The sequence below is a fragment of the Zosterops lateralis genome, assembly GCF_965231275.1.
Source record: "Zosterops lateralis genome assembly, chromosome: 6".
Classification (NCBI taxonomy): Eukaryota; Metazoa; Chordata; class Aves; order Passeriformes; family Zosteropidae; genus Zosterops; species Zosterops lateralis.
In genome coordinates this window covers 37,512,882-37,584,970 of record NC_139761.1, presented here as the reverse complement: position 1 = coordinate 37,584,970, position 72,089 = coordinate 37,512,882, and the positions used below count along the sequence as shown (strand labels likewise).

Below are 72,089 nucleotides of genomic sequence, written 5' to 3'. Positions count from 1 at the left end.
CAGACCAGCAAAGGCATTAGGCTGACTCTGGCATTCTGCCCAGTGCAGGATTAGCATTGACGCATTCAGCATCCTCTGAAATCTTCAGCCCTATAAGAAAATCTGCAGGTTTTCTCTCTGTCTGTGTAATGGATAACATCCCTAAGTAATCTGTTGGTCCATTACCAGAAAACACGTCTCCATCTCAGCTGAGCAGGAAGGAAAGATTAGTGTGGTCCACCTGCAGAACCCCTCTTCCAAACAAAGTTAAAAACAGCCAGAACCTGAACAGCGAGAACCTGAACCCTCGAGGTGCCACAGGACTCAAAGAGTAAAATCTTTACAGGAAGCACTGCCTGCAGTTTGGAGCTGGGTAGGGAAGGAACAGAGGAGGAGAGGGGGCAGGAAATGGCTTAAAGAGCTGGGACTGAAGTACTGCACTGTCAGTGGGCACCAGCAGTGAGAAGTTAGGCAACACCTGACTGCAAGCAAGGTAGGGAAGCACAGAGGAACCACAACTCCCCTTCTACTCCATCTGGAAGCAAGCAGGCTGTTTTAAAGGCACTGGCTATGAATCACCAATTCGATGTTCATTTTCACTGAAACCTGACAGCCTGCCAGAAATCACTTTTAGGCAAGGTACTAAGCCAGACACAAGAATGTTGACAGCCTGCCCTTTTCCATACCAATCACGCTCCCCACTTCCTAGCAGCTTCGGCCTCCAGCTCCTGTGATCCATTCTTCCTTCCATGACTTGTAGAATGTCATTACTAAGTCACTCACTTCTAATGAGAGAGCCCATTCAGAGTTGCATATTGGACTAATCTAAATAAAAAGTTCACTTCTGCTCTCTTGAATATCAAGCCATGGTGGTGTGGAATGTGTTTTCTCCTACAATCAAGACACACCACTAGAGTTGTTCAAAAAGGCTTTTGTAACCTCTGTCCAAACATGTTTTGTTCTGGGGTCTGTCCCATCCCGCTGTAAGTACAAGCACAGGTCTACTGAATTAAGTAGCACATCCAGGTTCTGGAGACAGAGGAAGGAAAGGTGCTGAAACATCATACTGATTCAGCTGGATTGTTATTAACTAACAACAGGGGTTCCCTCCAGTCATCCCTGGAGAGCGATAAAACAAAAACTAGCCCTTGTGAAAGTTAAAATGCACAACTTCGCATCTTTCTCCTTTTGGTGTCTTTCTTCTTTCAATGATCTCAAAATACTCCCCAAAAGACAATCACAAATCGATGCTGAAAAACCACAGAAATACATAGTTACATGTAAGGCTTCTACATGGAATTGAGGCATGGGATGAGTGGCAGTTCTTTTCTCCAGGTAAAGAATGCAAGTAGTATTTCTAAAGCAAATTCTAGACAGAGTTGCATATAAACCCTTTTTTCAATGATGACCAAAGCAGGAACAGAAGTCCCACCTCCTGGCCCCAAGTCTTAGATTTTAAATCCTAAAATATCCACAGACGTTAAATATATATATATATATACACATAAATGGAAACCTTTGAGAGTTTGGGAGTTTTACTTGCTTTCAGGTTTCTGATTTGATTTCACTTCATGATCATCATGTGATCTTTGAAAGATAACTCTCTTTGTCCTTTTGTTTTCTTACTTGTAAAAAGTACCCTCACCTGTGCTTCAAAGGAAAAAGCACCTTTATTCACATTTGAGTAATCACTGAGGAAGATGTCTATGGCAACAACTATCAACCTCTTCTAAACTAGTTTCTTCCTTGGAGAAGCTGAGTACCCAGCTTGTCCATCCATGATACCAGTATTTGACAAATTGAAGGACTTGCTGTCAGAAGGATAGACAAAAATCTTCTTTTCACCATCAGCAGAAAATATCAGAGTAACTGCATGGACATTTTGAAATTCAGTTTGCTTTGTGAAGCATAATAGAAGCAGAGATGCACAACAAAGAATTGTTACCTAGCTGTATATGTTGAAAAATATTTGCTATTATCTTAAGCAGCCAATCATCTTGTGATAGTATGTACATATTGACATGCACAGGAAGAAAGCAGGTGAGTAATCAATGGCAGTGAGATGCAAAGCCAGAAAGAACACAATAAGTTGAACTGTATTTCAGCTGAACTGAAAGAATCAGCTTAAAAGGCAAGAGCTAAACAAGCGGAACAAGCACACCACAGGGGGCATGGAAACAGTACCTTTGTTGCACAGCTTTATAAAGCAGACACAGAGTTTGCATGACACGTCAGAGACTGCACAGACAGCAGCAAGGCTGGGAACTCACATATCTGCACCGGTCCCAGCATTCTGACAGCAGGTCATCTCAGCATTCAGCACTTTCTGCCTTTCCCACAGAAACTGGCTTTCAGACCTGAAGTAGCAAAGGCGAGAGAAGCCACATTGGGAACCTCTGCTCTCAAGTTTGTTCTGTTACACAGAGGCAGTGTGACATCTCACCTCCAGTAGGCATGAAAAGAATTAAAAAGAAAACAACCCCCCAAACCTATTTTAGCTGATTTTCAGAGCTGTTAACAATGCGTGTCTTTACCTAGAGTATTGGAGAGAATCATATTTTCTTATCACAGCAATGCAAACAAGTGAATGCAATCAGCGTTGCCAGTGGAAGCTGTGGCATAAAGGGTTCTGAATAGAGTGGACAGACAGTTCATGAACTAAAGTTTCCCACAAGCTTGAGGTTGTGCAATAAAGACTGAGTTAGGCTGGACTGACTGACTGACTGACTCTCATGTAAATAGCATTGAAATAGCAAATCCAAGAGTGGATTCAGTTTCCTGCAATGAACAACTTCCACTTAAAGCCATTCCCTTTAAGTGAGCAATCCTACAGATTCCACTACACAAGAAAATTGAACTGCCTTTAAGCTAGCACAGGGCTTTGATTCACAAACCTTCACTGATCTAGAGATAAGGGGGATAAGGACAGCAGTTCTTGGGTTCCTACCCATGATTACCTTTCCCACAGGAGATTCCACAAAATGTTTAGTGTATCCCTCTGTTCTCAGTCGTGAGCAGATCAAGGGCAGCCCTATCAAGAAATACTTGGGGATGCTGCTGGATGAGGAACTGAACAATTTACCTTGCAATGACCTGATAACTTATACTTGCAGCCCAGAAAGCCAAACATATTCTGGGCTGCATCAAAGGCACAGTGGCCAGCAGGGCAAGGGAGTGGATTCTGCCTCTCTACTCTCTCATGAAACCCCACCTGCAGTACTGCATCCACCTCTGGGGTCCTCAGCACAGGAAGGACAGGGACCTGTTGGAGTCTGAAAGAGAGTCACTAAAGTGTTTAGAGGGCTGGGGCATCTCTCCTATAAGAAAAGCCTGAGAGAAATTAGGTTGTTCATCATCCTGGAGAAGACAAGGCTTTAAGCTATCCATATTGCAGCCTTCCAGTTCCTGAAAGGAGTCTGCAGGAAAGATGGTGAGAGACTTTTACAAGACCATATAGGATGAAGAGGATCCTCATCCTATATGGATGAGGGGGAATGGCTTTAGACAGAGGGGTATGTTTAGATTAGATATTAGAATGGAATTTTTTACTGTGAGGGTGGGGAGTCACTGGAAGAGGTTGCCCAGAGTAAGTGTGGATGCCTCAATCCTGGAGGTGTTCAAGGCCAAGCTGGGGGGCACTCTGAGAGATCTGGTCTAGTGAAAGGATAGGGTAGGGTAGCTGGAACTAGATGATCTGTATAAGGCCCCTTTCCATCCAGGCCATTCTACATTTCTGTGATTCTAATCACTGCAGTTCACAGGTCAGCCATCAAAATCACCAACTCCCCGCAGGCAAATAGTAGCAATGGTAACTGGAGCACAGGGATTTGGCAAACTTACCAGCAGGCAGTGGACCACAGCATGGGTAGGGCAGACTGTGAAGAAAATGTCCTTCTCCTAACTTTGAGCCCTTAAGCTGGGGCAAATCCCTCACTGATTTATTCTTGTCTTTATGTAGGATACTATATGTAGTATTTGTGAAATCAATAAGGAGATGTTCGTCGCTGCCTGCAAAAACAATACAAAGAGGCTGTCTGTAATTTCAAAAAGCCTGGATTGATTAGCAGTGCTAATGCTCATGTGAGGTGCATGAGTGTGTCAGGATGAAGGAAGCTCTGAAGTTTTTGAAAGTGGACCAGCAGACTAAATAAATACACAGTCTTCTTACCTTTTTAATAAATGTTTAACTTCCACGTACATTTTATATGCCTCCTCCATGGTCCATATTTAACAGACATTTAGAGTAGCACAGATAAAGGACGGTGAAGACTGTCTCAGAGGCCAGCCATTTGTCCAAGAAAATAAAGGACTCATGCATTGTCCCACTTGCTGCAGCCTAATTAAAGCTCACATAGAGGACTGGAGCAGGAAATATCACACAGAGGCAGACAAATCCACAGCCAGCTAGAGAAAAGTATTGCTTGAACAAAAGTCATGTAGGGAGGTTACCATCAGTTTCCCTTCTCACAGTGCACAATAAAGAAAAGATTTGAAATTCAGTCATATCCTGCTTAAAAAGGTCTTCAAGAATCTATAATTTGCCATGATGGAAAAAAGATGCGGGTGGGGAGAGGAAACTAGTGTGTGGTTGCATATGATAAGGCAAACATAGCTTTTCAGTGCTCCTGTGGGCTGTGTTCTCTGCCTCACAGTCTGCCTTGCACTTCCAGCTCCACTGTTTTTTCAGGCTGCACTGTCTACCAGTGTGCAAATGCTGGGAGACAACAGAATTCATTAAGTGTCTCCTTTGTTAAGCCTATGCACCTGGGCATGTAGCCCACTAACTGATGTGTTCATTCCAGTCTTCATAAGGATATTGTTATCCAATATCTGAACTTCACCAGGAAACTACAGTGGAGCTTCCCCAACGGATGCTGCAGAATTGGGCATAAGAAAGCAGCTGTTCTGTATTGTGAGACAATCATTCAATTGGTCATTGTTCAGAACTTCAAAATCTTAGGCAACTGGATCAACATGCTAGAAAACCTTCAGTGGTTGTGCATTGGTAAGAAGAAACCAGACCATCGCCGAAGTCATGGGGCTGTGCAGGAAATCAGCAAATTGCCACACCAGAGACAGGCCAGGAGACCACTGTGAGAATACACAACACACAAGTCACCAAACAACTCGATTTCCTTTTTGAAGCAACAAGCAAAGATAGGATACTACTGGTTCAACCAGCTCCATGAAACAGCTTTTTACAAACAAAAGCCATTTTCACAAATGTTTCAAGCTTCTCTATCTATAAGCTAAACACGAAGATCAGCCCATCACACATTTTGTCTCTTGACCTTGAAGCTATTCATACATTATCTCACTCTGACTCATGACACAGTCTACTGTGCCATATCCTGCTATAAATTTAATCTCTGTATTTACATTTGAATGGGAGACACTTAGCTGTCCACCAACACAGCAATATACATCCTCTTGTTCTGGGACCAGCTTCAAGTAATTAAATGGAAAAAGTTGCTGCAAAGTACTATGATTATCACAGAGTTGTCGTAGTTGCCTGACCTGCTGCAGATACAAGCAAGTGAATGCCACCACATTTCTTATACCTGCAAGTAGACATGCTTTATTCATGGTTTCCACTGCCATGCTCTCTCTATACTGGCAAAATTACAAAATCTTTTGAACAACTTTGAATTAACTTGAACCTGCCCATTTTTATGCAAGTATTGCAAACAGCTTCTGGATCATGATATTTAGGGAATGTTTGTTATAATTGCCTAATGGAGTTAGTTACATATTTTAAAATGTATCAATTTAGCATACAATACAAAGGAGATAAACTCTCAGCATCTGTTTAGCTGTCTTTTGCTGTTCTATCAACCCCAAGCAAGACCAATATTTTCAGAAGTTCCCATCGTTTTTGGCAGTAGAAATTGTCAAACCTTTTTCCTTAAAATTTTTGCAGCAAGAGCTTTGATGATCTTAGACAGTATAAAACAGATTCACAGATTAACTGAAGGTGAAAGACAATTCTGGAGTCAACTCTTCCAGTCCTCTCAAGGCAGAAATAACTCTGAAGCTAAATAAAATTGCACAGGGCCTTGCCCATATTATTTGAAGACCACAAACAGCCTCCCATGAGGAGTGGCAAGAATGCAAAGGTGAAGCTATACTACAGAACAAAAAGACAGATATTTCAATTTTTCACACATTCTTTCCTATACACTCTTCCCCTTTACATCCCTGTCTAGCATAGATTCATTGGAGGACTTCCACCTAATACATCCCCTCACATGAGGTAGGATTGGTATCCAAAAATCACCATAAACAGATTTTCATCTCACCAATACTTAAAACCTTCAAATAGCATAACCTCTCAAGGCAGCTCTTCTTACAGTGCTATCTTCCTAAGGGTATGAACAGCTTTCCCTTAAAATCTAATCCTAAACTCTCCTTGCATATAAAACTCATCATATTCTTACCTTGTTAGATACTGAGAATATCTAACCTTCACTGCAACTACCTGGCATATATTAACAATCATATTCATATATATTTATTAATCATATTTATTATTATATTGCTATATAATATATTATAATGTGTTATTTATTATATTAAATACATTGAATGTTACATTTATCGTATTCTTTTCTTTTCCACACAGTTCCTTTCATCTTTCTACTCAGGCTATATTTTCTAGAACTCCGATCTTTCTCACATTTGTCTATCACTCTCAAAGCATAGGGCCAAAACGGGATACTTCTGTATTTGTACATTTGATTTTTCCTTTTTCTAGCCACTTGTCTTTACTGAATTTCATCTTATTGGATTTTACATAGTTCCTTCAGTGTACAAAGATCATTATGAATTTTAATTCTGTCTTCCAAAAGGCTGACAATCCTTTTTGGCTTGGTATTATACACAAATCCCATAAGCATGCTTGTCCTCCCATTGTCAAAATAACAAATTAAAATATTGAATAGTTCTGGACCCAGGACAGATTTCTGATGACCACACTTGAATGTTCTTTCAGGTTGACAAGGAACTATTGATAGATTATTCAGTCTAGTTTTTCCACTGGTTGTGCCAATCTTATGTGGGTTTTGCTTCCTGAGTATGCATACAAGAGTGCCACGCAGCACTGTGCCAAGCCTTACTTAAAATCAAGACATAACAGCTGCCACGTCTACTTGTCCTTTAGGCTGACAGCATGAACACTGCTGGTTCAAGCTTCAACAGTAATTAAGTTGTAACAGAAATCAGTTTGAATATCAAGTTGATCAGAAATCAACTGATTGAGGGTACCCACGGGTTCAGCTGCTCAGCAAAATACACTGCCACATTTCTGCTGGAATTCCAGTCTGTGCCCAGCAGGGAGGAACTCTGTCTCAGACCTCTTTGCCTCTTCCCTATGCTGAACACTCACTGGTTGTTGCATCCCATATACCTCAGTTTGCTAATAATGGGCAAACTCTTGGCTCCCACTTTGAAGCATGGAAATTTGGAGTTAGGTGCCCATGAAACTTGTTTGCTGTAGTGTCACTGAATATCATCTGCCTTGCAGGTGTAATTTCAACAAATACGGCGCTCCACAAAGAGGAGCAGGCGAAATCAAAGATATTTAGGGGGCTAACAAACAAGAGTCTCCACAAATATATATATTCCCTCTTGAAGGAAAAAACAAAAGGGAAATTCCTTTCATTGTACACCTTGTACTTCACTGTGGAATAACCTTAAAATCATAACCTTAAGCATCACTTTTACATATACATTTGTATTTACCCACTTCACAGTCATATGAGGCACCAAGCACAGCTAAAAGAAACTTCAGTTATTTCTAAATACAAGCCATATGCTCAGCCTTTCTGACCTCTACCAGATTCTCCCTGGGTTTTGCTTCAAAATAGTATGCAGATACTATTTGCATGTAAATTATGGCACAGCACCCTAAAATAGGACAGCATTGAAAACTGGGTCTAGGACTCTCCAGAGATTACTGAAATTTAAGTGAACATTCAAATGCACTTTACAGATGGCTTAAAAAAATGTCAAGTGTCTTAAACATATCAAGTAATATTTGCAGTTACACACCCTCAGTATCTGCTCGATTTCTGCTATATCCTATTGCAATTCCACAAGCATGGCTGTAACCTGACATTTTTGTACTGGGGCAAGTTTAAACTGGTAATTTAAATTGTAACGAAATACAAAGCCAGCTGAACTGGTTCAGAGTTTGAATTTCTCTGTAAATATTGCACGTGTCCAGGTATAGCTGGTAAGTGAGCCACATGCCCAGCCTTTGTACCCCTCATACTTGGTTCCCATGGAAACTGCTATAAAGCCACAAATTTTGCATCAAAATTTTTTTTTGCCCTCTAAAATTAATGGTGTAGTGCATCTCAGAACAGGAGAAAAATACAAGTGAGAGATATCGTTTAGGCTCTAATGTATTTGAATACTTTTTTAACCTTAAGTGTGGAAAGCAGTAGTGATGGCATAGTTTTGAGAGAAATCAAAGATCTAAAATAATAAATTACTTAACTTAGGTAGATCTTAACTGACAATTGTTGCCCCAGGACATACTTTGGAACAGCGATTTGCCAGTACTGTAAAGTGACTAATTCTTGGAAGAGCAAGTTGTGAAGATCCTGTATTTACACCCTTGTCTAAATGTTTAGGTACTAAAGGACAGATAGAAACCAGTTAAGACTGCAACAGGTGTTGATGCACTAATTAACATTAAACTTCAAAATCACATTTGTGACCAAATCTGAGTGTACTAAAATTGTGCTTTTTTTATACAGGTACTAATCAGGGGTGAGAAAGCCTTTCAAAAGAAAATTGTTAGTACCTCAAAAGGCCTGGAAAAAGCATCCAAGACTGAAATAAAGAAGCACATTTATGCCAGTGAATAGAACTACCCTATTTCTCAAAAAAAAAAAAAAAAAAAAAAAAAAAAAAGTGTTCAGACCTCTACCTTGATACATCCAAACCTGGTCAGGAAACACCTTGGTTTCCAAGCACTAGATTGCCCCATGCAAGAGCCTTTCCTATCCTGACTCCTCCCAAATTTCTTTCATTAAACATGTTTTCACTCATCTCTCTGTCTCACTCTTGTTCTTTCCAAGCCATCCTCCTAGAAAGCCTCCATGTCTTTAGCTCTCTTACTCAGAGATTGCTCCTTCTTTTCACCTCTTTGAACTTTCCAATGAATTCAAGTAGATGATTCTCAAAACTGGCTTACACCTGAGTGTTTCTCTACTTTGTCTCTCACTAGTCTCTAGAGTATTTTCCAGTCTGCATAGACAAGACTTTCTCTTTGGATTTAAACCCTTCCTTCTGCCAAGCTTCTGCCTGCCAATGGCAGTCAGTGTTGTTTTCAACAGCTGGCTGTTGCAGCAGCCAGTCAAGCTCTCCTCATCTCTGTCTCTCCTGCAGGCTCCTACCTGGAAAATGTTTTTCTTTCTCATATGAGTTGCACACCTTGAAAAAAATTGCACATACACAGCTGACCACCTCAAAACGCAGGAAAATTGAATTAAATTGACAGATAAAGGAATTACTAAAAAGAAGCCTTAAAAAGCTTTGCAGTATATGTAAGTAACAAAGCATTTATTAACTAGGGAGAAGGAGGGAAAGAAAGGATCCTTCAGCCCAGCTTGAGGTGGAATGAGGGCAGACATTTGAAGCTTTTTAAACTTTCTACTGATTGCCAGCGTGACATTCTTATTCTCCGTAAATCCCTATGAAAATGTTTCCACTCTGCCTAATGAAGCTTGCCATGCTTCCTCTTCACCCTTGGTCTTCAGCTGCTGCCTGGTATGGGAGCTAATGAGAAAACCTTTCCTGTGCACATTACATAGGAAAGCTTAAGCATTTAAAACCATTGCATATGGATGCTCTGCTGGAGCTGCATCCAGGGGCCTTCCCAACCCCTCCTCTCTAAACTTCCACAGGACAGAGTACAATAAAGGGTGCATTCCTCCCAAGTACACATCTAAAACACAACAAGGGATTGTTGCAAGTCAGCACATCACATGAAATAAGGGGTCTTCATTTCTCTGAGCCTTACCTCTTCCTGGTAGGCACAGGTAGGAAGGCAGGTCAAGCTTTGTAAAACAGCTGGGAAGGACCCAGGGAAGAACAGTAGAATTTTTGCTTGTTAATGCTCTAATCTCCTTTTGCAGCTCCAGAGAGACTCCTTGGGAAATTACTTCATGGACATGACTGTGTTTGTTTGAAAACTCTCCCAGTGAGAGAGAATTATTTCTACAGCCTGATAAAGGCAATGTAAATTAATCAGATTTATCACTACTTAAGCCTTAATAGATGCTACTGCAGGGGTAAGAGAAAAAACCCAAACGAAACAAAACCTCTTAACTCACAGTACTCAGTATACAAGATTACAGAAGTGCCCCATACTGCAGCTAATTAAATATGGCACTGGGTCAGTGCTAATGAATTTAATTTCTTCCTTCTTCCAAATGGAAACTTGAAGTAAAAACAAGAAGTCAGGGGAGGGGAAAGAAGAGAGGGCTGGCAGGGGAGAAGATGAATTTACAGCTACTGTTTACCATAGTGGTGTATTCCTCCAACACCAGGATAAAATTATTTATTACTCTTACTTACAATACTTGTCAACAATGTCTTTAAATGCTTCTAAATTTTTAAAGAAATGGGCAGGTTGCAAGTTCAACTTGAGAACATTGCAATTGAGCCAATAATTATTTCAAGCCCCCAGATCTCATCTTGTCCACACTGAAGAGTAGGACCTACATGGATCTGAAGTGACAGACACACGGTCCTATGTGAAATTCCTCTACAAAGTGCTAACACAATTTGCATTCATCACACTGTTCTAACTGGAATTCTGTTAGGAAACCTTTTGAACATGACCAGGATAATGATAAGGTTTTTGATCAGGCCCTTCCTGTGCTGTACAGATGCTCTCAAATGATCCATATAAATGGCATGGATCCAATACCAGAAGACAGAAGTAAACACCAGGAACACACTCCATATTATCTGTGTGCTGTTCATTCAGATGGAGAGTACCATGCCAAAAGTAGATAGCTAATCCTGACTCATAGGCAGGCTAAAAGCTTCTCTCACAATTAAAAGGAAAACGGTGTTTCTTTTCATTAAGCCAGACATTGCACTGATCAGCATGAACTTATAATGTACACATCCCCTTTTGCTCAATAATTAGTAAGCAAATTAGGAGACAAGAAAAGCTGCTACCTGGATAGACAATTACATCTTAGCAAATGATCTATGCTTGGGATTCATCTTTTCCATTTTTTCTCCAGTAAGATGTCATGCTTACTGCTGACCATTTGAGTTGTATTGAGAAACAGCAGCATTCCATCTACCACAAGAAAAATTTGGAACTATAGCCCTGAAGAGAAGTGTCATTCACAGCCATGTGTGAGTGATAATCAAGCCTGGAGAAAAAAATGAAAGAGAATAAGAGGATAAAGTTAAAATTCTTTAAGATTCTTCATTTAGGTTACTTGGAGACTAATGAGAAGCATTCCAAATTTATGTTCCCTTTCTTCCTTTCCTCAATTCCATAGTACTGATCTAGCCTAATGACCCTTTCCAAGACCTCGGTGTATCATCTCAATCCCTTCCTTGCTCCATTTTTTTGTGGAGAAGTCTCAGTTCAAACATGACAAAAATAACTGATGTGTCAGAGCCTCATGAAGATAAGTGCCAGGAAATCCTGTTTTCCCCAGAGAAAGCAGGGCTTTGGTCGGCATCTGCATATGCCTTCAAATCGTGCTGCATAGGAAAACATAAGGTTTATGTTTGGGTGATCTTCATTTTCAGTCTACCACCATCAGTTTGAAACCAGGGGTTTTGGTTTTTGTTTTCTTTCCCCTGCTTTTAGCGCAAATAGGTCAGTGAACTTAACAGCTTGAAACCTTGACTGGACCATCTGTTCTTCATTAAAAGCCATTAATGACAATGATAATGGTGCTAATTAGGCTGCATGCAAACATACACACACTTCAAAGGCTCCAGGGCTACAGGCAATCAAAGATCCAAATTGAACCAGCTGCTGTATACTATTGATGAGCACTAGGAACCCCCACCCCATCTTGTCCCAAAGTACAGCCACAAGCACTCAGCATCCCAATGGACACGTGGAGAGGATTATTCTGATGCACACATGGGTCAGGGTCTCTTGCCTTTGTTCCCATTGTCCTTCCACCATTTCTTCTTCACCGTGGGTTAAGAACAATTGGGAAACACCATCACAGCCTGGAAACATATGTTCTCCATCACCATCTGCCAGTTTTAGTTCTCTGGTGTGTAGAGATGTGTGTGTATGCAGGGCTTGAAGAAGCACATCATCATGCTACACCTGTAAACCATTCCAAACAAATCCACTAACTTGCTACTTCCTCCACACCTGACTTCTGGAAGTCACTTTGTTGTTCCCTGCCTTGGTTTCTCAGTGAGAAAACACCACAGCGGTGCTGCTACACAAATGGTGGGAGACCTGGTATTTTAAACTGGCCTAAGCCCAGGCAATCAAATGCCAGGTTTTAAAATGAGCTCAAAATGTGAAACAATCAAGTGTCTTGATGAGGTCTTGAGCCAGAACTGAGAGAAGAGAGAACCACTCACTCTCCTGTAGCATGTCTTGCTCAGAGGTGGCCATTTCAGCCTTGCATCACAAATCTTTGCTAATACCAGGAGCCTGAGCAAGGTCCCAATACTTACAGGCCTCTGAGACAAACCAGGTTCCACTTTCTCATCTGTCAAGGCAACAGCAGCACATTGTTCATAATGAACTAACAACTCCAAAGATGGGAATGGAAAACAAATGGAGGACTTATTAACTCCAGTGAACCTTTAGCATAAGGGACAGGGACCTCTTGGGAAAAAAAAAAAAAAAAAAAAAAGATTCTGAGAACAAATCTGATAATGTCCAAGCTGTGAAGACAAAAACCAGCTAGTCCTCTGTTTTAAAATATTAGAAAGGTTCTTCCACTTCTTGTATTACCACATTTATCTTACAGTCTGGGGATTAACATTTCACCTGTACCATGTTTCTGACGGAGGCCATTTCTTCAGCTTTTTTACTGCTTAGTCTGTAGTTTCACAGCCTTGCAACAGAAAGTCTTAAATAGACTATAAATAGACTAATCCAGTCCTACCACTCTTGTGTGATCACCACATCATATCAGTGAGGCTCACAAAACCCTCTTTTCAATTTCAGAGAATTCATTATTGCATAAGAATTGGTTTCTTAATATTATAGTATCTGATAAGCAATGTTACAAAGCTGTAAAATACCACCAACTTGGTTTGCAGAAATATCCAGTAATGACAGGTCTCTCCTGTAATAATAGGCTGGTCTACAAAACCCACCAACTGTGGAAAACCTGCATTAGTGCAGCTATAAAAAAAAAAGTAGCTATGCAATTTCAAAAGCAATACACAGCTACATTATTGCTGCTTCATGGAAAGTAAAGTTTTGTTTTTACATTTTTTTTTTAAACACATAGTGTATCATAAACCACCTGAAAACTCAGCATGCACTGACAAGTGGTCTTAGAGTACTGTATGCATTTTTCTCCCAGCTGAGTACAATATGTTGGCTCAAATCATTCCTTGCTAAATATGAAGCTCAAATAAAACTGATAACTCAGTTTAAAAATCTTCCCACTCTGACCTCTGGGCAATGCAAAATAGAATTTTTTTCCCTAAATCAATTATTTTAGAAAGCAAAAGACAGGCACCTGTCACTGTATCTATGTTTTAACACCTTAGGTTTCTCAAAACGTATCAGTGTTATTTATTCCAGTGGTAATTTTTTATGTCCTGTCCTTCTTTAAAGATACAGCCATAAGCCTCCTGAATCTGTTTTCACCATAGGCCATTGCCACTGCTCCCACTCAGCCCTGCCCTAACCCACAGCAATATTTCTTTATAGTTGGATGTTAATAAAAAGGTGCCCCTCTCTAGAAGCAACTCATTACCCAAGCAGGTTGAAGGAGGTTATTAGGAATTAGGTATTACTGCACAGTGACCTGTGAAGGTTGTTAATCCAAGAAGAGCAATCACGAGGAGCGAGTGCAGGAGGAGGTGCCTGTGGCAGAGCAGAGCCTTGTCACTACACAACCTATACCAGCTTTTGTGTACTTTTGTTCCCCAATTCCCTTCCTTCCCCAGAGGGTCAGGCTGCAGTTGCCCCCTGGCCTTTGAGGGGTGTCTCCCAGCACACAGCAGCAGGGTACAAAAGGGCTAATTCCCCACAGGCAGCAAAAGGCAAGGTACATGACCAGAAAGACTGATAGCCCTTGCTGACAACATCAAGGATACAGGAGCAGTAGGGAACACCTGTTTGCCAGGTGAGAGATGATAAGCAAAGAGGGCTCTGTGAGCAGAGTACAAACCACTGTGATACCTTATGCTGACTGGACTAACCTTAGTTCTGTCCCTGTGGGGCTGGGCTGGCTTACGAGGACGCTGGTGAGTTGGTGTGTCAAAGGATTGTGACTCTGGGCCTGGGGGCTGTCATAGGATAGGCTGCACAAGGATCATAGTGATGAGCTCTTCCTCTGGGTCCTGAGCTCTGGAATTGAGAACACAAACATAAACAGCCAGGGAACAAAACTTACTGCTGTCATGAGACAACCAACAGCCAAGCTACCAGACAGGAGAGTGCTGAGGAACAAGCTCTCCACCTCATTGCTGTAGGTTATTAGTGAATTTAGGGCTTTCAAACAACAAATCTAGTCAAAACACATCTGAAAATTCAAACTGACTAATGAAGATATTATAAAATTTGCTTTCATTTTTTTTTCCAATTGACTCATTATTTACAAAAAGATTCCACGCAGTTGAACTGGGAGCTTGGTTTCTCCTGTTCTTTTTCTTTTTTGTTTGCCTAGACCATAAGCACTTCAGAACAGAAGTTTCCTTTTTCCAGCCTTGTCTGCAGTACTACATGCATTCAACATACTTAATCTGGAGAACTCCTGATTCTGACAAAAGTCCCCAGCCACCTCTGTAACTGAAGTATCTTTATCAAGCAGCAGAAATTAAATAGGAACAAAATCATACCCATTAATCTTTCAGATATTTGAACACACTGAAAACATAGACCAGAAGGATCAGAAGGTGTTAAAATTCCTGTGGCAGAACAGACTTAGTGATAGCCTCCCACAATTTGTGCGTGAATTTAATATTTAACAGGAAAAGTATGGATAGAAATCACCGCATAGGATTCCTTTCAAGTGTGTAGAAAAGGGACTACCTTGTAACACTGGCCAGGGTTGCCACAAGTTCAGGTGGCATTTGGAAACAGCTCACCCAGGGGATGCCTCCACTGAGAACAGCTGTCAGACATTGAGCTCATTTTCACCTATACTCTGAGACATTCCAACAATCTGGCAACTGCATTGGCATAGCACTGAGGTTGAGATAATTACCATAATTCTGGCTTTTAATTTGGGTTTTGGTTGGAAACCTGAATTTTGGGTCCCTCATAGCAGGTTAGCAGTGGCACAACAGCAAAATGCAAGATACTGAAGTGATGTGATATCACTCTGCTGGTTCACATTTTATACTGCTGAGACCCAGCAAGGTAAGAGACATAAATCACTCAAAGTAGAACCACAGATTCAGGCTCAGAGCTGGCTAGGAGAGACATAATTCATTCAGCTTAGAGTACCCATAGTGTGTACTCATTTTAGTCTGAACCCAGTACAGATATTCCCCAAAGTAGCAAAATGCCTATCCTGCCTGCAATGGAAAACTTTCCTCCTCCTGGAGGGACAGTGTAACCATCTACACAGAGTCTAATGAAACTAAGAAGGGAAGGCTCCAGGCAGGAGGAAGGATCCCAAAGTCTAATCTGCTGTAATGGATTAACGCTGTCCTAAAAAAACTCACTGGGCTGAGCTTTCAAACCCTTTCCCCTCAAATATCTAGGGCGCTGTTGAAAAATGCATGTGCCACCATGACTGAGAAATGGACAGCTTCTTTCCATTCCTCTTCCTTTTGCTGGGTAAACAGGCCAATCGCAAAGTCAGCAGCCGTGGCAATTTCTAAATCAATATTTATCAAGCCCTTCTCCAACTGCTATTTCATGCCTCATTGGTCAGAGAGCTTCCTCTCCAAGTGAGCCAGAAAATCCTGACCTTGCAAATGATAGAGGAGCTGCTTGAGGGTTACAAAGTAGAGCAACTCCTCTAGCTAAAAAAAACCCACAATTCTCATGATTATCCTCATGGCATTACACATTCTTCTGCCCTTTTCCTTTCTTCCTTCTTTCAGCAGCAGCCCTTGAAGCTGAAGGTTCATTTAAGAGCCCTAAACAAATAGCTTGCTCATTAGCAAAAATCAAGCTACATGTAAATGACATTAAAGGCCACAGATACCCTCAAGGGAATCTGCTTTGGATTGGGGCTTTTTTGTTTGTGCTTTTAATGACATAAAAGATGGATTTCTTCCTGCCACCCCCTCCCCAGGCGTAGTAAGTGAGTTTACAATTATTCCATCAAACAAAACCAATGGCACCAATGAGGTGGAATAGACTGACAGAAAGGTGTTTGGGTCACAAGGATACAATCCCTCCATCCTAGCACTCCACAGAGGAGACTACAGAGAACAGAGTGTGACAGTTCTGGCTTCTTTTTCCCTGCCAGGATTTGGATTAATACACAGGAGGCGAAATTCATGTTCAGACTTGGAAGTTTATTTCTTCTCTATTTACAGACTCACAAGCCGTGAGCTCTAACTAGCAAGTCAGAGAAATGATGTAAAATGGAGAACTTCTCTATCTCTACCTCGTCTTTTCAATAACAATCTGTCCAATTATGAAATGCTGCCCAAATTTTTTTATTTTCAACCCAATAACTAACTACTGGAAGTCTGCGATACGGACTCCATCAACCAATTACAGAAAATCACCTAAATCCATGAAGAAGAAGGTGATGAAGAAGGGTTCAGACCATGCCCAAAATCCTCCATCTTAAATCACATGTATTGCTATATTGAAAAATCCAAATTCAAGTTTTTCACCCTGTGAGATCACACAATACTATCCAAACTACACACCCACAATCCCAGTGCTCTCGCTCAATCTCGGAAGCCTTTTCCAAGGCCTCAAGTCAAATGTGGTGCTTGCTTAAGGGTCAGCACCTTTTAGCACAGAAAGCCTGAAATTTTCAGCCTCCAGGGTTCCAACGACAGAGAAACCTGGAAGAAGCCAAGTGCTGTAAGATCACCTCTGGAAAAACAGACACCAAAAAATCAACAAAAGCTCAGGGACATTTGAAAGGAAAGAAAGCATTGCCCTTCCTAGTCAGAGAAAATGATTTGTTAAGAAAACAAATATGTTCATGGATCCTTTGAAGAGATGAAGTGGTGTTATTTACCAGCACAGCCTCTGAAGTGTATGGACTGCCTCCAGGAACCACTCAGGCAAATCAGCATGAACTGTGCACTCCAGTGCAGAGAGGAGTCGCAGTGCCACACAATCTGGTATCACAACATGTCTCTTTGCTGCAGCTTGACATGCCTGAGGTTTTCTGGGAAAATGCATTTGTACCTGAACACCCCATCAAAATATACACTGAAGGGGAGGTACTGTTCTAGCCAGAAAAGAATGAAAACAAACACAAAGTGCAAATGGGAAGGATCCAAGAGCAGTCACTGCTCTTTAAAGTTTTTTTATTCTCAAGCAGAAGAGAAGAATGCCTCCAAGCACATTCCACAGAAGGAAATTGCATCTTCAAGTTTACTCCTAGTCTCAAGCTAATCAGAGAATTTCTGGAACTTTGACTACTGTAGTTTAAGATGCCTTAGGCCTTCTCTGTACAAGTACTTTATTCAAAACAAAACAACAAACAATAGAAATTATTTCTGTGCACATTTTCCTCCCATTAATGCCCACTACTCTTCTGGGAACACTTCTTCCTAAACAATTTCTGTCTTTACTATTTCTCCTCTTCTTTTTGTTGCAAGCTATTATAAAATTGCTCCTTTTATTTTCATTTTTGTGTACAGACTAGCAATGACCTACTTTGTTCTTTTCAGCATTCCCAAATTGGTCCTCACAGTTCCTCAGTCTCACTGACTCTTTTTTGAACTCTACCCAAAAGTTCAGACACATCAGCACTTTTGAAATATTGCACTGGATTCTGTATTTTAAACTCTCTTTACTCATTCAGAGAGCAATTTTGTTCAGGAGAGTTCTGTCATGGAATGTCACTTGGATGATAGCTCCAAATTGAATAAAATAACACATCTTACTGGCACCTCAATCCCTGGGAAGAGGCCACTGTGCACACCCAAGCCCAACAACTTCAAGTGGCACTTTGTTCCTAGGGAGGCCAAGTCGACCACTCTCAACCTCTTTTTGAGCAGGTATTGTTTTAGTTAAGTCATGTTTCATATGATCTCCCTGTTTGAATCCTGTTGTATTGGCTGCTGTCCAGATTTCAGCATTTTAGTTGCCTTTGTATTTATGTGGTATTCAACACCACTTTCCACATTAGCAGCATCAGTGAGCTAATGGTCTTCTTGTTGTTTCCCCAGTCATTAGTCAAGGCCTCGAACAGAACAAGCCCTTCAGCAATATTTGTTCCTGCCTAGGACTCTGCTCCTCAGCCTCATTGTTGCTATTTATCATTTCTCTATACAGACATTCCTGCCTTGGGAATTTCAGGCTCCCATGCCTTTCTCTGTTTTATGGAGGGGCACACCAGAAGAGCAGAAGGGTCCATGGCCAGTAGGGATGTGTAACTGGCCAGCTGCCTCCAACCAGACTGAGCAGATATGGCAGAAATAGCAGAGCTGTTTTCTGAGCAGAGACACAAATAGATGCCCACTTCTCTTCTACTCACTCCCCAGTTCCCATGGAACATACAGCCTCTCCATACATTTGCTTTCTGTTTTGCCACATGGTTTCAAATTGACTGGATTGCAGGATTCCCCAGAACTCCTTCCTGAAGGAACTAACAACATACTTGAGCTGGAATGAGCTTGTGTGCACCTGCAGCAACAGCGACTTGGGAGTCCATTGTGGTGGCAGATGCACCTCATCAGGATCCCAAAGGCTGAGCAAGAGCAGTCCCTGCAGTCAAGCTCTGTGCAAGGCCAGGGACTTAAGTTTGAAAATACAATGAACAGAAAATACATTTGAAAAAGTGATTTTTTTTTTTTTTGTTGAGGTGAGTATCAAAAGATCTTATTCAGCTACCTGTAGTTAGCAAAATCGCACGGAAGATCACGCGATGTACGAGGAGAAAAGGGTCCTCCTCCTTTCCATGCTGCTGCCCCGTAACCCTGCTGTCTATCCTCTTCCGAGAGTCACGTGGGCGCACCGAGGTTACTTAAGCAGGTGCCCGTGGGAAATAAATTGCATTCCACCGTTCATCATATTGGTGTCACGCGTGGTTTGTCCGGCCAGTTTGTAAGTTTGCCGTGGCCCCCGATTTACCAGGTCGCCAGCCTCACACCAGAGGCAACAGCTACCCCAACATAAGAGTCTCCAGCAAGTTCAAAATCTGTGAAGTCTGAACTTACACAAAAGCAATGATGGGGCATTTGGTTAAGGGGATAAAAAGAAAGAAAGGCTAGCACAGGGATTATTATCCCTCTGTCAATTGCTTCAGTGACACCTTAGGCAGCTACCTTAGAAGTTTGTTACTATATTTTCTCATCTGTCAAACAAGAGAAAGAAGCAAACCATTTCAAACAGGCATGAAGTTATAATTGCATTAGTGGTTTTGGTCTGCCTCAAGATATACTGGGCATGGGGGAAACAAAAACTTGGGGAAGGTGGGCAAGTCAAGGATCAAATTTTGAGGCATCAACTTTAAAGGTGTTCCTCAGGGTTCAATTCCAGGCCTCCTTCTGTTCAATATATTTATCAAGAATGTGGATGAAGGAGTTGAATGCACCATGAACAAGTTTGCTAATGCTACCGACTGGGAGGTGCTGTTGGCTCCCGAAGGACAAGAGCCCTTGCAGGGGAATAGACACAGATATCCTGCTGTATTCAGCACTGGTGCAGCCTCACCTTGAATAGTGTGCATAGTTCTGAGCTTCATAATTTAAGAAGGAGGGAAGGTCCTTGAATGGATCCAGAGCACAGCAGCAAAGTTGGTGAAGGGGCTGGAATGTCCTGAGGAGCAGTTGAGGATTTAGGGTTTATCTAGTTTGGAGAAGAAGAGGCTGAAGGGTGACTGCATCGCTCTCTATGGCTTCCTGAGGAGGAGACAGAGGGGGAGGTGCTGAGTGTTTCTCCCTGTGATGCAGAGACAGAGACATGTGGGAATGGCTCAAAGCTGCACTAGACTGGACATTAGAAAACACTGATTTACCAAGAGTTTGGTCAAACCCTGGAACAGGCTTCCTAGAGAAGTGTTCAATTCCCCAGCCTGACAGTGTTCAAAAGGCCTTTGCCCTTAATAACCTGCTTTACTTTGGTCAGCCCTGAATTGATCAGGAAGTTGGATTACTCTGTTCTGTTCTAAACAGCAGAATGCACAGCTCACAAAAGCTTGAAGCAACTCTTTCAGGTTTGTTGTGCCACCTCAGCTCTGAGACAAGAAGCTTCCTCTAGACAAATAGGCATGGCTGGCATGATTTCCCCAGATGATTCAGAAACTCTGACTAATGTACAATACCACCAGTTATGTTTTCATTTTGTGTACTTGGCTTCCTTTTCCACCCACCTCTTCAGAAAGGACTGATTTGCTGCTACATTTCACCACAATCTCCTGCATCCCTTTTCACTGCTGGTGCCAACCAAGTCCCCCAAACAAGGCTGTTGATTTGACCTTCAGAATCCATGAGTCAAACAGTATGGTGTGACCAACTCATAGTCTGCCAGTCATGGGCACATCAGTGATGAGGTTACCCAGACTACCAGCCAGCCATATAAACGCAGCATCCTAAACAGCTTCCAAATCAAATCAAGAGTTGCAATATATTGGTGACTCAAGAGAGAAAAGCCTTTTGTTTCTGAACACATTCATTTCTCTTTGAAATTAAGACCTTCTGATTTCAATTTCAGCTCCTCTACTGCTGCTAAAATGAAGCTGCTAAAAGCAAAGATGATGCAGAGTAATGTCCTTTTTGAGCTAGGCAAAACTTCTTAATATATAGATGGAAAAACTTGGCACAGCTTATTCGTTGGACACTGAAATAGTAGAGCATTTTCTTCTGTCCATTTTCTCCCATCTCACATAACATCTGGCACGGACATTTCCTTTCTGCAGGCCAAACAGGCTCTTGACAGGAACAACAGGAGTACACCCTTCTGTGCTACCAAGCAGGACTACAGTGAGTGTGCTTTTGGGGGCAATGTGGAAATCATACAGGCACATGTAAAGGTGTATGGAAGAGAGTGGGAATCAGATAGCCACACCACATGAACAATGAAGTTATGAGCTGGGTCCAGACTCTACTATAAAGGAAAAAACTGGCCAAGTTATATATAATACACTGAAAATAGTTGGGAAGGGGAGCTTCTTTAACCTCCTCATGCATGCCTTTTCAGAGTGCCGCTACTGTGCAGAAAGATTTTGCTTATATGATTACTAGAGGGTCTTTTAACTTGGGTACACGAGCACACACAAACCAGTTACCCATGACACCTGCTTAAAGCAGGACTGGCCTGGTCTACATATTCCTGCTACATTTACTGTTTGCTGTGGCTGCAGTTTTACAGTAAGGGGGATCAAGGGGCTTCACAGAGAGGTGGCCATGTAGCCAGAAAGATGACCTTACCCAGAAAAAGTATTGGCAACTGGATACTCTCCTGAACAACCCAGAAATTAACTCATTTTCAGGCACAGATAGGTAAGCAGTTGTGTGCACAGCACAGCAAATGACAGACATAGAAACTGCAAAATATTATTTGCAGCCTCATTTTGGCCTGCCATGAAAAGGGAAAAACAAACCAAGACAATATTTCATAACAAAAACTTGTTAGAAACCTCCTCAGGCAAGGAACAGAGCAAGGACTAAAAGCTTTGATGGCATATAGAGTCCTGGCTACACAAATCTCTTCTAAAATAAAGCACTATCTCTAGAACAGATAGTCAGATCAGACAGTGACAGATCAGTAGTTTTAAGTTCATGGTCTTTCAGATAAGACATAAAACCGGGTCCTGACCTTGTATGATCATTAAAGATCTCAACGCTTTCTGCAAAAAGCGGGTTCTTAATCCCACTGGCCTGGAGACAATCCAATTTAGGTAACTACCTAAATCAATCTTACAGATTTATCTAAATACAGCACTCTGTCCTCCAGGCTAAAATAGTTTGTGGCATTTCTGTGTGCTGTAATATACTGAAAGAGTCCTCCCTATCTCAGCATTAGGTGAAGTGATCTTTTTATATGCACTAACTGCCACTCCTACAAGGGGTTTATGAGCCTCAGTATGTCTTAAGGAACTTGGACATGCAAAATGCAGTGGTGTCCTAGTTTCAGCCAGAACAGGGTTTATTTTTTACAGTAGCCAGGAGTGTGGTGTGGCCAGACCCTAATGTTATTTGATAACACCTCACATCATTAGCAGGGTGGAGAAAGGGTAGTATGGAAGAGCCAGTGGGTATTTGTCATTTCCTTGTCCTACACCTTTTGTTATTAATATTGCTGCGGCTCCTGTTTGTTTTCTTATCTCATGGCTGTTCCTAGCATTGCTCTCGTCTCAAACCATGATCTTCGCCTTTTGTGCTTTCAATCAGAAAGGGGAGGAAGGGGAACAAGCAGCATCTGGTTTGGGAGAGTCTCAGTGAGAGCACTAAATGTTGGACTACCATTCCTAAACCACAACAAACGGAAAAGGCATTTATTACCATGTTCAGAATGATTCAGTTTCCATGAAGCCCTTTTCACACTAGAGTAGCTAGAAATTAGACATTCCCAAATTTTGAGAGCCAGCAAATAAATGAAAAAAGCAGAAGAGCAGAATGTTAATACCTGTGCCACATAATAGCCTATGGAACAAGATTCAAAGAGAGATGGGGCAAGACTGGGACACTTGGATATTGCCTGAATTATAGCCATTGAACACATCAGTGGTCAGCAGGTGAAACTATAGGAGATCCAAACCACTGAATTTTCAAAACATAAGGATAAGGTTCTTTGTTAGGCATTTAAGGGAAACGTAAGTCCTTTCCAAGCAGAGCTTCCAGCTTCCACCCAGAAGAATCCATAACATGTCCTGTTTTCAAAAGTTCTTTACAAGGAACATCACAAGATGTCCCAAAATTCCTTGCCATGCATTCCATATGGAAATCCATAAGAGTGGATGAGAGAGAAGACAAAACCAAACACACACATGTCAGCTGTGCTATTCAGTAAGGAGATAGCCACCCAAAAGAGTCAATAATTATCTTTTAGAGGAATAAAGCAACAATAAACTTCTGTATCTCAAGCTACAGAAGACTTGAAATATGGATGTAGTAAAATAGCATGGATTTTTACTGTAATAAAAACATAAGAGGACATTCACATCTGTCACCAGAAAGATTAAGCTTGGAGAGACATAGTGTCTTAATATGAGTACACCTGCACACACACAAGAGAGAGTGCCTATGGCAGGGTGGGCCTCTGGGCACTAACAGTCAAGATTTATTTTGAATTGAGCTCTCTCTTCGCACCTATCTGTCAAGGCAACTATGTTATTATTTTGCAAATGAAAAGCAAAGCTTGTTATCAAAGCATCACTAAATTACAGTTACTTACAGCAGGTACCTCTCATGATCCTTTGGTTGACTAAACAGAGGTCATGATACCATTCCCACTAAGATCTAAGACTGGATTCCCTGGGAAAAAGATCAAGGCTTATATGCAGATGATTACAGTGATGTTCTCACCTGCATCTTGTCAAAGAAAAACATCCAAGTTTCCTCCACCAGAAAAACCCCTATTTGGTTACTATTTTCCTGATATTCAGTATCTATTTTCCTCAGCAATCTGACTATGTAACCAAAAGCCAATTCAGCTTCTGCAAAAGGATCTAAGAACAAGTTATTTCTCTTGGTAGCACTTGGTTCTTTGATGAGCCTATGGAACAGGAGCACACAACAGCTTTTTTAATGCTTACAATGTTTTTCTGATAAAACATTGTGCACTGGAGCCAAGAGAACACAAACCCAATAGGACTCTCATGTTCACTCTTTCTTGTTCCTCTCACATCGGGGAAAAACGTGCAAGCCAAAAAGGCTAAACTAGTAAAGTTTGCAGTATTGAGAGTGTGGCAATATTCTCCAGTTACTGATTTAGTACAGTTTGTTGGAAGAGTATGTGGTTAACAAAAAAGAAGCCTGAACTAAGCCACAAAAAAATTTATCACACTCTGAGAGCATTTTTTCTGTAACTATTAATTTTTCATAAACAGTCTGTTGAGGATGAAACAGAAAATAAGATTTCCATTTTGGATACAATTTTGTAAGTGACATGAAAGGTGGAAACCTCAGAAAATCTGTAAAAACTTTCACATTAGAAGAGCTGTTAACACAGTAATTGGGGTCTCCCACATAATGAAAAATTACCTTAACCTCAGGCTATTTGTCTTTCTGGAGTTTATAATATTTTCTCCATTACCATCCAGGCAATTCCTTATCTACCACATCCATCCTTATCCAGGTCCATTAATCAAATCCATGTCTCTCCAGTTTAGAGACAAGGATGTCATGTGGGGCAGTGTCAAATGCTTTGCACAAGTCCAAGTGGGTGATGTCAGTGCTCTTCCCTTAATCCACCAATGCTGTAACCACATTGTAGACCTCCAAATTCATCAGGCACCATATGCCTTTAGTAAAGACATGTTGGCTGTCACCAATCACCTACTTATATTCCATGTACATTAACATTGTTCCCAGGAGGATCTGTTCATGACAAGGGTTTAGTCTGATTATAAAATTGCATTTTCATTTAAATAGAGGCCAAGAATCCCATGCTAGCTGTAGACTTATTTCTTCTTTTGTCCATTTGTAGCTAGTGTAGGAATCACCAAAATAAGTAATTACAGAAAACAGTAAGCAGAAGTTGCTTGTTCAAAGGGAAACTTAAGTTGCAAAATTGAAAAATTTCATAATCACACAATTATCTTGCTAGTAGAAGAGACTCATACAAGAAGAAAACTTATTGTCCCTAAAATAATATACTAACTCAAGAGGAGATTTGCAAAATGCAGGGCACCTGCTAACTTTTTCAACAATGCAATTGTTGGCCTTCATGGCACAAGTGCACACTGAGCATGAAAACCTCTGACTCGCATCACACAGGAGCAGTTATTTTCACTGCTGAATTCAAATACCCAAAGTTCTGCATCCTAATTTTAATTTGCAAATTGTACTGCTACAAAAAAAATATAAGTTCAGAGAAGGCTACAAAATATAAAACTTGCTGTAAGAGCCCACTGCAAGGAAGCATGGTCAGCAAGCCCACACTCTCCTCCATAAATATTTTAAGTGTTAATAAAACAGTAACAAAGAGAGAAAGACATTAAAAAGTATATTTTACATCCCCTTTCCTCCTACTTATTTTAACAGTGGACAGACAGGAGGAGAGCAATGGCAGCTCCTGCCCAAATAATTTCATCAATCCAAACAAGATCAATCTTACAGCAGACAAGAGGAACAAAAACGAGCCACCATCTGTGGTGTCTTCTGGGTGGCAGCACAACTAGCATTTTCTGAGTGAGCTGACACTCATGTCAGAGACAAGAGATGCATGCTGGTTTTAAGAAACTTTTGTATCATTCTAAATTTGCTTTTTATAATCTATATTGAAAGATACATTGATGCCAGGAGTAGCAAGCTGCTTTTTTTTGTGAAAGATGCTAACGACATACCTTCACAGTGGCTGTCATTGTATCATCATGGTGTGTTACACCCCTCTGAAACTACAATTCACTGCCAGCAATGTGATACCTGAGTTTAAATCAGAGTTATTTGCACTTCCTGCTACTTGGAAGACATTAAAGACCCTCCCTGAATATGCATTGTGCTGAAAGCTGCTAAGAAAAGTCCATGTGCACTGAGGAAACCTGGAATACTGCTTTGGAGATACTCATTTTTTAAGGCAAAATTTACCATGGTTGAAGCAGTAACAGTAAATAGTCACTTGATACATAGGCATCAGTCTCCCTTTCAGAAGGCAGATCCAATACATTAATTGCTAAAGTGTCATCAAATATCTGACAGATCAGACCCAAATGGTGTGGTGTGCTTACACCAGACGGCAATCTGAGTCTTAAAAGTAAAGTTACAGACTTCTTTGCTGTAAGGTTTCCAAATGGGCATGTTGTGCATGTTATTTATGGACATCTGCCCAGACCTTCAGATGAACAACTCAAGAGATGTTAGCTTCCACCTCAAACTCAGTGACAACATCTCAGTTCACCAGTTTAACTGTTGGAATGCTGATTGCCTCTGCAAAGAGCCAAAAGAGAGAAAAGCCAACAGGGAGCTAGAAGTTACTATAATGGTAAAAAATTAAAAATATAAAGGCAAACAGAGGGAAGGAGACTCTAGTGAAGGACAAGAAAGACACAGAACACATAGAGTACTGAAGGGACACTGAAGAGAGGAGGAACCACAAAACTTCCCCCCAGCCTTAGTCATTAACTAATACCTCAGATACCAGCGTACACTGTCATGTATGTGGCTGTGCTTTGACACCAGTGGTATTTCTACACCAACTCCCATTTTTGTTGTGGCTGGGACAAGCTGCTGCTTTGTAATGAGCAGCAACACCACTGGTCTGATTTGTCACACATGTTGGATTAGGGCAGGGGGATGCAGAAGGCATTGAGCCTTCCCCCTATGCCTCAGATTTGGTTCAAATGTCCATACACAGTACTTTCTGGGAATATTCATTGCCATGACTGGGCTTATGAGCTGTTTGCTCAACAGGCAACAACGTACTACAGAAAATTTGCCCAGACACACATTAAAGCACATTCATCTGCCCTCTGGAGCTGTAGGTGTCTGCTGGTATCTGCTGGTTACAGCCCACCTACAAATAAAGAACTGGACCTGAAGATGGGCCAGGTGTCGCTCTGTCTGAAATGTCCTCTCTTCATTTAACTGGCACAGAATTATTGCTGCACTCAGGAGTGGATGGAGATTCACAAGACAGCTGGTGCTGTGCCTGCTCCTTCAGCACAGTCCTCAGGTAGAGCTGGAGCTCTTTGTGCTGCAGCTGGCCAGAAACCTAAACACAGTATTGTTGAGCTGTTTTGAGACTCAAGACTATCACAATAAAGACATGGAAGGGAGCACACTGTGGCAAACTAATCTCTGCTTACAAACATCACTTACCATGCAAAACACAGCAATTCTGTGAGCAGGGCTTTCCTGCACATTCTCCATTCAAAGGGAGAGAGAAAGCCAGTTTTTAAAAACTAAGGCAAAGGCCAATAAATTACCACAAAATTACTTAAACAAGGAACACCAGAAAGCCAGCTTTGTGAATGTAAAGCTTATATGAGCTTCTGTAAGCGAGGGGAATAAACATGTTTTGCCTCCCAAATAGGATCATCAGCTGGAGGCAGCACTAACTTATCAGTGAGAAATTTCCAAGAACTTTGCAGAACTAGGAAGAAGTAAAAGCAATTATTAACACGACTGTTTGCTGTACTTCACGCCTGACACCAAAAGTAATGTGCTTGTCTGACCCACAGTGTATTTATATATCTACATCTTATGGCTTGCCCTGTCCATGACTTCATCAGTAAAAGGTGTTTAGGGTTTGCCTGGCATTAAGTGGCCAGACAGAATGCATTAGTCTAAAAATGGATTATTAAATTCCACTGTCAAACTGAAGTAGTCAATAAATCCAGAGGAACAGAAGTCCTTCAACTATATAATGCTTTACGTGTACTGTTAAAAAGTTCCATACAGTTTGGTTTCAGTCCTGTTTTCATTTCTTCACTGCCTAACCCTTTACTTTCTTCTGTCAGGCCTTGTCCTACCTCAGTGTGTAGTACTGCCAGCTACTGAGTTGCTTACATCTTTCTGGGAACCATCCCTACTCAGAAAAGTGAGCCAAGTCACCACATATGGATTCTAAACTCCAGGACTTCAAATCACTCACACAGTTGAAGGATCACAAATCAACTCCATTTCTTCTAGGCAGAAAAGGACATACTTCCAAGCTGATGGGAGAACTCTCTTTCCTTTCAAAAGATTCAGTAAAATACCACTGAATTCATAGGATGCAAACCTGTGACAGCCCCACCCTCTCACCTGCCTACTCAACAGCAATGCTGAAAGGATTATCTTCAACTCATCTTCAGTCCAATCAACCATTTGTTTTTAAAACCATAACCATTTGTGGTTTTTTATTTTTGTTGCTGCTTTCCAGTGCATCCCATGCCAAATTTGTAACAATAGATTCCACTAAAAACCACCTGAGACATCATCAGTAGCTTAGATGAAACAAAGTATATTTTAGCCACAAAGGACCAGAAAATGGGGTGCCCTTTTTAAGAATTAAAAGATAGGCAGGAATTTTTATAGTTGTTGTTGCTGGTTTTGTTGACTTCTGATGAGTTACCAGAGAACATTTGTTCTTCTGAGTTAGAACCACTTCAGCATCAGAAACCTATTTGTGGGTCCTATTTCAGCAGAATTATTTTCTTCTCAGAGAAATCTTAAGCCTTCAGTAAGGAGTCAAGAAGTCACATCCGGTTTTTTTGGACAGTTTTAATTTCCTTCATCTCGTCACTTACCCTAATCAGGATGAAACTGGATTAATGGAATGGGCATGCTTTGGTCCTGTCTGACTGCATTCAGCTTACGTTTAAATCTTACATTTAATGTATCATGATTTTTCAAAAATGCTCCTGCTGGCAAAGCACTGTACCACATAAAATCACATAAAATATTTAATTCTTCACACTTGCTCCAAGAGTATATACAAAAATAAAAAAAATACAAAAAAATCAAACAATGTGTAAGGGTGGTTGTTTTTTCTTCAGGTCCCAGTAGGACTGAGGCTGAGAAATCTTGTATTTAAACTAGATAAAGCAATGCCCTCTAGTGTTCTGTGGAGAAATCCCATACAAGATTGCTGAAAGCCTTAAAAAATTCATGTACCATCTCAAGTGACAGTCAAAGTTTTGAAAGCTTACAGCTCATATGCAGCATCCTTGGAATTTTCTGCATATGACTGTGGCCTGCAGAACTATTTGGGATCTGTTCTTTTCCTTCTCTCCACTTTCAAATGGATACATCATACTTTCAAATACCATCTGTGGCATTTTTCCCACCTGGGGCATGTGTCAAATCACATCATACCACCCTGCAGCTTCCCCAAGTACACACAGCATTTGGTACTCTGTGTTACTGACCCATCACACAAGCAGGATGTAATTTTTGGCTTGAGGCACTTTCTTACAGAGGTCCAAAGTTTAGCAGAATTCTTTAAGGCAGAAGCCATCCCAAGATATTGAAAAACTGTAAACAGAACTATCCAAATTCAAGAAAGACTCAAAGCATTCTCATAGTTCAAAAAAACTCCTGCAGAGCTATCAAAATATTTATTTACATCCTGTACACATTACAAAATTCAACTTTGCATTTCACAAAGGACTGGAAGACTTTATAACTGAAGGTCTGAAAAACAAAAGGTAAAGTCCTTGATGAAGGCTGCTCTTAAATGGGAAGTTAGGGGTCCTTAAATTTTACCATCCATTGCTCTGAAAGAAAACTGCTGGGCTCTCATCATCTAGACAGATTAAAGCTTGAATGACTTTGATTAAACTTTTAATCACATCAAATACTTTTAAAATAATTAGCAACAATAAAAAACCTATTAGAGCACTATGCTTTTGTGATTTTACATCACATTGATCTGCTGCAGATAGAAACCACAGATCAAAAGGGAAGCAAAAAAAAAAAAAAAAAAAGAGGATTGTAAGGAAACACCAGTTCTGCCCATTTCCTCTCTGAAATAAGGAGAAAAAAGATGAAACTGACTGTTTTCTGGCAACCTAAGGGGAAGGGGACTGGTACACTTAGAAAACTACCAATACACAGACAGCATCAGTCACAAATGCCCTAAGCCCTACGTGATTATGCAGGGAGGGGGGCAGCAACACTTGACTGTCAGGTGAAAAAAAGATACTGTATTATGGCTGGACACAAGATCTTTTCTTTTCCAAACTCAACGATTCTTTGATTTTATTAAGTTACTGTCTGGAATTTGTTTCTTGTATGAATAATTGCAATCATTGCAAGTGTGCCTATTAGCAGTGATTCACACTCCTATTGGGACATTCACTGGAGCAAGGTTAATTACAGGCGGGGTTTCTTCAGAGGAAAGCCAGCTTGGCCTCTTTGATAGGTAAAAACAGAGTCTGAGCTCTTCAAAGCAGGCATCACCCTGCAACTTCTAGAATTTATTCATAAAAACAAAACATCAGAAATCTCTTTAAAAAGTTTTGTTCATATAGTCAAGTTCTCCAAACAAAAGCCTGCTAGAGTGACCATGCAAAAGTATAAAGAAAACATCCAGTGAGATCATATACCTAGAGTAAATTCTGGACTTGATGTGTCACTTGTGGTGAGCCTTTAGGATTCTATATTTGCAGCCCTCGTGTCTAAGGCTGCAATTCACAATTTGGATGTAGAAATGGGATCAAATTAGACATTTTTTAAATCAGGTTTGAGCTAGGAAACTCCACTTTGGAATTTAAATTGCATTCTCTCAGAGGGCAACCAATACATATTCTAATTAAACAGGCAGATACTTTTTTTTTTTTTCCTCTAATGAGGGGTGGTTACTGCCAAGCATTCTGGCCTGCAAAGAAATTATTTTTGATCTTGTTATACATGTAACCAAATTAAGGGAGAAAAGAAAGCAGTTTAGAGACCATCCAAAAGACAGCCAAGGGAGGGTATTCAGTGTTCGTACCACTGCACTAGGAACTCATATTTCTTACAGGTCTAACACAATACATCTGTGTTACTGAGTGTATGCAGAGAACATTATCTTGAAGAAACTGATTGTATGTTAAAAATACCCTCCCAGGATCAGATTACTCCCTGTCACACTATCATTCTGTTTGCAGGGTATAGTGTGAGGAAAGGACCATTGAAAATCCAAGGCACAAAAAACACGATGGAAGGATCTGGAGAAAACAGACATTATCTTGAGAACCCAGTTCCCAGCCTGACTGAACAGAACAGCTTTTCCAGTTCCTTCAGTTTATATGCCTTTCAGACATATTCTCACTTTCTCTAGGAAGAAGCAGAACAACTTGAAGGAGAATGGAGGCAAATATTCCCACATCCATCACAGAGAGACCACACACATACATGTTGTCATATCTTGACAACACGTATGTTGTTCTGTAGGGCCAGGAGCATTCTGCTAGTGCTTCACTAGGCAAAGATGCCAAAAATGTCCAGGTAAGACACTAAAACCATCTGAACTGCAAGTACTTTCATCAGTGAAGTATAAACAGAGCTTCTCCATTCTTCACCTTGGCCCTCTTCTGGTACAAGTGCTTTGCTATAAGTCTGTTGCTGGTGCATTCTCTGTAATTTCTTTCTGTGTCACTATCTGCAAGTACTTCAGTCGCATGGGAGGAAGCTGCTCATAAAGATCAAATCCCAAAGGACTCTCTGCATTCAGCAGTCTGTAGTACAGCAGGTGCTTTTTCAAGTTCTGAAGAAAGAAACAGAAAGGTATCTAATCTTTTCCACCATCTCCAATACAACACAACAAATCTGCAAATAGTAGAATTCCATCATCATGTCCAAGATATTTAGTTACATCACCTTCAATAGAAGAGCTATAAAAGGCAAATTTCTTCCAATAAAATTCACTTCTTTTTGCATGAGAATTCCTCTTCTAAACACAACTCCATTGTCTCCTCAACAACTCCTCACAATGACTTCTTGCCAGAAACCCAAGTGGATTTTTGAGTGTGATCTAATAATTTACCCTGGACACTGATCACAGAGGGCCAAATGACCCAGCTCTGTCCCACAAAGGACAGATTTTGGCAAGCTCCTTGAAAAAAAGAGAAATCTGTCCTTTTCTTTTCAGGGGCAACATCAAACTAAGAAATAAGACAGATTACTGCTGGCCACCTATTCATAACTGTGCTACAATCTAGCACAATCTCTAGCATCTCTAGCTATCTAGATATAACACTGCTTGGACAAGAGACATGGAAATACAGTACAGGAGATTCATCCAGGTTCCAGTGGGCTCAGTGTTTTGAGGTCAATGACTGCAAGAACTAGTTAAGCGTATTTACAAATATTGCAGGCCAAAATCTTGCTGCTAATCTCCTCTCATTCTCAAATTAGCAAGATAATTAAACACAAATTTCAAAAGCCAAACACAAGTCTGTAAGAGTTTCCATGTATGGAAAACTTAATTCCCAGCAGCATAAGCTGAATCTTACAAATCCTACCTCATCCACCAACAGCCACGTCTTCCTCAGCATGCTTTTCCGAGCAGCATCTGTCTCCTGGGAACAAAACACATACTTTCCTTAATATGGTGCAGTAATACCTTTGCCCAGGGGCATACAGCACTCCAGGATGATTTGTTCATTATAATGATGAGCAGCTTGTTCCAGCAGAAAATGCTTGAGATGCCTTATCACCTAATTCCTGCCTCTCTGCTCCTTTCCCTGATCTGAATCTCAGCTGACTTGTCAACCTTCAGGTAGAACTGCAGATCAGAGGTGAAATGTTAGCACAACTATTCACTGATAGAGGCCTCAAGGCCATAGGAGGCCTTCTGCTTGGTTACTCAAGCAAAGTCAAAGAAAAGAGTACTTCGCACCTTAAGATTGCTACAGCAGAGGCCAAACCTATTACAAGCTCTCTCTGCCTGATCACCTTTCTTCCTCCCACACCACAGAACACATAATTGCTGACCTCAAAAATTTAGGTAGGACTGGCTACCATTAACTCAAGTACATTAGGGTATAATGAACAAAAGCTGCTGCCTCATATGTGGATTCTCAAACAGCTGACCTCAATACATTTGCTTACAATTTTTGTTTTCAAGTCCCAAAGGTCAGTGATTCATCACAAGCCACACTGGACTTTTATCGGGAGAGCAGATGCAAAACCCAAAGACTGCAGCCCTAAAGCTCTGCTATCCATTACCTACCTGTGTTGTGTTTTCTTGGGAGAAAATGAAACTGTTCACATGAGCCACGGCCACCACGTAGAGAACAGGGCACCAGGTGTGTCGCAGTGCACCAGTGACCAGCGTTCGGAAGTAGAGTCGCAGGAGGTTCAGGTTATCCTCAGGAGGGGAAGTGTAGCGCTCAAGAGGCACAGGAAACTGCAACAAACCCATCCAGGCAACATTACTATTTTTGTCAGGGTCTAAGTAGTGAGAGGAAGTTCATAACTTCCAGGGTGCCCTTGCTTGTGCATGCCCTCCTATAATGCAATGTACCCCAGTGGCATGACCCCCATTTGCAGCAGAGCTGCTACAGCCCACCCTGACTGATGTGACCAGTGTTGTCAAGACCTCTTCAGCTTCATGGAGAGATGTTTTACTGGTCCTGTCCCTGCAGCTGATTCTTGCACAGATAAGATGTGTGCTTATGAAATAAGAGGACAGAGTATTTTTGACAGATTCAGTAAATTCTCTCTCTTGTGCTCTGCTCACTCAAGAGAAATGCAGTCCTACACTTGACAGACCAAATTTTCTTGCCATTACTCAATAGAGCTCAATTCCAGTATAACTATATGTGGAAAAATGGTTGAGAGGGAAAATGACTATTTGTCTATGCATGGGCAAGGAAAAATTTCTCACCAAGGTGTGAAAACACTTATTTAAGGGAAAAGTAATTGTAGCAGAACACAGGGTGCTACCAGCCCTTCATACATACAACCTATAAATTATAAGTTCTCAATGGTTAAACCAAGCAAGGTTTGGGACAGTTTCCACTGAAGATTTAGCAATTTCACAAGTCCTGCCCTCCACATATACACAAAAATCAAGGTTAGAGAATCACAGGCAAGAGCTCAGTAATGAAGAAATATAGAGTGACAGGCAATTGGCAATTACTGAAGCCAGGATTACCTGCTGTAAGGGCACTCCCAGCGCCCGCAGGATATTTGTGTGCTCCCCAAAAACAGAGAGACGCAGGTGAACACTGAAACGTTTCTGAAGAGGTAGAAGAACAAAGACTCCAAAGAGTGGATCTCCAAAGGAGACACCCTCAAATTGCTCCAGGAGATTTATATAGAGATCGTGGAAGGATGCTAAACCAGGGAGAGGAGCATCCAGATTCAGGGAGTCCAGGGCCTTGGGTTGGCAATACACAGAGAGAAGGGCAGCTGTGTAGCGGTGGATTGGTGCCTCTAGAAAGAGATCATTGCCAGTGAGGAAGACACACATAAGGCGTGCAAGTTTGGCAGCAGTAGGGATGCTCTGAAGGATTTTAGAACGCCAGGTTTCCAGCAACAAGACCCACTGCAGGTTCCAGGTCACAGTGTTGATGAGATCAAGTGGGAGAGAGTTCAGTATAGCCCCACGTGTCTCTGCATTAGTCACTTTGTTGTAGAGGCTGATAAGTGGAAAGAATGGCCAGTCTGAAGGCAGGATGGGCCCTTTGACCTCAGGAAGCAGCATTGACTGGATGAGGTAATTCCGCCCTTGGTAGGATGCCTGGGAACGTGTAAGGGTGGGCTGCAAGTGGACAAAGTGAGAGAGGTAGCAGGAACGAATGGAAGGCAGATTCTGGTACGATTCTCTCAGCAGGGCACCACGAGTAACCTTTGGAAGAAATGCTGCTGCAGAGCCAGGCTGAGCCAGTTTGGCACTGGTGCCCAGATGCAGAATATCAGAGAAGTCAGCTGCTTCTGGCCCTCCAGCTTTCCCTTCACTGTAAGGTAAAGAGAAACAACAGTTTAAGAAACAAAGAAACAAACACCTGAAATGCCAAACAAACAACACATCACATAAATTCATCTCTACAGTACTCCTGGAACAGAGCACTCAACACTTTCTACACCATTGAGCTATTCTAATACAGATGGCCTGTAAAGCATCAGCTGCTTTGGTATTTACAGTGAATTCACAGAACCACATTTGGTTGCTGACTAGCACCACTGAGGCCGTGCCATGAAAACACAATGCCAGTCTAGTGTGGAGGCTGAAGCCCCTTGTCCAGAGAGGCAGCCTACTTACCAACACAGTTATGAGAGTGCTGAGATGAAATACTGCATATCAGATAAGGCCTAGAAAAACCAGTAAGACAATTCTTGAAACAGTAGCTTTGCAGCTGGCAGTGGCAAGCTCAGGGGAACCACATAGACTGATAGAAACTGTGCATGTGGAGGGTGTTTGTCAAATCCTTATGCCACAATCTCAGACCAAAGACTCACCACTTTGTTGACCCAACAAAAGAACCGAAACACCACCACATAAACAAATCCACTAACAAATTTTCCTTCTTTCTGAAAAAACAGTCTCTCCTTACAGCACTTTGGTTCAACCTCCTACAGAGACACACCAAGCCTAATTTGAAATGGATTGAGATGAACAAGATAAACTGCTACCATCTTCTTGCCCAGATATGAGAGGATTCATATTTGAGATGCTCATGATTTCTTCCAGTTTAAGGTGGAAGATATCGCATTTGTCAAATCAGCAAATATTTGTGTAAGAACTTGATTAATAAGGGTTTGAGGAAGATTCATTAAGCTTTTCAGACGATGTCAAATTCTCATTTATTTTCTAGACTCCCTACTTTTAAGATGGTAAATGCTAGGCCTTAGGGACGTTCAGTTCTATCAGGAGTCACACAAGCCTTGTCACAGAGGAAATCAAAAGAAACTGGTCACATTTCTCAACACCGGTACATCAGAGAAAAATATACAACCACATTGCTTGCCTGATTAGACAGCTCCACGCTTGGAGTAAGTAAAATTTAACTACAGGCCCTGTTAAAGGACAAAATTATGACAAAACTGCACTGCCAAAGTGTTTTTTCCATTTTCCTCATGTTTTAACCACATACCAGACTAAAGAAAGGAAAAAACACAAAGCTTACGGAAGAAACTCTGGATTAAAGGCAAGATCCAGTAGGACCTCGTGAGCCAGATGCTCACTCCCTGGCAACAGACGGCTTAGCAATGCCATGGCAACACAGTGATGGAGTGAGGCATGCTGGGCGTAATCCGGACAAGTGCCTGCCTGTACAGGAAGGAAAACAACAGATAAAAGCACTTTATCATTTGTCAACAAGACAATCAACAAGGACAGGAGGGTCAAACAAGATGCAGATCTTGCTGCAAAGTGAAAGACTGAGGCAGACTGCAAGAGCTGTCAGCATTCATACCAAGAGATATTTCTGCTTCCCCTACTGCCTTAGATAGTCAGATATTTTTTTAGCAACACAGTTGAAAACTTTGTTCTTACTCTATCCCAAAGAAAGGCAAAAATAGAATTTTTCCATCCAAAGTATTCTGGAACTAAATCCCCCCATCAGTGACTGGAAAGATGTTTTTGCTAATAGGTCATAAAAGTCAGCAGAAGAGTTGCCAGACCTAAGTCACATACAAGAAGGAACAGGGAGATGAAGACTGCTGCCAGTGAAGTCAGTTCCTTGGGGGAAAGAAATGAAAGGACTAATAACGATACCATTCTCCGAGCCAATGCTAACACAAAGTACTGCAGGTGATATTCATGGCGTAGGATCCACGCAGATGAGGGAGTCACAGAGGGAGGTCCAGTCTGCCAACTTTGATGCAGATAATCCTTCAAGCCTCTGACGCCCAGCACAGAGCTGTACTATAAAGGAATCACAAATGGAGACAAATAATATTACAACAGTTTGTGTTTGGAGGAAAGCAAAACACAGCCCTCTCCAAGGCCCATCCCCTACCTTCTCTCACATTCTCACATTCGAATTCCTGTTGGCTACTCCAAAAGCTATATTTAAGAATAGCCTTATAAATATCTGCTTTTCTTCTCAGGGCTCACCTGCATCCATCATGACTATCCCCACCACAGATAATCTACAGTCACTGCCTACAATTTCCACAGTGTTCTCCAAGGCAGAAATCTGGCCAGTGGCTTAAAATGTATTTCCCTTAGTAGCCAATCAGATAATTCAACACAAAGTGACACAGGAAGGCTTTGAGAAAGCTTATGCTAGGTATTCCATCTTTCTAGGGCTCAGACATTTCCTCTTTAGGGTCTGCAATCTTCCATGCCTCACTCATTCTAGCAGTTCAAAACAAACCATAGTAGGAAGGACCCTCTTCAGAAGCACTGTAGCACTCATTCTCCTCTTTAGTATTACCCCATTCTTCTTTGTTATATATGCTTCAACCATGCTTCTCCTCCAACGACAATCAAGTTATATATTTTGTTTAGCCGAACAACAGTTATTCAACTCTTCTCAACATTCTTTATAAATCCATTCTTTATGCATCACCTGCTCTGTAATTCCAGCTTTCTGGTGTCAACTGAATATTGGAATTCAAAGACAAGATATTTTTCTGATCCTCATCCCAATTGTTCTGAAAGTTGGGCTGTTTCTCTCCACAATACTTTAATATTTTGAAAATTAAAATGCACAACAATTTGCTTTTAACAGTCCTTCTAACATCTCTTTTATGCCTGGGATGGTACAAACACTAACCTCCCTCACAAGTATATCATCATTCACCTAGAATTTACAGTGAAAATGTTTATTCTCACCTTGCTGGTCAGGCCCTTGTGAATGTGAGTGATGTTATTGATGAGAAATAAGAGGGCAGTGAGGAAGGGGAAAGGTGACTTGGAGCCAACCAGGCTCAAAGGAGGTTTGCCTCCAGTGCAACTCAGAGATGCAATGCTGCCAACAGATTCTGGTGCTGGGGAACAGGACAGAGGGTTGCACAAAGCAGAACACGGCCTGTGTGAACAAATAAAGAGAGAGGAGTTAAATCAAAACTATTCAGAGGGCTGAGGCATTATCTTTTTGCTATCTACCTGAACTGCACCACACATTGCAGTAAAATGGAAGCCCTGAAGACAGTGAAAGCAAAAAGCCAGTCTCTCAGCTGGTACACCGAGCACTACTGCCATACAAGCTAATGCCAGTGAGCTGTCAGGAACTCTTCAGCTAAATTGGTCATGATGATCAGAAATACTGATGCAGTGACGCACTTCTGATGTCAAATACCTGAAAGTATTGGACCTTTGATTCAAAAAAAATGTGCCATTCCCCACATACATATGCACACCAGGCTAATAAGGCTGCCCACCCACTCAAGACATTTCAATAATAAACTTGTAGGCAAAACCGAAAAGATTGTATCTAAAATTGACATTGATTGCAAAAATGCTGCCCTTTATGTACTAATGAAATGCATATTTTTAAATTGTATTCAGAAAGGACGTAGCTTTACTGTAGATGAACATGACTGTGCAGACCACTCTTGGCATGTGTTCTCCACACCAGCACTGCTTGTGGGACCCAGAGTAGATACATCATGTCTGTATAGGTAAGACCACCACAAAGAAGAGTGACCACAAGCAAGCTGCTCAATGGAAATGGGGTAGTAGGGCAAACCCTGCCAAAGATTTATATCATTACTCTATGGCAGAAAACTAATTGCTCAAATGCATTGCTCTTTCTACCACTGGTATAACATGTAGAAGATGCATATACACGTGGAGGCTCACAAAGTACCCTGAAAATTCCTGGACCTAAACTGCCCAGAGAGTTTAGACAAAATTGTAAAAATATTAGGGCAGAGATCAGCTGACTCTGGTTTTTACCAGCAAGTGTTAAGAACAGCAAAAATTCTTGTGGATGAGCTTTTATAGCCTCTGTCTTCAGATCACAAATCCACTGTCTTCAGATCACAAGGACAGGCAGAAAAGGGTCTAATGAGTGCTCTTGTGCTGGAAGCTTTGGTGCCAAGAGCTTCAGATCCCACTTTCAGTCATGAAAGAACATGGGCCAAGCTGTTTGGCAACCATTCAAATACCACTTGAAAACAAAAAATTCAAGTGCCCTTTATATCAGATGTTCTCAGAGGTGGATGGATGCCTCTCTGACTACAACTCAGGCCTTTTAGATTCCTCACTCCAGAAGATTAATCACAGCCTAGTAAGGAGGCTCCCTCTACAGCAGAAAGACAGAATATCTGCTGTGCTTAACTGTTCCAGAGCCAGAGCTTATGTTATCCAAATGTCTGGAAGAACATTTTGGTATCTGTTTTTGCACTTCTCTGCAGGGGTTTTCAAAGCCCAAGTGAAGCTCTGCAGGAGCTAAAAGATGGGAATCTAGTTAAATTCTTTTACATAAGCAGCACCATACAGAGCACATGAACAGTACATGAACTCACACACTCACCTCATCTTGTAAGAAGGACTCAACTAATGCTGCATGTGCTATTTTTTTAGACTAGTGAAACCAAAGAAGAATCAAAGCCAAGAGTGACTAAAATAATCTGAAATCGATATGAAAACCCCAACTACACGGCAAAGCAGAGATGCAGCAGCACCAGTAGAAAAGGAGGAGCTGAAAACCTCTGCAGGCATGACGTCTTTTCTGTGAGAGGGGAGAGGACAAAGCAGGGTGTAGACATAGCCCTACTGTACTCCAATTCCCATACCTGGGGCATATTGCATAGGGAAAAGAGGAGAGCGGGGGGAAGAGCTGTCACACAGTGCAGTATAGAAATGGGGTTCTCTCAGCTTCTGACAACAGCATCTTGGCAGTGAAATGGTTTTACCTGAGCAAGTCCCACATGCTGTCTATGGCTGGCTGGCTGAGAAGGGGCTGCAGCACCTCCAATGTCAAACTTTCCAGTTCCTCTAAGCAGTCAACTGGATTGACCGACGGCTGTAGAAGACATGGAGAATGACAGGAAAAGAGAGTGAATGACCACAGCATCCAGTGATAGCAAAAGGACAGACTGATTTATTTACTTCCTCTGTTTATTACCTCTTTGCCAGACCCCATCACCTACACAGTGGTACTGCTCAGGTTAGAGCTGGCCTCACTGCTCATAGTGTGGAAGCTGAGAGCTGGCACCTCAAAGTGTTCTCACACTCAAGTATGAAAATGCATCCTAGAGATTCTTAATTGGCTGGAAGCAAGATATGAGATCCTTGGAATCAAGATTCCCTAAATAAAAACTTGGCTAGATCAAAAAAACACCCCCTCCCCCTACCATCTACATGTTTCTATTTTAAATTGAAGGTGACACAAAGATGATCAGAACTAACTTGAGAAATCTGAGTGGCACCATGAAGGTCTCCAAAAAAACCAAAACAAACAAACAAACAAAAACAAACAAACAAACAAAATCAGCTGCATAAAGTGTGATTGACCTAACCATCAAAGCATGACTGTGGATGAACACTGCACAGAGGAGGAACTGTGGCTTTTACAGAATCATCCAAATTCTTCTGACCCTAGTAAGCAATATTCCAGGTTGAAGGAACATGCTGGCAAATTTTAACACTTTTTATCTTCATTAGAATGCTGCTTTGGGATACAGAAATATTCATTTCCATTACATAAAATCTGATTTTCCCCCAGGTGAAATCCACCTCCAGATATCAGTAAAACATTTGTGAAGATGTTAACCTTAGTTTTTAATAGTCTAACAAAAATATTACAAGAAGGTCCCAGTATACACTAATCTAATTACTATACAAGTTCTTTGCACTAATCTATTCAAATATGCTATGTACAAAATTATTTTTTAATCAGCTAACTACAGGATGACTGAACTTCTTTTTAAGTGGAAATTCAAAAACCCAGCACAACTCAAGGACTTAAAAAAAATCGTTTCCTCAGCCACTCTTTTGGAATATCCATAAAGGTTAAAAAGGAGCATTAACCCCTTGGCTGTTCTGGTTCTCTAATGCTCAGGACATAATCACAGCCTGTGAAAGGTATACCAACCTTCAGGGCCCTGAAGACATCTTTGAGAGATACTGGCAGTTTCCACCCCAGCCATAACTAATAAACTCAGTTGCTTTCGGCAAGTTTCAGAGGAGTTGCACAAGTGTGAAGAACTACAGCCACTAAATTACCCCCACACCTTCGACAGAGCTCTCCCAAGTAGGAACTCAGACATGTCAGTTGGGCAGTAAAGAGGAAAATTGCATTCATCTTTAGAACATGAATCTTTAAGGTAGCTAAAGCACAAGACATTATTCTTCAACAGCATCACACTGACATGTCACCTTCAGAAGATTCACTTTAAAAGATGACCACATACTACAACTGTGTGTTACAGAATTTGACCTTGAATGTCAGTGGGCCAACAAATAAATTTATCTTTATTATTTCCTATCCAAAGTTCATACGGCATGACCCTTAATGCTCCATGTTCCACCCAGATGACTGCAGTGTAGGTGTCCACATGTAAGCTCTCAGACCAAAGCAAATGCAAAAACGCATTACTTCATTTATCCCACTAGGAAAAACGACTGCCAAATAAAATTACACTGTATTTGCTTCATGCTCTGTAGTAAATCAGAACAATTACAGCACTACCACATACCTTGATTGAGACTCTGATCCCAAAGGATGAAAGGACAAAATAGGAAGACAGATATTTTACATATAGGGTTAGCAGACTTAAGTGACCCTGAATGTCATGAAGCCTAGATACGAGCTGTGGTAACAAAATCAGGGCTCAGCTAGATGCTTTAATGTCTGTTTTTTTCAAGACTACTTATAAGTTCCAGTTTTCAGAGGTAATACAGAAGCTGATGCTGGTGAGATGAGAAGACAGTCTGTATTTTCAGGCCTTACCTGTTGGCTGTAAGCACTGTAATAAACTCCCAAGAAGATCACACAAGCTGTGGTCAGAGGCTGGAGAGTTTGCCAAGTTTCTGTCTGGGATATCTGCTGAAGGATTTTTTTCAGACTTGTCTCAAGGAAGGGCTGTAAGCCTGACACTTGACTCCATGCTATTGGAGGAGGTGGAATTGGTTCACTATCTTCTGAGTTATTGCTGAAACACAATGGAAGAATGACACAGGATAGCAAATAAATATCAAACAACTGTCTCTCTAAATCTTTAATTTTAATAGAAAGATGTCTAGAAAATTATATCCAACAGATTAACAAAGGGGAAAGTCTTTGCATAGTCCCACAACCCAGACCAAATAATTTAGGCAAAAGGATAAATGTAGATGTACTTACAAAAGCTGAAGTTTCTTCTCCTGCACTACTCTGCCCCTGAGCTATGCTCTAGCTTTACCAGAAGTGCTATCTCAGTACTCAGCTTTAGTTAAAGAGTTTTTTGCTTTCCACCAGAAAAAAATACCAGTGTCTGCAGCAAATCCTACTGCTTTGATGTTTATCAAAACCTAACCATCTCTTAATCCTGGAGTCATCTTGGTTTCTGCAGAGGTTTGGTTTTCTCCAAACCTTAAGACATTTCCTTTCTTTACTCCCAACGGAAGTTCAAAGCAGCCATCCTAGCTCCTCTCAGCAGGGCATTTGGCTAACAGTGCCCTTTATGCCCCCAAGCTTAATGTAGATTTTGACTCTTGCCTCTGGCCACACTAGCAGGCATACAGTTGTCAGACACTACTTCTGATCTTGTGTCAGAGGGAATACACCCCACCATGCAGAGGCTCGCGTGTGGGACAGTAAACAACTGAAAATGAGGGGGAAAAAAGGTGACAACCAGGTCTCCAAACCAAAGAAAGGGAAGATGGGATGCTAGCTACTGAGATGCACAGAATGGTGACTTAGAGAGCCTACCTGCTCAACTTGGCCTGCAGCTCTGCCGTGTATCCTGCTGTTTGTGTCACATGTGTCAACAGAGTAACCACTGCTGCAGCTCGCTGCACAGACAACTCAACCACAGGGCTCTTCCCACTGATCAACTCAGGCAGGGACTGCAGTATCCTCACCAGCACAGGGTAGAGATCACTGGAGTATGAATTACAGAATAGATATTGTTGGAAAGAGTCTCTGGAGATCATTTTTACTTCAATTCTCTGTTCAACACAGGCCAGCAAGAGCAAGATTGCACAGGGATATGTCCACTCAGATTTTTAATATCTTCAAGAACAGAGAGTTCAGTATCTTGCTGTGCAACAATGGTCCAGTGTTTGATCACCTTTACAGTAAAGTTAGTAAAGATTACAGTAAAAACACTTCAGTGGAATTTTGTGTATTTTCATTTGTGCCCATTGGCTCTTCACTTTCCACTGGAAGAATCTGGCTTTATCTTCTTTACACTCCCAAATTATTTATTTATAAAGATTGCTAAAATGTGATTATGAGAACCATCACCACCACCACAATAACAAAAATAAACTGACATAGAAAAAAGATGACTAAGGAAGACTACTGCTATTCCAATTTCATCTGAATGAGACATAACTAATACTCTGCCTCCAAGCATTCTCATTACCTCTTGAAAAAACTACTTTGATTTTATTCTTTCTGGGGAATACTTCTCAGATTCTCAGCCACACTTACAATCTTGAAACTTTAAGGAATCTTCTGCTGTTTCTTTCCTCAACATTATTTACAGTGTTAAAACAGTATATACAGGTTTTACTCTTTTTAAATCATACATCAGATTGTGCCAAAGAACACAAAATGCTGCTGTGGATGAGAATCTCCCTTCTGAAACTCAATACTGGCCTCCCTTTTACTCCACTTCAGAGCAACTCCATAGCCATCTCTCTTCTTCCAATTCAATGCAATTACAGGAAGAAGATTAAATGCTTGAGGTAGGTCAGACCTACACCAGGTGCAGACCTTGGTGGTCAGCCACAAGAACTTGTCCTGCCCTGGAAGTCCATGCATCATGCAGTTTGTCTGCACCAGTCTGCCCCTCTCAGTGTGGTGACTGCTGCCCACAGACTGCCCCCAGGTCAAGCAGATTCAGTCCTGGGTGCACTGCAAACCACGTGTTTTGATGTCATACAGGCACAGACTATTCATCCCTTCAAGGGGAAAAAGATGCAGCCCTAAAAAGCTACAGTAGTCTCCCACTGTAAAGGAGAAACAAAATAACAGTGCTTAAACACAGGAGAACAACCAGAAAAAGGCAGTACACAGCATGAATACCCTTAGAAACTGAGTTTTACTGCAAGAGGCAAGAGAAAGTGAGGTAAGACACCCTGAAGAGAATAGAGACTGAGCCTGGAGAGCCCTCTATTTGCCCCTTTGGAACAGGATGCCCACTGCCTCTGGGGTGCCCTCCAGCTCTGAGTACCTGTAGAGGTCACAGGCCTGCCCGTAGGCAGCAGCCACAGCCCACAGGCGGAACGCTTCGGTGCTCAGCCTCACGGCTTCCTCCCTCGGCAGGGGCACGTCCAGGGGGGACTCAGCGATAAAGCGACTCAACCGACTCTTCATTTCAAATTTGTTAAGCTGTAAAACAAACCACAGGAAAAGGATCAAGAACAAAAAAGACAAAGGGATAAGGAGCATCAGCTGCATGCAGCGTTACCTCATTGCTCTGACACGCACAAAGAGCTGCGGATTTCAATTCAGCTCACCCTGAACTCCTCTCGCACTGCTCCAATCTGCTTTTATTTTGTGCAGTCTTAAGGAGCAGACTACAAAGGATCACTAAATGGTCAATGGCTATTAAGAGAGAAGTACTCCTGGAAGGGATGCCATGGGATACCTGATCTATTCCTAATACAAACCAACTACACCTAAATAATTTCTGATGGAGGTGTGTCTGCCCCACACACACACTCCTGTTTCGGATGCTCTCCACAGCATTTAACTGATTTTTAAAAAAATATATAATTCTCCTTCTATAAATAGTCATGATGCTGACATTCTTCTGGGGAGGTCACACTAGATGGGTTTCAGAAGTTCTACAATCTAAGTCTTTCTATAATTCAGTGTTTATTTTATGCAAAGGGTACCTCCTGCCTATTACTTTCATAAGGTTATAGAATTCTGATGCCTTGGAAATGTTCTGAGGTTATTTTGGTATTGAATTAAGCATGACATGACTCATTTGCAGTTCTCTAGAAATAATTTTTATCCTCCCCTACATCTGGGTATTTTTACTTAACCATAAAAAAGAGCTTCTCTTTCCTTCTCCCACACATACAAAAGCTTCTCTGTGCTCTGTCTAAACAAATGAGGCAACAATGTCTTTTTCACAGCACAAGGACATATTATAGGTAATTTAAATTTCAAATGCTTTAGAGACATCTTGTAGGGAAATCAATGCACACCAGCAAGAAAGCAAAGGAGGTGATGAGTCAAAACTATAAATTCTGACACCTCTCCTACAGAACAGAGGACAAAGTCAAATTTACTTCCAGAAGGAAGATGGAAGAACTTTGTTGTTAGCTAAAATAAATTTCTACGTTGATGGTTTTGATTTAGTTTTTTATTATCTTCCACTCCCACATTTAAGTGCATGTAACAGAGCATATGAGAGTGCCAAAGTAGCAAAGCCTGAGTGTCAGGAACCTTCTAAGCAATTTTTGCATACCTTGAAATACCAGGAGTACACCAAGCCTGAAGTAGAAAAATATCTGAATTTTATTCTGTTATGTTCCTAGCACTGCTTACAGTCTTTAAATATCCCACTATCCATCATTATTCTCTATATTTCACAGCACAGACTGGTGTTCTGTTGACAGTAGCAATTTCCTGGGTAGCAATTTGTTAGGTGCTGTTAACAACAGTGAACCAAACAGCCTAGAGAAGTGCTCTTTGCACTGTAATGAGTGCTGCTCTTGGTAGATTTCATGCATTGATAGCACCAGCATGACAACCTATATGAGGGAATGTAACTGTCTCTGAAGTTGAAAACCTGTCCAGAAGTTAAGAGGAGTTGAAAACTCTGATGAATTATCACAGAGTTATTAAAACAAATTAATGGCAGAAAAGTTCAATCAGGGTTGTAAAACACAAGGATAGTGAATTTGTCTCTGGTTTACACAGTCTTATACTGTCTGCCTATCCCTGAAACATGGGAGTGTACAGAGCATCACACATCAATGCACGCTCTAAACATCTACTCCTGGTCAGTATCACCCTGCTGGCCTCTGTGACTTTCATGAGTGCACCACACAAACCATAAAAAAGCAGAGTAAAGCTTGAGAAAGCTCAACTACCATTATGCAGGAGAAGCATCTTTATTATGATACTGTCAACAATTCCCTCAAAACACATTAATGCACCTTCATCACCCTGGTTTCTTCAGCTTCAGCTCACAGTCACCCCCAGTTGGCTTTGTTTATTTAGGAAGTAAGGCATAGAGAACAAAGGCCTTTCAATCAGAAAAGCTTTTCCAAGAACCACTCACCAGCCTGGCTGTTGCATTTCGGCCTCCAGATGCCAACACCCTGATGAACTTCATAGCACTGGCACAAGCAACTCCATGGAGACTGGTAAGTAAAAACCCTGGTTCAGCCACTTTGGGATCCCACTGAGTAGGGAGAAATTCCCTGACAATGGTCTCAATCAATCGAGGACAGTCAAGCAGCTGCAGAGAAATAGCAGGGAGCACAAATAACTAAAGATATGCAGTCATGCAAACAAGCAGAAGACACGCAAAACAGATAAGTTTGTCTGATCTCCTTGCCGTAACTTCACCTGATCTTTCTTCCCTATTCCCAACGTGTCTCTGTCGTTCCCAAACTCATACAATGGGAGATTTACCTGGCTGCACGCTTCAGAGGAGTGCCTTGCAATATGGGTGAGGATGTGCAGTATATCCAGGACTACTGTTGGAACAGGTCTCACCACCTCTAGGATGTACCTCAGCCGGTGCTGGATCCTTGTCTTCAAAAGTCCCTGGAAGGTGTTTAAAAAAAAATAATTAAAAATTGGTTAGGGTCTAAACAAGTGCTCTCTGTCTTTCAATTCCTGGAAACCAAAAGGAGATTACATCTTCAGAGACTGTTTTAAATTTAGCAGACATGAAACAAGAAAGTTTCTGTGTATTCGCAAGTATGCTGGCAAATGAGCAAGAGTTATCTGAACAGAGCAGAAACAACTTTAGTTCTGTTCTGAATCAGATCACTGGAGGGATTTGGATACATGTGTTTTACAGAGCATAAAACTCTAAGTGACAGGGAAATAACCTTCCCTATAAAAGACTGTTAAAACCTACTGCTGGTGTAGAAGGTTCTCGTGGACCTTGAATAATTTTGGTTAGACACCACCTCCAGCTAATGCAGCACTCTGAGAGTACCTGTCACATCAGAGAAAGTTGACAGAAACAGAGAACAGACAAATTCCTATTTTGCAGTAAGAAAAGAGATGTATAGGGATGATGTGACTTTTTTTATGATCAGTGGCAGTGCCAGGAAACAAATCATCATTTTACGTAAGGGTGCAATGTATTCCTGGTCCTGAGAAAAGGCAAATCCTCAATACCTGAATTCATATTACTGATACTTTTAAAAAATTGCAAGTTGTAGCTCTAGGTCTGACCAAGTTCAGCAGCTAGTTTAAATACTCCTTTACCAACTATGTGGAACAACTGGGTAACAGACTTATAATAAGCAAGTGTGAAATGGAACTGCACAGCAATGGGAACAGAGAATTTCATCACAAATACCTTCTGAGTTCAGACCACTCAGATCAAGGTGAATTATGCTGAACCACGAAAGTTTACAGAATCACAAATTAGTCTCCTGTCTATCTGTCTATACCACTCTTTTCTACGTTTTTTAAACAGTGCCAAACACCTAGCAGAATACATCTGAAATCATGAAGCCTCTAAACAAGACCAAATGCCCAAGTACAGCAATTCATTCACCCAATGATGCTTTTAGACCAAGTGCTGTTTAAACACAAGCTCAAGCATTAAGTGATGTGATCACAGGTTTTATTAATTGCAGCGGGCAAGAGGCTGAGTTTGAGATAAAGTTTGCTATTTTTAGATCTCATATCAAAAATACAGGATTAGGTTTAAAATGTGGGAGGAATTCCTTCTGAACGCTGTAAAAATCTTAATCTGACAAATGCAAACATGACGTTTGGGGAAATGGTAAATAGCCATCTTATGTCAAATAAAAAAAAGTATCACTGTACAAATCTAGTACTAGTTCTGAACTATCTAGCTGTAATATTCTTGTTTAACTTAATAATGGTTGGAACCTTTTCATTTTTAATTCAAGTAAGTGAGCCTGAAAGTCATGTCTGTATACAGTCTTTGAGGAAGCCTTATAAGGTCATCAGTGTATCTGTTGTTGAATTCCCTAGAGGAAGTTAAGAGATATTAATGATACTGAAATCACAGAAGTCTCAACACTTTTAGAGACCAATAAAACTATCATTCTGGTAATATATGACAGACTAACAGCCAGAAAGAGTTCTAATTCTTGTTCAGAATGTTCTTGTCCAGCATGCACAGGAGGGTGGATGTTTCAACAGCACACACGGCACTGTGCTGAGCCTATTTTCCAAAACAGATTCTGTGTCTAACTCTGTGATTACCTTTACAACATCATATCGGGCCACATCTGGGTCTGGCTTGTTTTCATCCTTTAATTTTTTATCCTGAGATTTCTCTGTTCCATTTAATTCTTCCTCTTCCTCCTCTTCCTCCTCCTCATTATTAGGGACAAAGGGGAATGCAGCCATCCCTTGGTACCATGAGAAAGTCCAATCGAGATATTTCTATAAGGAGGGTTAAAACATAAAATTTTCATAAAGAAAGACAAAAAGACAAAAAACTTTTTGGGGATGCTTTTAAATACAGAATGCTTTATTGATTCCTATATAATCTCAAGAAAACATGAAGACAATAAAAGCTATTCTAATCATATACAAGTAGAATTCAATGCTTTTTCAGGGAAATTATTTTGGCATGACACACATACAGATTTGGAAAAACCATTAAAAAGAATTACTGTGATGTGAATTAAGTTCACTACACAGCTAACAGAAATTTAGTTTAACTGGAAAAAAATTAGGATTATAAATAAGTAAATAAAACAACCACCAAGGCTCTAGGCACCAAATAGAAATTTGGTATTTATTGGCTTCCTATTTTTGGACCTGTGTGGAACTTAGGCCACAAATAACACAGAAAGATCATGCAAAAATTGATATGATACAATAAAGACTGCCTGGTCTATTTGTTCATGTTTGCTTCACTTTTGTTTGAACATCCCTCAGCAAATAGAGCAAAAACCTCTTTTTTTGTTCACAGCCGATGACAGTGCCAGGTACTTTCAAGTTCTAGGGTAATAGCCCAACTAGGGTAATAGTTTCAATTCTTCAGAGAGGGGATTGCTCCCATAACAGACCTACTTCCCCCAAAATGCTTTAGAATATGAAAGACAGCCAAATCAAATGCTTGCACTGCCTAATAACTGCTAAAATTTTTCATTTCCTGTACCCACAATCAGAAACAAACACCACATTAGTCAGAAAAGTACTGGTAGATTTCAATTGCTAAGTACCAAGGAAGCACAAGCTATTATCAGACATTAAACAAAACCCAATGAAATGTGAACTAAAGATGGTGAATGAATGGCATGGTCAGAAGAGGCCAGACTTGAGGGGATGAAGCCATGAGTCCATCTGGAACACAGAGTTTGGGACTACAGTCTTCCATCCACCAAGAGGAGGAAAAGCATTAAGACGAGGTAGCTGGGTCATCAATGGAAAGGAAAAGAAAGTTGCTTCCTTCCCATAGCCATTGAAGGATGAACAAAACCTTCAAACAGCATGATTTTTATGCGTGTTGATCTTTTGTGTCTATAATGTGGATAAATCCTATTTGCCTTACAAATCCTGGAGCAGAAGGCTGAGCTTCCAGCTCTACCTTTCTCAGAGACCTTTTGAAATTCATCAACATGAGACCCTGGGAAGGACTCTGGGTTAAAAAATATACTGACACAGCATTCACAGTGCTGCTTCTGACAGTAAGAGTCAGCAATCCCTGCTTACACAAGACATCACACTATCAGCTTTGATCTGAAAAATCAGAGTGCTGCAGACACTTTATAAACCAGAGTAACACCAGAAGAGAGAAAAAGCACATTAAGAAGCTGATTCACTGTACTAATTACCTACAATGGGTGGGCAGACTCATCTAGCAGAACTCCATTAGGCTCATAGATAGAGAAATAGCAAAATGTGGAGAAAGCTACCTACTCCTTTATTTGTCTTGCCTACTACTAGGGATACCTCTACAGGCCTAGTAGAAGCTGCAGGGGACTTCTATCCCATCTCTTCTATCACCAGCCCCTTTGCAGTCAAAGAGAAAAGCAGCTCTTAAAAAAGGAATTTGTAACACAGTCTACAGCATGCTCTGCCTATAACAGACTGCTTCTGTCCAACCAGGAGTACATATTAATCTAGCTGCTTTAGGCTGTCTAGTAGCCCTGAAAATCTAAAAGAAGCGTCAACCTTTTAACAACTGAAAAAGCATCAATGAGAAAATAAATACATAAACAGGCAAAATTAGGTATGTATCAGTGTTACAAAACCACACGGGAATAGCAGAAAATGGACAATGAGAGAAAAAGAAAACAGCATTATTACAAGGCATAAAAGAAAGCATGGAGAATATTTAATCTGCTAAGAAGCAGAAAAACTACGAAATAAGAAAACAACATAAGAGGACATATTAAAAAGATAAATTCTACATATACATTAGTAGTGGCCTGATCTAGATTGCAAAGATATTGAAAGAAGAAGAAACTCAGCAGCATGCAATGAATTTAATCATAGAGTGGAGCTAATTCAAACAGGAGGGGAGAAAAGATACCTGAATTTCTCAAACTGGGATAACACACTCCATTGTCTGTCTCAAAGCTCAGCAATGACATTCTATTCACCATTAAGCTAACACATCCAGTAAACCTTTGTTCAAGCTACTTACCATGTCTTCTCATTCTGATCCCTGTAAGCAGCTCAGCATAAAATCAAACCCTGAATGATTATCTTACCTCATCATCAAGTGACACCAGCAGAGCCCGGAGGGCACCAACAGATGCTGCCATGACATTTTCCACTGCATCATCCAGGGAGAAGCGCAGCAAGAACAGAAAGCCGGCATCAAGCAGCAGACGCACAACACTGCCCTTCAATGAGGAAGCAAACTCTCCAGCCCTGGCCTGCAAAGTGCCAGACAGAGCCAGGGTCAAGACTGTCTCATCTCAGCTGGATACACCTCTGCGCTGTCACATCTCAACACTTTGCATCTTTGCCTCTTTCCACTTCTACTGTGAAACTGCTAAACTGTGTGGTTATTCTTCCTGTATTTTATCCTCCATTCATTCTACAATTCCTTAGTGCAAGAAACCCTTCTTTCTAAAGTCTGCACTCATCTTTTGACTTCATCCTGTTCTGTCCCATCACCCTTCTCAAAACCACCATGTTTCTTCTTCTCTGTTCCAGTGCCATCAGGGGGAATGCTTGCACTTCCTCCAAAAGTTAGGTGGAAATGTGCACATAAGTATTCATTTTGTCTTCTCTTCTTGGCACATTGCTCTATGAGTAGGCCTAGCTCTTTCTCACCTCCTACAGAAAATGCACATCATGAAATTGGCTCAGACAACAGGAGTGAAAGGGTCAATGCCAAGAATAGGTTTGTCACAAAAGTAACATCAAAAAAAAATCAACTTGCATCCAAATTAAGAAGAGAATTGAAATTGCACCACTGCCGCTGAACAGCACTTGAAACAACCTAGAAGAACAATACCCTGGAACCATCCAGAGAAACCTGCACCTCAGTTTGTTATATCCCAACATTTACCTCATCTAACAGTAAGGATCCTCAGTGAAACAGAATGCCCTGCTGGTGACTTTGCCCATCTTCACTGAACAACAAAAAATAAACAACTAGTACCAGAGAATCTGGGCCCTGATCCACCAGAAACTTGAATTATGGGGAGAAATTCCTTAAAGCAACTTACCCTTTGAACAATACGACCTAAGACCTGTAGAGCCAGTGTCCTCTGTTGTGTAACTTGGCTGCGAGACAGATGAAAGAGCTCTTGCAGAGAATAACCAGCTCTCTAAATGGCAGGGGAAACAAAACAAAGAAAACAAAAAACACTCTCGACTACAGCTAAAACCAGGCCCCTTAAAATAAGATTACCTGTAACATACTGTGTAACAGAAGATAAACTGCAAGCCAATGTTGTTTGCCTCATTGTGGCAATTGCAGAAGAGATTCTAATCTCAGATGTCACAGGAGAAAATTGAACTTCTTAAGCAAAGGAAGTATGTGCACCTTTTTCCAGCACCACAGAACTTTAACAGCATTAAAGAGAAAAACCATCAACAATTTTCTGGAAGTAATTCAGTTCATGCACGCAGACACAATCTGTCTTCAGGAGTCTGTTCCTAAAGAAAAATTACTGCACTTTTTTAAGGCTTTTTTTTTGTCACTAAAAAGCTTGACACAAAAGGAATCCACCAAATCAAACACAGAAAACAGAAATATGTGTACCTTTTCTATTATATTACAGCCACCTACCTCTGCCTCTTCTCCATGGTGGTGCAAGCCTAGATGTGTTGGCAAATCAGCATCTGCAGGAATCAATTCTCCTTTTAAACTGAATCGAGCTTGCATTCCCTACAGCAAAAGGGTGGAGGGAGAAAACTATTATTTCTATTGCTGTCCACTCAATTAATCTCTTAAAATAACACTTTTTACATCACCCAGTGGAAGATGACAGTTTAAAAACTCCTCATGCCTCAACTTCTCAAACCCCAACCTCCTATCTTTCCTTTTTCTCAGTTTTACACCACCTGTTTCATCCTGGATTACAATGGCTCAACTCTCACTTCCTAGCTCTCTTGAGTGCTACAGACTGAACTGATCCTCTATCTCTTCCTGTGAAAGAAAATCGAGAATCTTTCAACCTGATGAAATCCCACAAACTGAGTAGCCAGAGGACTCATTTTTGAAGCCTTCAAAACTGTTACTGCTGAGAAGCATGATCCAGACAAAACATGCAAAGTATCCATTTCTGCTTTCAAACCTTTTTGGTTTTCTTCTGCCGAGGTGAGGGCAAATCTTTCATCCATTCCAGCTTCTCAAACTCTACATTGTCCATGTGAATCCACTCCTTCCTGGGCTTCACAGGCAGATCATCATCTTTGTGTGGGGAGAAAGAAATGTCAGTCTTACTCTCCAAGGCAGCAATGAAGGAAATACTATTCTTTCTTTGCCAAGCTACTTGGCTTAAAGACTGTATTAAATAGAAGATTATGTAAAATAAAATGAAAACAATTTTCAAACTGACTGTTGTCTGATGTGTAAACATCAAAGGTTTAAAGCTATTTTCATCTTTCATAAGAGCAAGAAGAGGAAGTAAACAGCACAGTAATGAAATTCAGACAAGGCTAATTTAGGAGAAGTTGAACAGAAGTCAGGACACGAGTAAGGCAAAATTATCAGAACCAGTGAAGAAAAAATAAAATCAGCCCTACTTTTGAGCAAACAAACTAATATCCATGGAAGAGAGTGTTAGGGGGAACATGAGATTGAAAAGTATTAATGCAGAGTACCAGCAAATTACCAGAACCAAGTAAGATTTTAGTTTAGATACAATGAAGGCAGCACAATATTTATGCTTTGGTTGCATTTGTGATGCTGCTCTTCAGCATCCCGTCCTAAAGGCTTGAAGAGATCAGCTTGGGAAGAAAAGATCAAAACAGCTGAAAATTTACACAGCTTTCCAGCAACAGCTCAGTGGGGAAACTGGACAGTTAAACAAGAATTTCAAAGGTGCAAGCACTAAAGGAAGAAATTACTAATTTAACTTTATAAAGAACTTTGAATACAAGAATTTGAGAAACAAGACATTTGTGCCTGACATCACAAGAGTTGCCCTAGGAAAGAGACAGATCAGCATGTGGAAGAATCTCACAAGTGAAAAGACCAGAGATACATAACCAGGAAAGGTAAGGCTTTGCTACTAGGATACTACCCCAAACCAGACTGAGATGAGCTAAGAAGTCTTTGCTATCTGAAAAGAAAGCACATGTAAGGACAGCAACAGTCAGTCTAAGGGCATGGAAAGCATTAGCATCACTCCTGCTGGAGCAGCCCAGAACTCATCTGCATTGCAGCTATTAATCCTAATACTCCAGTCTTCTCTTGCAAGGAATGACGAGTCCCACTGAGATGCTCTTCTTTCATCTGATCTTTTCCTGCTGATAACTGGCCTAAAATCTAACCTTTTACTTTCTTCCAATTAGCAGATAAACTTTGAAAAAAGGCACTCATCCCCTCCAGAACAAAGTTTCACCCTTATGATCAATGTGGTATTGAATCAGGCAAGGAACCAAGCACAGAGTTATCTTGCTCAGCCAGAAAGCTGTTCTGCAGAATTTCAGCCAAAGGCTCAGCATGCATTTTAACTGAAGCGAAGGAAAAAGCATCTGAAATGTACGAAAGTGGAATGTTTGTGGGTGGTAGATGCAACATGAGAGGAAATAAAATCAGCAGAAAAACAAAATACAACGGCATTTGTAATTTAACAAAATCTGTCCTCCATTAATCACTAAATTGACAGAGTTGAGCTAATCATTCTATTAGTAAGATTATGCATATTACTAGCAGCCCTGATTACAACAATCTTGTCAACAAGAAAAGAGGGATATATATTTCAAGGCATCACCAGACTGTTATTGAGAAATCTCTTTACAGAAGCATAAGCTGGCTGTGTGAATGCAACACTTGCACTGAACTTTTTCAGACTTGGGTTACATTAAAGGCTACCACTCAACCTCTTCACTTTTTGCTTTGCTTCCTGTTTTTTCTCAGCTACAGAATTAACTTTTCCATTTGATAAGGTTCCAAGTTTCTGGATAAAGGTTTCACCATCTTGTTTCTAATAAACAGCAGCCTTTTATGTCATTAGAGAGGCAGATATGACTCTTGAGCAATCTTATTGCTTTGTGTCATCACTGGAAATTCAGACCATTTCTGCTGGGCTATTCATGATGCATTCTGAGTATAAACAGATGCTAAAATTCCAACAATAACTGCTAATCGCAAATTAATTTTTACATCTCCTACTGGCCAAGATGGGCTGCAGTCATAAACTAAGCTACTGGAAAGGCTTCCCTTGCTTTTTTAACTGTGTTTCAGCTCACCCTTTCTTTGTTGTTTCCAATATAATGGGAAAAATCCTCTTTTTTTCTGTGCTGTCTTCTATAGGAGGCAAAAGATGTCAGCACACAATGTTTTAAACTGAGCTATTCCCAAGAGCATTACTATTATTAACATTACAGGCTGAACAACATGCTTCTATTGCTCTCAGGAGATGAAAAGATGTCACTTGACCTAGTGCTACTTGTGCACTCATTTGTTCTGGGACTAAAAAGAACTAAAAATAGTCCCTTTGATTAAGATGGATTTGTGGAAAAAGTAAAACTTGTGGAGAAACTGCAAAAGGACTGTTCAGTGAAGTGTGTTCCTCAAAAAGAGGCTGAGCTTTACTTCTTCTGCACATGTACACACAGACATACAGTGACAGACTCATCCTTCTCAGCAAGAAAATGGTAAATGCTTGTTATGTCTTGCAAACAACAAGCTGAAACCCCAAAGTGATTCAGAGACTTCTTTAATCCATCTTCAGGTTACACTGGAACACAAAGGACACATTAGAAGAGGATCAAGAGATGGAAAAAGGCAAAAATTGTCATGAAATTGTGGGACAAGTATGTTAGGAACAAAAGTGTGAGGAAAATGACAACAGAAGCTTAAAAATCACAACAGAGAAAAAGAAATTGCTAAAGAAAAAATGCAGTGAGAAAAGCAACAATAAGAGGACAGGCCTAGGGGAAAACTCTTCCTTTCTCTGCCATGAGAATGTATGGGGTTCTTCTATCTACTGGAGATAAAGCAGCTCTTTCCTCATACAGACAGATATTGAGCATTAAAGGGTTCTGTCATAAGAGGCAGTAAGTGTGAAAATCACTGGGTGGCTTCTGAGATACAAGACACAGAGTGGGGCCATCAGGAGCAGTGTGACACTAAGACATAGATGCTCTACATGAGCAATTTCCCTGAAGTGAGAGTGGTTGTCACCCCCTGCTATCCTGTGAACAAATCGTTAACCCTTACCTACCCAACACTCTCTTGTCCCCAACCAGTACCAGTTAAAAGTTCTCTTTCCTTGTTCACATGACTGAACAGAAGAGAAATGATGCCTAGTTTAACACACATTTTCCCTTCAGAGGCCTTAGAAAAAAATCTCAAAAAACAAGACCTCCTAATGAACAAGGCACTTCCATTGTGTACCACCTTTCTCATCTGTGGAGCCCATGTAGAGATGTTATTTTTTTGAACCCAAAATACATATTTTTAAAATATCATGATAAAATTCAGATTTGGATTACTACAAAGTAGCACAACAATTCAATGTAGATTGATGCAAACACCATACAAATCTTGTATTTCTGTTCAGAAAATTAACAACAAGCACTTTTTTTCTTACCCGTGATTTCTACTTTCATATTTTCTTCCTTCCTTACATGTTCTTCCAGACCTGACTCCTGCATGGAAAGAGATGATCTTACACCATGCTGAGCCACAGGCAGAGATTCCACAAACTCCTCTGGTCTGTTCAATTCCATTTTTAATTCCTTTTTCTGGCCTTCATTGTTACCACGTTGTGATTTCAAGAAAGCAACTAAACTGGGATCTGCAAGTATTGACAAAGAGACAGACAGAGATGTGACAGAAAGTCTCAAAATACTTCATATGCCTATAGCTCCTGCTATTTATGTTTCAGACTTTTCTACATGTCGTCTTTCTCTTACCAGCTGTCACTTCTCTTCAAACCGAGGCACTCCACTGCCTTATGACCTCTTAGGCACACTAAGTGGGAGTAGCTGACTGGTGAGGGGACACCAGAGACAGAACTGACAAACATCTTTCAGGGTAAAGCAACAACAAAAATTCTATTTTCCCAGCTTACAAATAAAGATAATAGCTTCTTTTCCCCTCACTGCCACTCGAATGGGACATCTAAACAAGACTATTAACTGTGGAGGGAATTCTGGTCTGTGGTCCCTGCCTGTGGACCACTCAGTGGCATCTATCTGCACACTAGAAGAATAAACAGGACAGACACCACAAAAAGAATTACCTGATCTTTACTGAATTGCAGTAGAACTACAAGTCATAGCACAGGTACTATGTTACAAGGTGACCTTTGTTTTGAACTGACTCCCCCCTTCAATTATGGTTTGACAACATCCAGTAAAAAGACACAGCCCTTCTCTCCATGCTTTGAAAAGAAACATTTGGGAGGTAGATGAGTTTTGAAGGATAAATGATGTTCATAAGGCTCTAGGATCACCATTTTATTTTCAGATACGATACAGATATCCCACATCATTTTGGATGGAGTGCACTGTCTCTGAGTACTCTTCTCTAGAAGATGGTGTTGGGATGCCTACACCAGAGGTGAACAGTGAGAGATTTTGTATTGTGCCTCAACAAAGTACACAAATACTCCAGTAAGCAGTCAGAGGTATATACAGTAGAACGTAACACCTACAGTGGTTATTTATTCTTTGGAGGACAAAGGACAAGCAGTTGAGAAATGCTCTGTACCTGAGATAAGTCATCTCAAAAATTACTCCCATGTCTCTGAAATGTCTATCCCACGCTCATGACTGCTGCATATTCTCCTCAATGATGCAGTTTAAACCGTCCTTGGTGAAGGACAGGCATTCAGCCCAGTCTCATTAAAGTATTTCTATTTTTTCTGAATGCAAGCAGAGCTCTCAGTTTCTTACACTTCACTATACACAGGAAGGAATTACTATACTCATTCATCACTTCACAGTGACAAAAAAGTCACTGATGTCAATCTGTGCACAGTATGTCAGAAACTAAGCCTGCTTCTGTCCGGAGTCTCCATGAACAAAACCAGCACAGTACCAACAATAAAACACTGCCCAGCACAAAACTATGTACCCATTCTCATACTTCATACCATGGAGTACGTGCTTCCTAACTAAGAAGTTAATTCAGGGACTGGACAGCATTTAAGATGCACAAATCATTCACACTCCCAAATATGGAGAAAGTCTCCTTAATTTACAGTTCTGTGCCTGTCCAGTTCCTAAATCCACCTGTAAGTCAGCAATTTAGTTTAGGAGTTGCTTCATCATGTATAATTCTCTACCCATAGATATTTTGGGAATTCCAAAATTACTCCCAGTTTCTTTAAGCCTCAAGAGACTAAAATATCTACAATTATAATCTACAAGGCATATAAAAAATATATTGCTTCAGAAAATATTGTTTAAAAATACTTAAGATATATCCCATCCTTTTTAAACTCCTTAAGTACTCACTAATATCCCAAAGGATGCAGTGGTGCAGGCAAGGAGCAAAGATCACAAATCACTCACAAGAAGCAAGTCAGTAATCAGGGTATTTTTCATACATGTGCCATTGTTATAAGCAGTGAAGCCAAATAAAATACTCAGGTCTCTTGAATGAAGGCTGTACCTAAACAATCTGGCTGCAATTATTTTGTGTAGTTCCTTTGCCACCTTTCCAGTTATACCCATGTTGCTTGCAATGAAGTCAAGATAATTAATATGATCTTTAAGCTGAACCCACAAGAGACTTATGCATCTAAAATGCCACTCACATCTAAATTCGATGCTAGAGGACCTGAAATCATAAGCATTTAAAAAATCCTTGTCTGCCACCTACATCTGTACATCTGCTCTCCTTGAGCATAAAAATTCATCCAATCAACGCCAACAAGTGTTGCAGTGCCCCAGATCACACAAAGTCTTATCAAACATACCACATTCAGTGTTCTCCTTTACCTTGTGTGAATGCCAGTGATAGGCATTCCCAGAGCACCACTGTGGACAGGGCTCCAAATCGGAGACCAGACCCCTGCCAGAATATGCCTGTACCCAACAGCCTGATAATTAAAACACTTTTTCAAACAGTCAAGGCTAATTGCAAGTTTTTCTGCTCTACAAGTATAGGTTTGAACTGAAATCTCCCACATGCCCATATGTTCTCCCTATCCGGGTACTGACAGTTCTGGCCTAAGTTTTAGGTATTTTGGAGGGGAAGACCAAGGGTACTCCCTCACCTCAGCATTGCTATGACACTGCTTTCTTATCAGCTTCAGAGAATTACATTTTAGCATCTTAAACATTTATGTGCAACCATGTATTTAGAGTGCAAGGCAATGAAGTGCACGAATCATCTTAAACCACAGCAGAGGGGTGACAAGAAAGACAAACCAAACCAACCCTCACTGAAAAATAAATACTCTTTAATTTCTTCACACTTAGTTCTTACTCATAAGCTACTGACATCACATGGAAGCAAGACTATCCACATATGGAATGAGCAGGAATTCCAAGTTCCCATCATTTATCTGTGAATTTGTTAAGACTTCAGGACACCTACACATTCAATAATTGCCTCAGCTCTAGAGGTGACCCTGGGAAGCACATACCCAGCTGAGCCAGAAGCCTCGCCTGCTCCTGCAGGATCTCTTCCTCAGACATGGACTGCAGCTTCTCCAAATTCTCTCTGTGAATAGCTTGAGCTTCCTGCTCACTCTTTAGGCTTCCAAGACCCTCTCCCGTTATGAGACAAGGACGCTGAGAGGTCAAAAAGTCACCATCTTTATCTATAAAAAGCAGCAGAGAAAGCAGTTAGTGATCTGTGTCTACAGCATCATCAATCAATCTCAATTCTGCCATTACCAGGCTTGCACAATTTCAACTCTTGGGTGGATTTTTTCACCTTGGTAGTAAAGTTAGAATAGGAGTAAAGAAGTTTAGTTTAGCTTCAAACAAAATGAAAACATTTGTGCTTTCATTCCATGTAACAACAAACTTGTTGACATCATTTCCAGCTTGTTTCTTTGGGAGCTTGAGGAAGGATGGTAGGGGAAAGGAATCATGTTTCTTTAAAGCAAAGCAACAGCACAAAAAAGTAAACTGGAGCATAATTCACAACTGATGCATCAGAACATTCTACCAAGCTAGTCAATACTAGATTCTTTCTCTGCCCAAGAATGCCTGAACCCACATTTGTATGTCAGCTGAACCATGACCTAGCAAATATCTGCTGAGTAAGACAGAAAATTAGATTAGGTAAATCAGCTTTCAGAGTGATACAGGATCAATTCTCAACACAGGCATGTTTGCTTCTAACCATGTCCTGTACTCACCTTCAAGGGTTAAACATATTAGAAGTTATAGCAAGTGGCATTCTTCGTACTCTGAACAAAATTGAGTCCCCTTTATCATCTGATCTAAATGCATTTTAAATGTTCATTTCATTTAACCACAGCACCAGGTAACATGCTCCTTTGGTCAGTGTGAGACCCTCCAGCTCTCTGTGACCCACTATACAAGGACCTGACTTGGTGACTTTACTGCTTATATTTTATTCATATGCTCCATATACTGACTTGGACCATCCCTATGCCCTTAAACCAGCCAGCCCTAAAAGCATCAAATCCCTGCTCAAACAGCAGCAATGACTTTCAACATAACACCAGGAAGATTTGATGCCATTTCCACAGTTGTTTTGCATATTGAGCAGAAAGAGGCAAGACAGGGTGACCTGGCAAAAGCTTTCTAAGCTTCCCACCACCAGCAATTAAACTAAGGGTTACAATGGACAAACACATTGTTACTACAAGAAATTAAGCTCCCCCTCTTCTCTTGCTTCTAGTGATCCTGCCACAACAGTCTGGCTAAAGAGGCCAAGCCACTTTGTAATCTCTCTGTCACACTATTACATTTTAGAAGCATTCTTGTTCAAGAGGATGACAGCTAGAAGGCTGCTCTACTTCCCTTTCAGCTTTCTCAGACAGAATTATACTTGTTCAATTGTAATAGGACATACAGTAAGCACAGTATAGTGACCTGGATGGTGGTTTTGTGCACACAAAGCACACCACACCTGGCAGTTCTCTCATGAATTCTCTGACGGGGGGGCAAGGCTGACACAAACCTTAGTCAAATGCTGATAATCTTCAAATGACATCTGGCTTCTATTTCAATGTGAAAAAGAAAGTGCCTCACTGGTCCTAAGCAAACTGGACTGTCCCAGACAATACAAGTGAGAAAAAGCCTGGAGATGCTGGTAACAGTTGAACTGGCTTCATCTTTGCTCGTCACGTTGCTGTCAGACAAGTAACTGCTAGAGGTGGCACTGACTCATCAGCACTGCCTCACAGCATTTCTTACGGAGCAAAGCCACAGTCTCATGGCAGCAGATCTGGTGATGGAAAACTGAGCTTTCAAACATTTCAGTAGGAGTGACAACCCACATCACAGTGGTCTCAAATGCTTTCAATACAGAACCACCCTCTTCCTAAAATTGTGGAAATTGGTGATGAAACAAGAAAAACTTCACAAATAACAAAGAGAAAGGAAAAGGAGGACAAGAACCTTGAAAAATATATCTACTTCCCTGTGTGAAGCAAAAAGGAAACCAGTGAGAAAGCTAACCCAATTTTTAAAATGCATCTCAGAATTTCCTCCTTAGAATTTTTAGTTTGCATCTCAGACCATTTCAAGTTATTGCCACAATACAGACATTCCAACTGACCTTGCGATTCCTAAACTGAGGACGACAATGCTACCCTATAAAAATATGGTGCTCTGACGTTATGGTTACTAAGGCTATGTAAATACAGTCGGCTGGATAAGCAGAACCTTCTCTACTTACCACCCCTGCTGCTGGGGAGAGGCGCTTCTCCCACGGATCCCACAGGATCCAAGGCATCCGGAGCAGCTGATGTTACTTGCACGCACTCGGCGGCAGAGGGAGCCGTCGCTGCCTTTTCAGCAGCTCTTTTCGCTGCCATCTTCTGTGCAAAGATGCTTTTTCTTCCAGATCCCAGCTGCACCTGCAAATGGGGAAGGCATGTGTCCCTTTTTCTTTCCAGAGTCTCCCTGCACACCTGCCACTAAAAAATATATAGATCTGATCCTAAAGATACCCTCAGATCAGACTTTGGGACATGATACAGAGAGGGTGCTGGCACCTGCCCTTTTCTGTGCAAGTGTGACACTTAACACACAGTTTACTGCTATGACAGACAAAGACATGGATGTTTTTGGCACCTAGAGAAGGAAGATGATTAATTACAAGTGAATTCAAGCAAGGAAAAGACACCTAAAATGTCACCAAACACAATAGTTCCAGCTTTCCTGCTGTTTGGAAGCTCTGCATAGCTGAATACCTTGGATTTCTGAGTATAAATGGGGCTGTACTTCACTGTGCTCACCACATGCTTGGAACAGGCTTCTTATGAAGTGATTAGTGAGCAGCAGGGTGAAGAGATTTACACAGTAAGAAGTGGGCAAGTAGTGCTAAAATAATCCTAGCTAAATTACTGTGTTGCTTGCCTAGGTAATGGAAGGACATGGCTCTGAACAGCTTTACACAGGGGATGCACAGGAAATCCAAAGGAGACCAGACAAAAAATTTCTTGCATGTCCTCAGTCCAGAGAAGAAACTTAAAAGGCAGTCTGAACATTTGGTAGCTGCTTTGTGAGCTTCTGCATGAGATACACAAAAACCAGTAGTTTAAAAAGTATTACCCTTGCCTTTCAAAAAAGCTGTACTTCAAAATAAGCTACCTCCTCAAAGCAACCACAGCTGTCAATCACATATCAATTCCAGCATTTGACTCCCACTCAGCTAGCAGTCCTTGCTACTACAGCAACGACTGGTAATAGCAACCACGGCTTCCAGTTTTACAGCCTCAGAAAAAAATTATGTCAAAAACAAAAACACTGCAAAAGATAACCTGAGCAACCATACTCAAATGTTATGCCAGGAGAAATCAAATGCCACTTCCATAAGAACCTGGTGAACAAATTAACAGGGATTGCTCCTCAGAGAAAAACAAGCAGAACAGGATTAATTCTGCTACAGCACTGCAGATTTGATCCACCTTAGTGAAGTCAGCTGAAGAAGGCTAAACCAAGAAGATCCCAATGTTACTTAACTACAGGGTATGGAGTAGCTGCTTGATGGCAGCTTAGTAGAAGAACTCTCCTTCCTTCAGCTGGCAATGCCACATATATGCTGACTTGGCTCACAATCTCCAGCATACCAACTTGGTTGTTTTGAGCCCTACCAAGCCCCACTAAGCATCAGGCTTTAACAGGAGAAAGTTCAATTGTTAATGAAAGTAGCACAAAACATCTGCTCCAAATCTTACCTCACTTTTTATCTCAGAGCGGTGAAATGTCCTTGGAAAGGGGTCTCCCGTGGGCACTGGCATGGTCACTGCTGCTGCACTTGTGTCTCGTTCCTGAAGAAAGATATTCAGAATCTGTAAAACCATTGCAACAGCCAGACATGTTTGTATCATTTAACTGAGAGCAGGCTCAAAATCTCTCAGCTCTGCAGCTCACATGGTCATCAGGCTCAGAACACCTTGTGCTTATTTAGAGACAAAGTGAGGCTATTTTCCAAAAGACTTTGCTGCCAAACTCCATACATCACTCAAAGAATCAGATAAAGGAAAACCTAGGCCACTGCAAAGCAAGGAGAACATCCCCAATACAGTCCAGAAACTCACCCAAATCCACACTACAGCACATGCCTGCATGCAATCAGTGTTACCTGTAGGCAGTCAGGACTGGCAGGCAGATAAGAATCTATATTTAACTGAGAGCAAAAATACACCCAAAGAGTGTTTTTCTTTCAAGCTGCTCCAAGACACTGGTCTACAGCGCTGCTTCATTACAGTGTAGAAATAAAAAGCTGCCACAGAGCCCTTCATCCCTGCTTAGTTCACAGCATCCAAATAAACAAACACTAGATCATGACATAAAAAACAGACATACAATAATTTTGCTGAAGACTGCTGTAATATGTCGATCATGACTCTCCAATCTTTCCTCTGCATCTTCATCCTCAAAGTGGACACTTGCACTTTTGATCTTGGACTTTTTTGGAGGAGCTGGAGTTAGAGCTGGGAGAGTATCAGGAAAATCTAAAGAGGGGAAGCAATAATAATAATTAAAAAAAAAGCAGTCAAGTTATTGCTGTATAACCACTGTGCAATAGACCAAGACCTCCTAACAGCATCTTTTATTCCTCTGATCAGAAATAAAGATAAAGAAGCAATAAGACAATTTAGAGTCCCCTGTCTCTAACTTGAAGTGTGTAGTGGAGAGAAACATGCTTGAAGATTCTATTTATGTATTGGCACAAGGTCTTTACAAAGAGCTCCATAAGCAGGAAAGGGTACTGAGGTCTGACTGCAAGTATTAAGGGAAGAAGTACGGCTGTACAGAAACAAATATTGTCCTTGCAGGTTGTGTTGAGGCACAAAAAAAAGGACATTTCCACATTTCCACTGCTAACTGTTTAAAATGAGGGATTTGTACGATCATGAATAAACTCCTTTCCACCTGCTATGAACAGATCATATTTCCTCTGCCTGGAACAAAGTACTGAAAGATTTATATTGCTTTTAAAAAAACACCTTGTGCTTCTGAGATCAAGCACATGACAAAAGTGTTACTTGTTACTTACTACATCAAGCTACTATTGATGAATAAAACGAAAGCAAACCAGATTTGCTGGCTGAAAACTGGAGTTGCCAGGAGAGGTAAATCTCAAAGACACTGGGTCTGGATAGCTGGCAAAATAAGCAGTGAGTGTCCAAACAGTACAAATTACACAAATCAACTGTTGCTGCCAAGGTACCAGAGACAGGTGATAAATGTGGAGTAAGGCACCAAAGGTGGTTCTACTGGATGCTAGAAGCATTGGATAAGCCAATTTCCAAGGCTAAGGATAAATAATAATGCAATAAGGGCACAAATACAAGGGAAAAGCAACATTGCATTAAAAGAGAGAGAATCTTAGTAATTAAAGAAGCAAATGAATTTACCATCCAACATGACTACATCTTTGCTGTCCTGTAGCGGGGGTCTCTCAGCATCTGTGCTCCCTTCCTTCCCTTTCCTCTTGTCTGCTTTCTTCACAATCTTCACAGCAGGTGAAGCTCTGGCTGCCAGGAACTGGTTCTGAAAGCGCAGCAGGTCTGCCTCGGACTCCCCAGGCTTTGGTCTCGACAACATCCTGCCTTCTTGCTCTTCCAGCCTAGGCTCACGTGCCCTTCACACAGGACTCCAACACATGGAAAACTGGTAACAGAACTGGATTTCCTGGAGATAGGATGGGGACAGCATGGGAAAACTACTCATTTTTGTCCCCGCACATACTACTGATCTCCTATTCCACCCAGATACAAACACTTAAACATGAGTCCCACACAGGTGGAACCCTGCTCTTCATTACTAAACAAATGACTACTAAACAAGCCTGCACAAGGTCTGACAGCCAGCTAAGAGCACAATGGCATCCAGGCAGCAAAAAGCCAGACAAAAAGTGCATCACTGCCAGAATGCCAACAACATGGCCTGGGATTTCTAAAGTCAGAATAACATCTCGTCTAAGACAACAGATTTTACTTGCTCAGTTATCAATGCCAAGAATCTCTGAGGCACAGTATCACATAAACCTCCCACTCCAGCATACCATCTTCTCCAGATCCCAGCATTAACATCCCTGCCAGGATGCAAGAGCCTGTCCACATAGACCTGGACAATGCACTCCACAACTCTGTTTGCTCTCCTTCTCACTCAGATCTCCCAAGTGAAAAATGTCTTTCTTCCTGATGTGGACCTCCTGCTTTAGTTCTCTTTCACTGGCCCTTCTTGCCAGAAGCTGTGCTATTTCCAAGCATCTTCTCTCAAGTGGCCCAGGCCACTTTGGGGTTGAGAAATAAGGGTGAGATTTCTACAGAGTTTTTTATTCTGTGCACATGACAACTCACCAGGAAGGCAACTACTCACCTCCCATCTACCAGGCAGGAAACTACTGGTGACTATTGACCCCCACCTCTGATTCCCAGAGGCTGGGGCCAGCAATCCACTTCTCACAGGCAGCAAGTAAACTGTTTGCAAATACATGTCATTGTACTCCTAGCATAAGCAGACACCTACTTGCTGTTTATTTATGGAGCTTGCTGCCACAATGGGGCTCCCACAGGCAGACTTCACTTGCTTGGACCCTCTCTGATACCCATAAGGAGCAGAACACGCATCCCAAGCCAAGTGTTCCCTGCCCTGTCATCACAGGCTTCAAAGCCCACAAGAGGAGGATGCCTGCTTTAACAGGCACAAAACACACACTTGGAAGCAAAGGGTGCTGCTTAGCTCTCTGCAAGAAGCCTCCTCCACACACAGCTCTACATAAACTTGGCCAACTCTGTCCCTACCAAAACATTTAAGAAACACAGCACATCTTCAAACTGCCTTTGCTTCTCTGGGGAACTCTCAGCACAACAAGACAACCAAGCAACCATTGCTAATGAGGTTGGATGTTCTTCCACGAACCCCTTCCTCAAAGGCTTTGCTTCAATTCACCTGGGACCTGCAGACAGAACCAATGGAGGGAAAACACTTTGCTTTCTTCTTAGGGCACCTTTTCCCAGGCCCCATCCAAGCCATTGCAGCACATTAGCAACAGTCCCTTGGCTGTCAGGATTGTCATTCCTACCCACCAGAGCTCAGAGAAAACATGCAAGACAGCTAACAAACTCCTGAGCATCAGCACTAAGCCCAGCATCCTGCAGCCTGCTGACCTCCAGCCTTGCAACTGGGACCACCACCAGCCAGCATAAGCAACACACTGAGATATTGTCCTAGGAACACAGGTAAGGGATAGAAATCCTGCACAAGGTCTGTGAGCACCTCTGCACTCCACAACATAGTGACTGCTGTGTGGACACGCTATTGTCTTACTTGATAAAATCCAGCACTGGTAGGCGTTTCAATTTCTTCTGGTTCATCTGCATTTACAGTGCATTTTTCTTCCACAGCAGCAGAGCTGCATGGAAAGGCAGATAGAACCAGACAGGGTGAAAAGAGAAAATGTGTATATGTTGAAGCTAGAAAATCATCTCTGACTGCTACTATCATTTGTGAACCCTGGGGAAGGCCTTTTTACCCCTTCTTAAGTCTACAACTTTGCATTATTTTGATAAAGATATCAGATTTGGACAAAAGAGGAATACAAGGTCCTGCTGTCACAATTAGTGCCTCAAATTAACCTCTTTCTTCAGACCTTGTTGGTCGTGGTAAGACTTTAAAAGGAGAAGCAGAGAGTCAAATCTCAGTCTAGTCTCTTCCAGGCAGCCCAGCAGCCAGTGGAAAAGTACAATTTCCCCACTTGAGATCAGCAGGCAATGAAAGTCTCACTCAGGTTTATTGGCTCCTTTGCTAAATGGTGATGTGCATTCTCTGCTCTGCCACAATAATGCTTTCTGCACACAATGCTATAATCACCAACAGTCTTCCTGACACTTTTATTTGCTACAGAAAAGGCAAACACTGGAAAGACACTCTTGCCAGATGAAAAACCTCAGCCACAAGAGTCAACAGCTGCAAGAAATTCTCCTCTAAGAGGCTCCACATCTCATGCTGGTCACAGAAGACTCGGTGACTGCACACAGCACCTTGCCAACAGAAATGCTGCTGTCTCAGCTTGTCTCGAGGGTCTCTGCAATAAACAGGCACCAGAACAGCGCAAAATAAAATGAAAAGAACCAAGCTGCTATTAACACACTGAAGAGCTGATGCGTCCCGGCGTTCCCACCGCGTCCACAGCCCTCATGGACTTTCACAAACGACTCTGAACCAAGGCTTAAACAGGCGATGGAGACTCTGCCTGGCAAGGCCTCTCTGATGGGGGGAGGGAAGGAGAGGGAGGCACAGAGCGGCACAGATCCCGCAGCATCTCCCTGCACGGCGGGCACGGCCACGGGACCGGGGACCGCGCGGCGCCTCTTTACAGCAGGGTAAAGGCCAAGTGCTGGGCCCCTGCCGGCCACACCGAGCGAGGCCAGGCCGGGCCTGCCCCGGGGTTCCCGCGGGCAGGGGAGGCCCCGCTGCCGCCACAGTTCGGCCGCCGCTCACTCACCTGCGCCGCTCCCGCCGCCGCTTCCGCCCTCCCTGCGGCGCTTCCGCCCGGCCGCCGCCACTTCCGCCCGGCCCGGTCCGGCCCCGCGAGTTCGCCCCGCGCTTGTGCGGCCTGAGGCGGCTTCCCCCGGGCAAACACCGGCCACAGCCACTGTCCGCACACAGAAATGCATTTGTGTCAATGCAGGAGCTATGCCTTATCCTCACGGGAGGGCGCGGCCGTGCCCCAGGCCGGAGGTGTTCTGGGAGAGCAGATCCATAAAGCTCTGTGAACGTGGCTGTGATTTATTATCCATTGCTTGTTTGTAATACGTGCAAAGCTTATTAGAAGCCACTGGGAGAGCTGTCGGAACTTGAACTTGCAGGAGCTCTGATTTTAATGCTGGTTCTTGATTTTAGTGCTTGGTCAACTTTGAGCCTTTTTACAGAAGGAGTCAGGTTGGAAGGGACCACACTTGGTCATACAGTCCAACCTCCCTGTTCAGGGAGGGTCATCCTGAGCACAGGGCACAGGATTGCAGCCGGGTCCTTGAGTATCTCCAGTGAGGGAAACTCCACAACCTCTCTGGACAACTGTGGGGATTCACGAGAGTGAGACAGACTTAATTAGCATATCTAGTCTGGTGACTAGGATGCTTTGGAGAGAACAAACAGAACTTTGAGCTCATGAGAAGATGGGATTAGAAATTTGCTTAAAGAAGAAGATTCAATCAACCCCCTACGATTAATACGTTGAAAAATGTATGAGTTGTTAGTATGATCTTTTAACCTAATTATTGTAGTAGAAATTATTAACCTTACTGAAATGGTATATAAGTTCTTGGAAAACCTGAGTAAAAGCAGATTCTGATCATGGTCAGTCTTCCCGTCTCTCCTTCAATCGCCAATAGACAACCTGTTCCGGTGCTCGGTCATAGGTACAATAAAGAAGTTCTCCTTCATGTACAGGTGGAATTTACTGTGCATCAGTTTCTGCCTTTTATTTTATTTTATTTTATTTTATTTTATTTTATTTTATTTTATTTCTTGGCACCATCAAGAAGAGCCTGGCTCCATCCTCTGACACCCTCCCTTGAGATACTGATAGACACCAGTGAGATGAATAAAGATGACAGATCTGGGAAAAGAATTCTCTGAGCATGAGAACAGGCACAAATTCTCACTGGGGATTCGACTGGACCTGGTGGGCTCACTGTTTGGGAAAGACTCACCACAAGTGTCCTGATGCTGTAAAAAAATTAAGCACTTTTTCACTGTTTGGGGGGGAGGGGTTATACCTATAGCTGCAATACTACAGTAAAATTGCAGCCAGAAACAAATTTTATCCATTATGATCACTGAAAGCACTTAAATCTCTAGATATCTCTGTATTTCTGTTCATCTTCAGGCCAGGCATCAGAGCACCACTGTTTTACAGAAGGGTGAGGCAGTGGTGCGAGTAAAAGGCTTCTCTCTCCCACTTCAAGCCTTTCCTGGGGCTGAACTTGGGAATGGTTTCCCACGCACCCCACGTGCACAGTTCAGTTCTCCCACCTGGACAGTAAGGCAGGGAGGCCGTGGCCGTGGTTGTGTTGGAAAGTGTTTGGGTGAAGCGTTGGGGCTGCTTAGACTCTCTGACAACTGCTTATGGTTCTGATTCAAGACAGCCACAAGCATTTTCCCTCCCTGACTCTTCTCACACTGGCTGCACAGCTTGTGGTCACACACAGTGTCTCTTAGCATGCAGGTGAAAGGAGGAAACAATCTTTTTTTGACAGAAAGACATACAAATAGAATATATTTGATTTTAATTACCACGAGACAGGGATGCTTCCCATCAAACCTGCCAGAGTTGTATGTATCTTTCCTTCATTCCATTAATTATTTACCTTCAGTTTTAATAATACAGTTAAGGGCACTATATATAGCTTCTGCTCTATCAATAAATCATGCTTGTGTGTCTTCATATTTATCCTATAAAATTCTAAGTACCAACATGCTTGCATGGATTTGCTAAGAGATTCTAGCAAGAAAATTCCCAGCAGTGCATCTCTTGGAGTCTTTGGTGGTGAACTCAAATATTCCCCACTCAATGAGAGCTATTTGATGAGATTTTTATGAGATTTTTTTTAATGAGGTCACCAGTCTTTTCACAAGTCCCAACAACCTCCTTCATCCCCTTCTTATAGCTCTGTGCTGATTTAAAATCCAGTGGGAATATTAAACCTACTTGAGCTGCTCCCCTTCCCCTGCTCCCTTCCAGTAGCAGAGAAAACACTAGGAGACATTATAAATTGGAAACAGTTTACTGAAAAATTGCAATAACCACAACAATATTTATAAAAGAGTGTACAAAAGAGAGAGTTTTACCCAAGAAAGGGTGTTCGCCACTGAACAAATAAAAACACTTCCCAAAGACCACATCCAGTGTGGTTTTCCAAGACAAAGGCAAAATGATGACTGGCCCTGTGCTGGGCAGCATGCTATATGGGAAAACAATAGCAGAATGTTGGAAAGGCTTGCAATTTAACTGTCCCCCCTCAGACCAAAAGCAATGGAAGAACAGGGATAAGGCAAAACCTAGTGGGACCTGACAGGGCTCTGAAGCAGGTCAGAGGACCCTCCTCCTGAGCCTGACGTTGTGGAAGTAGGACTGGAGAGCTTGGTGGTTCCAGCAGCAGCTCCAATGGCTGCTGCAGTCACAGCAGCTGTAGCCTGGGCTCCACGTGGCTCAGCTGGGCTCTGCCATGCTTCTGCTTTCTCTCCTTTCTCTTGGAGCAGCTCAGCAGCTCTTGGGCTCACTGGTGCTGTCTTTGAGCACCAAACCAAAAAAGCCACATCCTCGAGCATAGCAAAAGACGGCCACTCTTCCACTTCCAGCCCCTGACTTCCTCCTGCTCCAACTACGTTCTTGCCATGACATGAATGGTATGGAATTATACAATGCTAGAAACTCTATCCCTTTCCTCTATAACCATAATGAACTTATCATAGTTTGATGTGACTTTTTGATCTATCATCAAACCCAAGGATCCACACAGTATCATAAGGGCAATGCACACAAGCCACCTTCCCCATCCCATAAATCCAAGGCACTCTAGTACATGTGATCCACAATCCAGGCTCAGTCCATCAAACTAGTCCTTTGGTTGCATTGCTTGAAACAGTTCTCCCATTTGTTCAGCAATCTCCTTCATCTTCTGACGTGCCTCTTCTATGGTGGTGGTGGCGTTATGGACAGTGATACAGCATTCTCCATCCGTTAGGTTTAGCATCCCACACACTCCACTCTCTTTCAACAACAACGTATCTAGGGCTAATTGGTTCTGCAAAGCCATTTCCGATGCCTGCTGGGCCTGCGCATTTGGTTCCCTGAGTGAACGTCCGGTCCAGTTGCTTAAGACATGGACTTGCCTAGTTAAGTTCTCCAAGACATACTTGTGCCCTTGGGTAACTCCACTGGACACAAAAAATGATTCTAAGTCTAAAGCAACATTCTGTCTCCAGGTATAATAGTCGGGGACTTGAATCCCCTGAATCCACCCTTTTGTATCTGTTGGATTGTGGATTTCTCTCCGCACTTTGTTGTTACGATAAAGTGTATAATTGAATGTTTTAGATGGACACATGGTAGGAAACCCAATAGTACACTGGAGTCCAGCCATATCATACATGTTTAAATGGGAATACATTTTCCCATCTGAACATGCCCATACCGTTCCCCGTGGAGCTGGATACTTGGCTTGTGAACACTGATACAGGTCACCTTGGGGAACTTCCTCTGCTTCGCTACTTGAATTCCAGACCCTTCTTTGGTCAGGGCCATGTGTAATGGGAATGCCACAGGACAGTGCTATCTCCAAATTTTCGTAAGACCCATTGCATCGGGTGTCTTGGTTTAGATAGCCATAGTTGGGATAATCCCAACAGGTACACATGTCCCGGATAAAAGTTCTCAGCTCTGAGATGTACCAGGTTTCTATAGGCTCACCTGCTCCTGTGGTACAATCTAATATACGGGAACAATTCAGAAAGGAGGTCTCTGACATACTTTGGGTAAAGCTTCTACGGTTCCTCACTTTCCAGCAGATGCTCTCTCCATTAGGTAGTGTGGTCTGATAGTCCTTACAGTCTGATTTCTCCACTTCCCATTCTACTATTTTCCCTGTGGGGGCCCTGGAAGCCCATTGTAGGGTAGATACAGGGTCAAAGATTTGTTTCAGAGACCAGGCCCACTCATAATGTGTTCGGTTAACTTGGTTCGCGGTTCCTGGG

At 41.6% G+C, this 72,089-nt stretch overlaps 1 protein-coding gene across 2 annotated transcripts; it reads right to left on the bottom strand.

Moving 5' to 3' along the window:
* Positions 1–29,443: 29,443 nt before the first annotated feature.
* RPAP1 (RNA polymerase II associated protein 1) lies at positions 29,444–67,871 on the bottom strand. Of its 2 annotated transcripts, none has more exons than XM_083863494.1 (25): positions 67,837–67,871; positions 64,742–65,018; positions 63,687–63,835; positions 63,056–63,148; positions 61,552–61,732; positions 59,318–59,494; positions 56,309–56,515; positions 52,841–52,956; positions 52,333–52,431; positions 51,767–51,868; positions 50,798–50,965; positions 48,333–48,515; positions 46,548–46,682; positions 46,192–46,371; positions 44,125–44,282; positions 42,654–42,824; positions 41,694–41,895; positions 39,655–39,764; positions 37,628–37,823; positions 36,563–36,712; positions 35,973–36,115; positions 33,998–34,802; positions 33,071–33,247; positions 32,361–32,417; positions 29,444–31,603 (listed from the first exon to the last, which is right to left on the bottom strand). In XM_083863494.1, exons 2-25 carry the CDS (start codon positions 64,929–64,931, stop codon positions 31,448–31,450), a joined length of 4,305 nt encoding a protein of 1,434 aa, XP_083719620.1. In that variant the 5' UTR covers positions 64,932–65,018; positions 67,837–67,871; the 3' UTR covers positions 29,444–31,447. The 2 variants fall into 2 exon arrangements, with proteins under 2 accessions (XP_083719620.1, XP_083719621.1); XM_083863495.1 differs by lacking the exon at positions 67,837–67,871 and adding an exon at positions 67,373–67,401.
* Positions 67,872–72,089: the final 4,218 nt, after the last annotated feature.

Coding starts and splice junctions, on each gene's coding strand:
- RPAP1 (XM_083863494.1), bottom strand. CDS start 64,931: ATGTTGTCGAGACCAAAGCCTGGGGAGTCCGAGGCAGACCTGCTGCGC. Junction 61,733..63,055: donor GCTCTGAGATAAAAAGTGAG/GTAAGATTTGGA, acceptor CCCCATTTGCAG/GTGCAGCTGGGATCTGGAAG. Junction 46,683..48,332: donor CCCGATATGATGTTGTAAAG/GTAATCACAGAG, acceptor AACACCTTCCAG/GGACTTTTGAAGACAAGGAT.